The sequence below is a fragment of the Telmatherina bonti genome, assembly GCF_933228915.1.
Source record: "Telmatherina bonti genome assembly, chromosome: 14".
Classification (NCBI taxonomy): domain Eukaryota; kingdom Metazoa; phylum Chordata; class Actinopteri; order Atheriniformes; family Telmatherinidae; genus Telmatherina; species Telmatherina bonti.
Window position 1 is genome coordinate 34,780,789 of NC_136612.1, and position 72,089 is coordinate 34,852,877.

At 43.4% G+C, this 72,089-nt stretch overlaps 1 protein-coding gene across 1 annotated transcript; it reads right to left on the bottom strand.

Annotated features, from left to right (window-relative positions):
• Window positions 1–17,537: 17,537 nt before the first annotated feature.
• LOC306765668 (uncharacterized protein) lies at window positions 17,538–48,912 on the bottom strand (the record flags this gene model as incomplete). The annotated part of the gene is made up of 17 exons (XM_079253152.1): window positions 17,538–17,602; window positions 18,777–19,304; window positions 19,435–19,481; window positions 28,193–28,354; window positions 30,038–30,211; window positions 31,873–32,043; window positions 33,015–33,179; window positions 33,275–35,063; window positions 35,210–35,414; window positions 35,577–35,655; window positions 36,486–36,737; window positions 36,853–37,076; window positions 37,164–37,237; window positions 37,292–37,545; window positions 38,598–38,762; window positions 48,556–48,686; window positions 48,817–48,912. 17 exons carry the CDS (start codon window positions 48,910–48,912, stop codon window positions 17,538–17,540), a joined length of 4,581 nt encoding a protein of 1,526 aa, XP_079109278.1.
• Window positions 48,913–72,089: the final 23,177 nt, after the last annotated feature.

The following is a 72,089-nucleotide window of genomic DNA, read 5'->3' on the forward strand; positions in this document are numbered from 1 at the left end:
GACAATGTGCTGAACTGTTTTAGTTGCTCATTATTTACAAATGAAAACTGTAATTATTGGGATGTTTTTTCTTTTTTAAACGTGTCTCTTCCTTTTCTTGACTTGTGCTTGCTGCTGTGTCCCTGTAAGGTAAAACATCTGCTGTGCTCCAGGTGGTGAGCACCTGGAGGCATTAAAAGCTTTTCTGGACAAAGTGGAACAGATCCAACCTCAGGCTGGTCCTTGGGCTCCAAAGAACAGGTCTGGGAAGCAAGAGCTGTGTCCAGGAAGTGGCCTCTTCTTGTCCTCCACTCACCTGTCTGCAATCCATGCAGAAGCAAAGGACTGCCTTCGCTTATTCCACCTTCTTTTCAAGAACTTCTTTCCTGAAGCGGAGTGCCGACATGCTGTGGCGTTTGGGAAACACGGAAAGGTGCCAGATGGGAAGACAGTCCTGGACCAGTTCAAAGTCAGTGGAATTTGAAGGAAGTATATGGTTCATTTGGTAGTGAATGATTTCTGGAAATGTTGTGGAAAAGTTGTGGAAATTCATCAGCAGAAATATCTGGGAAGCCAATATAGAGAGCCAAAGTCCCCCCCACAGAGGATCCCTTGGGATCTTATTGTGGAAAAAAAAACTGTGTGACAGTGAATCATGAGACAACTAATGTTTTGATCCTGCTTGAATTGTCATGAATTCCACATCTAGATTTTCTTTCTTCATTTTCTACACGGCTTAGTCCAGTTAAGCTGGAGCCTATCCCAGCAGTCATCAGGCCAGAGACGGGGTTCATCCCAGACAGGTCGCCAGTCCATCACAGGCACGTATTTCTCAGTTTAAAATCTACATTTACAAGTAAAAAAGTTCGTTAGCACACACTCAAGAAGTGCCTGAGTAACGTCATTCTTCCCAGAGCTGCTGAAGCAAGTGTTAACGCTAAACCCTGTGTGTTTTGTTCCGCCATGTGGTCACATTGAGCCCTGTTTTTTCTTTGCTTCAGCTGAAAAAGAATAGTTGTCACAGCATCAACACGTCAGAGCTCGGCTGCTAATGCTGATGGATGATATATGCCTGGTGGTGACCATGCAACTATTTAGTCTCGCTGCCACAAATGAACATCAGCCACATCTGACAGCTTTTCCCAGACTGCCACACATATTGTGTAGGATTACATTTAGTTTACTGGCCCGTTTCACCTGACTTTTTTCTTTAATCCTGGAAGCATTTGTAGGGATATGAATAATGTGGAACTGCTGATGCAGTTCATGGGATCAGAAGTTAAGTTGTCTATGGCTTTTCACTGCCCTACATATAGGGGTGTCACCATTCTCCAAATGCTTTATTCAGCTTGATTCTTTATATTTTCACTCTGCCACTTTTAGTTTAGTCTCATCTAGAACCACTGGTTACCGTGGCAACTGCTTTAGTTTAAAACGTCTCAGAAGATGGTCTGCATGGCGTCATGAGTGATATTTCTAACAGGAAATAAAACCATTTTACTTGACAAGTAATCAGCTAATAGTTGAAGCTGCAGAAAATCAGTTTGTCATCAACATAAGATTTAGTTTTTCAGCAATGTTTTACCTTCCCCATGTACTGTTTAGCATGCATCCTACCATCAGCTTTTTCAAGCCAAATAAGCAGCATTTCTTTTCCAAACATGACCTGGAGTTTATTTCTAGTTTGTTTTCCTCTTCTTCTTCTGGCCCTTCTCACATTAATCACCATATCTGGCCAAATCTGATGGAGTTTCTGAAGTATTCCAAGTATTACATCCCTACTTTTAATGTTGGGATTGTTTCAGTGTCCTCCCAGTTTGACTGGATTTCCTTCTGTGTGAACCAGAAACATATTAGAATGTGAATTTTGGATCTATGGAGGAAAAAAGTTCTTAATACTTAGTGGAAACTGCTGTTCCATGATAAAATGAGTCCTTTGTGTTTTTTCTTTGCTTTAATCTTGCAGCTTACATCATGCGCTGTAGTACACTGGATGGTTGGACACCGGATGAGAAAAGTAAGCTGATAAAAGTCTTCATAAACAAACGCTGCACAAGGGCCACAACACTGTAAATGACAGAATGTGGCATACTGAGACTTTTTTTAATGAGCCTGTTCAGAAAAGCCCTTGAATGCAAATGCTGCATGTTGGCCTCAGAGACTCTTTGACTGTTCAGTGTTGTGCATTGCTGTAAAGTCTTGTTGACACTGCTCATAATGCTTTCAGAGAATTGTTTCAAAACACAACTTTCCAAGAAGATGCATCTTTCTAGTTCCCATCTTATAATGATGACAATGTTAGAAGAGCTTTTGCTGTCAGTAAACGCTCTTTAACTTTCTTCCATTTGTTGTTCATGTCATTGTTAACTTTGCAACCACTTCAAATACTCAGCAGTCGTCAATTTTCAAGTACAATGACTATGTTGGAATTTAATAAAGATGAAGACTCCGCTTCAGATTTCTTTCTTCCTTTTTTTATGTGAAGTCATCTGCCATGTGCTGTAGAAGTAGAAAGCCTGATGGCGTTGGGTACATCTGCTACATCCCTCTGTCGTGTGGTAAAGAAAGAGTTCACCACCGTTGTTTTATTGCTCTATCATGATGTTATTAAGTGCATGGTCTGTGTTTAGGATGGTAAATCCAGTCAGGTGGGAGGAGAAGGTCACATGATTTAAGCATCCTGATAGTAGGACCTCAGGTGTAGGTGTGTGTGTGTGTGTGTGTGTGTGTGTGTGTGTGTGTGTGTGTGTCCAGTATTGCTCAGTTTCTTTTTCAAAGGAGAAATAAAGGAGCCATTAAAAGCAGTGCAGTGAAACTAGCAAGGAATCTCCCTAAAGTCTCCAGTATGACTCCCTCTAGTTATTCTGTCTCACCTATTTCTCCTGGTGAATTTTAGGAGAAACATATGAGAAACATTTTAGAGCAAATAGAAACTAAAATGAGGCTGAGATGAGAATCTCACATTTGTCTCTTGAGCTCTAAAAGAGCAACCTTTGAGCAGTAAAATTGTCCTTGCCCCCAAAAGCAGCATCTTTTTAATAGAACTGGATTTTGGTGGACGACTGACTCAAATAGACACAAATATTATTGTAAACTCAGGCTCTATTAATGTCTGCAAAGAAATCCATTTCATTCAGTTTCAGTTCAACAGTAGAAAAACAGGAAAATCTTCCTGGCAAAACTGAACAGTCTTCAAATGAAAAAGTCATTTGAAGTCATTTATCTAAGCGCTCCAGTGTAAAACATGTTCCAGGACTTTTAAGGTGTAAAATGTTTCCGTCCACACGCTTCATTAATAAACATGAACATGTGACAGTAAAGCCCACTGTGTTGTGGCTTCAGTCTGGTCCTGCAGCAGAGCTCATCACCTCCTGCTCTTCCTGCAGCTGGAAGCTGGATGCTGCAGGATGACCAAGCTTCTAGATCAGCCGTCTCCAACTGCGCTCATCCTGCAGCTTTTACTGTTTCCCTGCTACAACACACTTTATTTAAATGAAAAGCTTCTCCAGCAGCTTCTCATCTTCTGCACCTGCCTGTTAATGAGCCATTGATTTGGGTCAGGTGTGTGACAGCGGGGAAACACTAAAACCTGCAGGGTGGTAGCTCACGAGGACCGGAGTTGGAGACCCCTGTTCTAGACTGTTCTTCTGGACGGGGGAGGAGCTTACGCAGCCGTTGCTGCCGCTAACAGAAGAGGAAACCATTCGGACTTAAACCTTCCTCACCAAAAGTCTTCAATAACACTGTAAAAAGTTGCTCAACTTGTTAGTTGCTTTTTCTTTAGTCACTGGAAGGATGTGAAATATCCCAACATGAAGCACCAAAGTACTAACGGAGGTCCTCCGTGTGCATCAGTGGAATTGTCGTGCACTGAAACGTTCCGCAGTTAAATGCTTTAACGTCTTCACTTTTCTGGAATTAATGCTAATGAAGGTGTTAAAGTCCCAGCCCTAGTTTTTACTTTAAAGTAGTAATTGCTTTTATTAATATTGTGACACTGATGAAGAACAAGCAGATTATTTCTTCAGCCAAGACATAAAGATCTTGTCTTTTTTATTCCAGAAGTGCAGACAGCGATGAGGCAGCCGCTCTGAGATCCAGAATGGGACCACCGAAGCCAGAACACCTCCGACCCCTCAGCTGACTTCATCTGCACACCTCCAGTAACGACGCAGCTCCTACACACACCTGACAAGGTGTGTAAAATGACTTGACATCTCCAGAAAGCATGGCTGAAATGGTCCATTTCTTTCTCTCCTTGATGTCATTCCAGCAGGGAGCGAGGAAGGTGGTCCACAGCTGGAAGAGCAGCCTCCTCCTTCATCTAGTCATCATCAGACGTGGACATTTCACATCAACACGGACTGTAAAGCTGCTTGGAACTGGACGGAAACAGCAGCTCATCGGAGCACAGCTTTATCTTGAACAATGGACTCATTGTTGACCTTCTTGATGTCCAGGTCAGGTGTTGATGGTTTCACTAAAACCTGCAGCTTGGCTTTCTGATTTTAAAGCACTGCAAACATTTTCATCTGTCTGGAGACTTTTCTATTCTCAGCTGCTTATTTCTGGATTTCTATATGTAGCATGTAGAAAAATGATGCAATACCTGCAAAGAAGCTTCACTTTGAAGATGATTTCACATCTTTGCTTTTCTGTTGAATGACTTTGGCATTCTGTCGAATGCTGCAACGTAAACCTGCATTCTGTCAGTGGAGGAAGAGGAGTTTGCTCAGAGCTCCTGCTAACTCACCTGGAAGCTGTCAGAAGAGCAACATTTCTTAAATTGCTTTGCTAGCATAATTCCAAGCTGTTTCCTCCAAACTGATGGACTTTTAGACTTTGTTAGCAGTGTGTGTCCCATTGAGCCGACTCCACGTGTGCTGCAGCAGATTTTTCATGCTGCTCAAGTGTTTGGTCTCATTCTGTTCCAGGTATGTTTGCTTTGTTTTTGCTATTTCTGCACGCTGTTAATGACTTCAGCATTTCTTCTCAAAGAAAACTGTGTTCATCTGGTGGTGTGATGCTCTTCTATTAAAATCAACTTGCAGGAGATGGAAATGTCGTTTAAAAAGCTTGTGCTTCAGGATATGTAAGACCAGGATTTTCTATGTGTCTGTCTGCTTTTGGCTGCCGTAGAGGAAGTTGTGCTGAGAAGGCTGTTGGATCTTTGTTTCATGCTGCTGAACTGTTTCATCTGGTCTGTGCCAGAATAAATTCGCCACCTGCTGGGCGGAACCTGAACGTCGGCGTCCTGGTTAATGGCACAACGCAGAGGGGCAGCTGTGGTCCCAGTGGGATACTGGACACAGTTAGATACACATTTAAAAGTACTCTGGCGGTAAAATCCTGCCTGAGACTCCAGAGCTGGACTGTCAGATCCGGTCTGAGTCCCAGGAGCAGAAGGTGGACTTAGAAAAGCCGTCCAGGTCTCTGAAGTCCTGCATCATGTGGAAAGCTGCAGGTGGAAGCTGGAAGGTGCGTTTCCTCCTGTGACCAGCAGAGGGCAGCGTTTCTCTGAGCTGCAGTCTGAACAGAAGCCACTGATTTATTGGAAACTTGTCTTATTATTGCAGATGATTAGAAGACATGAAATCAACAACATTTACATCCATTTTTATCTGATGGATTTCCCTTGTTTTTATTCATATAGTAGAAACTTTACACATCAGATTTTAATGAGAAATGAAACTTTCTAAAGTGATTTTCATGCACAGGGCAACACAAAGTGCTTTCCATTATAAGGTCATCATAATGTGATCCATTCCAGGTGGACAGCCCTCATCCCCCCATGAGGATAAAGCCACCAGAGCAAAGTTCAACAATCCTCTGAGCTCCACATAGCTTGATATGAGCCTGACTGCTAAATGCCTCTGGAGTCCATGATGTTGGTGATCACTGCTGCATCTTCTGTGTCAGAGACATTCAAAGCTCTAAATCTCTATTGATCAGCAGCAGAAATGACAAGTAGCAGCTCCAAACAGGATGAAGGACACAATGTGGCCTCAAACAGCATCTCTTGGTGTCCATTAGCTTCATGTAGACGGTGGAAAAAAGCATGTGGACGTTTCCCAGCTGAGTCCGAGTCCTTCAGGAAGACATCAGAGCAAATGGAGGATTACGGCTCTTTTGACACTTTTCTCTCTCTGAAGAGATGAGAAGGAGAAGATAGAAAGAAACAACTGCTGTCTCCAAAGCACTTCTGTGGCTTCAGTGTCATGAAACAAGGTTGTGGCTCTGCTCCTTCTAGTCTGGAGACGCTCTGTTCAGGTGGACGTGTCCACATGTTGGACTTGTCCTTTCTTAGTGTAGAACAAAGTGTGTATGAGTCCTACAATGTCCATGTCTGCATGCTGTAAGACCATGCTGCTCTGACAAGCTTCATCCTCTCAGGGTGGATCCTGCTGGCTTTCCACTTTTCATTTCATCCTGGAATTAATGTCATGTCTCTGGAAAAGCAGCTCATTTCCAGCTTTGTCCAGTCTCTGAAGTTTGCCTGCACATCTGCTCTGCATCAGTTATGTGGAGAAAAAATCACCTGAACGTGTCTGATACTCTTCAAAACATGCAGTTAAAGCAGGAAAGGCTTCCAGCTGTCACATATACTGTAGGAAGTGACACAAATGAAGAGTTGGAATTCAGCGTTTAGTCAAAGGTAAAAGCAAAGCAAGTGAGACGTCTTGATCTTATCTGCATCTTGGACTTGGAACTTGTGAAGACGAAGCCCAGCAGCACTAAAACTCAGCTTTCTATGCTGTAATGAAGCTAAAACTGCTGAGTAAAGGTGGGACGAGTGAAGCCAAATGAAATGTGATCAAAGTTCCTTCCAAACACTGTCCTTTTGCAGACAGCCAGGAGTTTAGCTATACAGGGGACAGAAAGGTTCATGCTGATGAGGGTTTGCAGATTGTCCTTTGATATGGCAACTTTAGGCTGTCCACTAGCAGTGTGGAAAATCTCCACAGGAGAGGAAACAGCTCTTCTTGCCTCTTGCAACTGAGTTAGTGGAAAAAGATGAGAGATGGCAGGAACAACATGTTGAGGCAGTGCAACAACATGAGCGTAGAAGTTCTACTTTCTGACTTCTAACAGAGTTGAAATAGTCCAGATCCACAGGCTGGCGCTGCAGAACTTCATCAAGTCTTCTGAGCTTTCTCTCCATAAACTGCCTTCCAATCAGCTGTCTGGAATTAAAAGTCAACACAGAAAATTATTCCTCATCTTTTCCTTCTTTATCTGGGAATAGATGAGATTTTTTTCTTTAATACATGACATACATGCAGAAGCAAATTATTCTTCCAGTATTTAGAGGCAGCCGTTCATCATTTCCCTCTGGCTGGAAGATATTTTCCTTTCCTTGGTTTTTTTACTCTTAATATTCATTTACTAAATAGAGATGAAATAATCCATCAGTTCAGACTGTGTGATGAAATTCTTTCTTAAATATGAAGAAAAGCATGATTGGAAGTATTTCCAGATGTCAGCAGAACACACTACCTACTCCATCTATGAAAGAAGCAAACCTAACCAAGTCAGTTGCAGTTAAGTATCACCATTATAAATGTGCACAACAGATTCATCACATACACACATCAATGTTACCGTTTTGGGCTCCAACAATACTGCCCTTGTCCTCCACTTAAATACCTAAACTGCACGTAGCAAAAGGTACTTTATACTATCCTGGAAACATGATGCAGGATGAGATTTTTAATGAAGTGCAGAAATATGACAAGTATATAAAAGTGGAGACAGAATAGAGATATGTGATCACAGCTGCTCCAAGTGGCTGGACTCTTTCTTCACAAATGGTGAATTAACTACTGACAGAAGGTGGACATCACTCTGCCAGTCCTGTAGAGTACACACAGCAGAACACAAGAAGTACTGTTAACATGAAGAAAAGAACTATCAGAGTGTGTGTGAGTGTGTTGCATGGTTGACATGAAGACTTGATGAGTGACATTTCTTTCCCAACATAAATAACTTGAACACAGCCTTTAAAAAAGCCTCACATGCTTTTTATTTCCACTTAACTGTGTTGTTTTGTGTGATAGAAATGTTCTGTGTGCAACATTGGACCCCTGATAAAAGTGGAAAAAGTCATTTCATTCATCTTCTTGTCACTTTCTAAGAACAAATTCAGCCTGGAAGAGTCTGACAGTCAAGTTAGATTTACTAAAATGTTCAAAGTTTTGTCCAGTAAAAAGTTTGGACACATGTAGAATTTCTTTGGAATCAGCAGAATTTTCCAGACCTTTATCTGATACTGTATGTTCCATTCTGTAACTATGTGGGATGTATATGGAGGAGACACATGGACACAACACTGATAGAGATACATTTTAGGTTGCATGGAAAAGTCCAGGTCCAATAAGACATATGAAGCAGAATGAGAAATATGGCCTCACCTCATCATGTTCCTCTGCTGCAGACAGATGCTCCATGCAGTCCTTGACATGGAGAGCTAGGATATGCAGAGGCATGCTCTCTTTGCACATCGGCCATGTTTTTCCATTCAGTTGCATCAGGAGGCAGAGGAGGAAGATGAAGGTCCTGCTGAAGTGGAACAATGTGCAAAAGGGTCTTCCCAACACCTGAAACACTCCGGATAAGTCTTCCAGTATAACCATCACCATCAGGAGGAACTGCAAGCAGTTTGCTTCCACCATGGCCACCTTTTTAAACAGACACTTTAGCATCTATGAATACATGAAGAACTGAATGAATTTCTGCAGCTCTCTTCAGAAACTGTTGCTCAAAGTGCTGTAGAACTATAGAAACAACATCCATAGTGAGCATGTTTCAACCTCATACAGGCAAGAAGTTTCTTTCAAAAAAAGTCCCATTTCAGACCTGAGGCTTTGTGCAACAGTCAACCTTCCACTCCTCCACTCTGGAATATTCTTCAATGAGGATTTTATTGATCTAAAAGCAGCACATATAGAGGATAATGTGCTTCAAGTCCAAAGATTTCCTAACATTTCACAACATATTCACATTTCACAGACATTCCCATCAGTTCCAACAGTAGAACAGAATAATGCTTTAGTTAAACACCTCCTGGTCATTTCACACAGAAAATGCTCTACAAATGTGCAGACTTGCTCTAAAGTATATGATGGTTCATTTCAAATGGAAATCTAGTTGTTCCAGTAGCATTGTATGATCCATATCCTCTGTCAAGATGAGGGAGCTCTTTCCCAGGCCTGCTTGGCTCAGCTGAAGCTCTTCAGTAGCAGGAGGAGTGTTGCTGCAGCCTTTATTCACTAAATACACACACACACTGACTGGCTTTGAGCTTTTGGGCTTCCGTTGAGTCGTTTGTAAGGGAGAAAAACCATTTTTTCCTTTTCTGTTTGGTAGAGATGGGATGTTTGAAACGGAAGCACCGAAGCTTGTTTCCTTCAAATGAGACGGACTTGGTCGAAACGCTGCATTGAAGCCCCGTGAAAACTCTGCCGTCACATGACCGATGATGTGTGGCTCTTCATACGCTCCAACGAAACACCGGAAATGATGTAACTGATTCAAAGCATTGGCGGTACTGGTGCCGTGTTGTCTGTCGGAACGAGAAACGCCCGGTGGTCCCTCCTGCTCGCCGCTTTACAGGCCAAGAGAGCATTAAGATAAAGAAAAAACTTTTAGTATGGAGAGTTCTAGTGGAAGAAAACCATCACGTGTATGGAAAAACTTCCACCTTGTGTCACCCACAAAGGAAGGAGGAGAGTAATATGGCAAAAGATGAAATAGTATTAGATTACATTGTACTTAGTATAATTGTAGTCATGTAGTATTGTATTATATGGTATTGCTAAATATTTCTCTTCCACATTGGCTAGGATAACGGACAACAGAAGATTAGTTCATATTAAAATATAAAATTTCATCATATTGATGGTGTTGCTGACTGAAGTATATTTTACATATTCTGTCATTTTTCATCAAAGGTATATTCTTTCATTTATTCTTATTAATCATATAATCAATAGATTCTTTTATTCTGACCTGATGTGACTCTATAACTGAAGTAAAAACGGCTGTAGCTCAGGAGGAAGAGCAGTTGTCCTTCAACTGGTAAGTTGGGGGATCGATTCCAGGCTTCCCCTGAAATGCCGAAGTGTCCTAGGGCAAGACACTGAACCCCAAACTGCCCCCCCGATGTGCCTATCGGGGTATGAGTGTGTTGAGTGAGTGTATGGGTGAATGTGACAAGTAGTGTAAAGCGCTTTGAGTGGTCTGTATGACTAGAAAAGCGCTATAGAAGTACAAGTCCATTTACCATTTACCACAAAGAGAGCACAGAAGAAGCAGAAACAGAGTTCCTGATGAGAGAAGTCAAGGACAGTGGCTGCACTGTCTGAACAAATCTGATATTAGATTTAAGAGAAAAAAATGACAAGACTGACTAATCAGGAAGTGTAATCTATCATTCAGAAATCAGGAAAAAGCATCTGAACAAAATTTAAGATTGTTCTAAGCACTTCTTCCAAACCATCATATCTCCCAACAAACTCATTTTGACATCCCTGTCTATCATCTTATTTCACAGCACACACACTGTCTACATCATGTTGGAAAATCTAATGAATAACAGGACAACACGTTGAGCCATAACTAATACACTGAGAATATAGAATGTTACAACACTTAGAGATGACGACCCCTCAGGATGAAGACAGCTGCAAGACTGACTGGATTTTTTCTGTTGGAAGTTAAATCAAGTTGGAGAAATGATTAGATCTTCACCTGTAATAACTACAGCTGACCACCAGATGTCACTGGTATGGTCTTTTATTTTATAAGGCTTTGAAGCTTTGACTCTCTTTTTCAACACAATCAAATAGAAGCCTTAAAAGCTTCACAAGGCTTCATTGAACCATCTCTACTTTTTGGCAAAGAATCCAGGAAATGACCGACATGACAGAAGTAAGCATGACTGTATGAACTGACTTCTTCAAATGAAAATATTGACCAAAGATAATTCTTCCTAATAATTCAGTGAGTAAAAAGAGCCTAAAACCTTGTCGTCTCGTCCTGCACTGTGGCTTTGGGGGTTTGTGCCGATCCCGGTGATGGTGGAGCTGTGCTGGGGTTGGTTGTGATGACATCTGAGGTTGCTGAATATTTTTTGTTTGCGTAAGAAATGGTGCAATCACTGCAATAGGAACACGCACAACAATGCAAGCTGTAGACCGATGACACGTCAGGATAACGCACGGAAAGCATCCGAGGAGATGGGGAGAAATGAATATGCATTCCGTATAAGTGACACAGAGATGCCGGTGTCGCATTCCAAGAGAAGAGGTCTGATGGTCGACGCGGGTACCACGTCACACATCATCACAGACATTGCCAAGTTTAAGGAGTTTGACAGCAGTTTCCTGGCGGGGACGCACTGCATGGAGTTGGCTGACGGCTCCAGGAAAAACGGAGTTGCCAAGGGGAGACGCGACACAGAGGTGTGGCTGCGTGACAGCAATGGGAGGAGCTTACAGACAACACTGAGGAACGCTCTCTACATTCCTACGTACCCCCAGGATATCTTCTCTGTGAAAGCTGCTGCCTCAAGCGGTGCCACAGTGGTTTTCAGAGAGGGTGACAGTGTTCTTTATAAAGACGGGACCAAATTCCTCGTACACGTCCACAACAAATTACACTATCTGCACACAGCAGAGAATGAGATGAAAGGCAGATGTAATGAACAAAGAAATGTTGTGAATGGGATGGATGTTAAGGAAGAGGGGAGTAAGCATACCCCATTTTGTGAAGTTTGTACTCAAGGGAAGTTTGTCCAGACAAGAAACAGGGGACCTGATGTAAGGGCTAAGGGGCCACTTGACATGGTACACACAGATTTCGCTGGTCCTAGAGATCCAGTGTCTCCAGATGGTCATAGATATGCACTATCGTTCACAGATGATTATTCCAGTGCAACATTTGTTTATTTCCTGGAAAATAAAAGTGACACGGTACAAGCCACAGAGAAATTCTTAGCCGATACGGCTCCTTATGGCAAAACAAGACGAAGGAGGTCTGACAACAGAATACATGAGCAAACGGTATCAAGCATTAATGAGCAGGAGTGGTATTAGGCATGAGACTTCAGCCCCATATTCACCACACCAAAATGGTACAGCTGAACGCAACTGTAGAGCCCTGGTTGATATGGCCCGTTGCATGCTCATCGAGAGCGGGTTGCCAAAGATGTTGTGGACCTACGCTGCTGTCCAGACAGCTGTAGTAGTGAGGAATAGGTGCTTTAACAATCGTACCAAACAAACTCCTTTCTATATGTTAACAGGTAGAAAAGCCAACATTGCCAGCATGCAGAAGTTCGGACAAGTGTGTTATGCATACAAGCATCATAGAGGCAAACTGGACTCTAGATGTGAAAAAAGGCATTTTTGTTGGATACGACAAAAACAGTCCAGCCTAGCTGGTTTACTATCCTAGTAACAGATAAATCCAAAAACACAGACTTGTAAAGTTTGGATGGAGAATAAATGACATCACTGAAGACATGTTGGATGCTGAGGAGGATGATTTTGTTATCCAAAGTAAAAGACACTCAGTAAAAAGCCCACCAGTCATTGACCCACAAAAAGCAGAAAACCAAAAGGTGGTCATTGAACACAGTACAGTGGAGTGGGATTCAGACCAAATAAAAACTGAGGTAGAAGAAAGAAGACAAAGACAAATCTGAAGTTAGGAGCTATCCTGTAAGAGGACCAAGCCGGATTATTATGGGGACTATACTTGTTGTTTTGAAGATGACATGGCTAATGTTGACTCCTGTTCTAGACTTCTATGTGATCTACCACAGACATACAAAGAAGCGACCACTTCAGTTGATGCTGATAATGGGTTAATGCTATGAATGAGGAAATGCAGTCACTGAAAGACAATGCAACATTCACCCTGACCACTCTTCCTGAGGGCAGAGATGTAGTGGGGGGGAAATGCCATGAAAAAGAACGATGATGGGACTGACTAATACAAAGCGAGATGTTGCTAAAGGTTATCGTCAAAAGAGAGGCGTGAACTATGATGAAACTTTCTCTCCATGACCAGCATTAGAGTTGTTGCACAAAAAGCAGCACAGGAAAGTCTGATTGTTCACCAAATGGATGTAAAAACAGCATATTTACATGCACCAATGGAGTGTGAGATTTATGTGGAAAACCTGAAGGTTAAGAAGTCAAACGTGAAGGAAGTGGTAAACTTGTGTAGAAATGGAAGAAATCTCTGTCTGGCCTAAAACAGTCAGAGTGAAATTGGAACAAGTTGTTGCATGACTGCTTGTGTGAGACGCAGTTTGTACAAAACCCAGATGATCATTGTGTTTATAGAAAGTTACTGGAAAAGAGACGGTTCACATCGTCATACGGGGAGACGACCTGATTATTGCTGCCAGTGATGAAGACGTTTTGAAAGATGTTAAAGAAATGTTGAAATTCAAGTTTAGAATGAAAGATCTTGGTAAATGAACATATTTTCTAGGCATTGATTTGAACAAAGTGATGGATGCCTGAAGATGTCACAATGTAAATACATCCAGAAAATACTGGAGAGATTCTTTATGTTACACTGCAAGCCGAGAGCGCCCCCATGTGAACAGAAGCTTTACTACAGCGATGATGCTGAACAAATGAGTGATGTGAGAAAATATAGAGAAGCAGTAGGAAGTTGAATCTATCATGCAACCTGTACAAGGCCAGACTTAAGCTTTGTAGTGAGTAAACTGTCCCAGTACTTCACTGAACCAAGTACTGAACAACGGACAACTGTTCAGCATGTTTTAAGGTATGTTAAAGGAACTCAAAACAAAGAACTCTGTTTTGGGAAAAGCAAAGACGAGAGCCTAAAATATGCTTCCAGTGATGCCAGTTGGGCTGCTGATGTAGATGATCAGAAAAGGACCACAGGGTATTGTGTTAGCTTAAACAACAATGGCCCACTGGTATCATGGAGAACTAAAGGACAACCTCCAGTGGCATTGTCAACCTGTCAGGCTGAATATATGGCATTGGCTGCAACTATCCAAGAGTGCCTTTACCTAAAACAGCTTTTACATGCTTTTGATGGTCAGGACTACACATGTGTTGTTTATGAAGACAATCAAGGTGCTGTAGCTTTAGCCAGGAGTCCTGGAAACAGACAACGTTGGAAACATGTGGATGTGAAATATCATTTTGTGAGGTCAGATTACCTTGGAATACTGTCCAACAAATGATGTGGTCGCAGACATATTGACAAAGCCTTCAACTAAAGTCAAGCTGATGAAGCTTGAGATGTTTGTGTTTGGAGTCTGAAATGTTTTATTTTGCAACTGGGCTACATGATGTGTATGTTTATATCATAGATTCTGTTTGTATGTGAACAAGTGGGGGTGTTGAGATGTGCTCCCATCCTAACTTGTCACAAACCTTTTTCTAAGCAATGTTTGTTTGTTTTTGTTTTGACACCATGATCACGTGTCACACCTGATGAGATGATGAATGTCAGGTGGACTAAATAAAAGTGCTGCGTTCCCACAAACATGTTTGGTTGACAGAAAGAAAGAGTACTTGTGTGCTGTGCTGATGTTCACGTTGAACGCTGTGTGGATGAATTCTGCTAACAATGGTGACCTGAAAACTGTATATATCTTCTTCTATGTGCCTTTTTAAGGGTTCCTTATCCCAACGCTTCTCTAGCACCCATCACACACAGCAGGTTCTGCACTTTTACAGCTCAGAGGGTTCTCACTTCACACACTTTGTCCCTCCAGAGACACCGTAGTGAAACTGTGGCATAAATCCGGCAGCTGCCATGTATGTGGACCCACAGCTAGTAGATATAAACAGATCATTGTAGAAGAAGAAAAACAAAGGTTTAAATACCAACAGAAACAGTTTCTTTTCTCTCATTGATCTTCTGTTTTGTTACATGCTGCTAAATTTGAAGCATCATGTATTCTGGTTTGCTTCTCTTTATTCCTCACTGACATGTTTCTCCAAACATTCATCATTTTGACCACTGACCTGGGATTTCTGCTTCTATTCAGGTTTAAACCTGCACATTTTTACTTTTCTCTGTGAAGAAATACAGACTGAAACGTGGGCTGATATCAGTGGGTCCATTTAACTCCAACATGTTATAAAATCTTGGATTTACACTTCATTTCAGCTCTAATGAATTTGCATGTTAATATATGTGACAAAGTGTCTGATTCTAATCCTGCATGGTGTTCTTTGTCAGTGCTTTCAGTTTGGATCCTTCATTACGAGCATCTTCCAACCTGATGCAACGGTTTCATGGTGCAATGAGAGAACAGGGAAAATCACTAATAAGACATTTCATCATGTTGTGTCCTCTTTCATTCAGCTTAATAAAAAATGAAGTATTAACAGTTTTGTTAAACCCTCCCGTTTTTGTGCTTGACGCTCATTTATCCAAAACAAAGTGATGCATCGAGTGCATCCCTGCAAACCCAAATCCGTCACACATCAGTCCAATATGATGAATGGAAGAAAACTGAAGCCACTTTGATTCATGTTTTGTCTCGGTGCTTGATTGGAGGAACATTGGAGGGGATTTTCCCTGCATTCGGTCCAGTTTTGTGGGTTAAAATGGATCAGAATCGTTTGGTGTGGATGTTTGGAAGAGTTCCTGAAGGGTTGCAGCGACCAGCAGGGGCTTTAAAATCACAGCTTTTAACACACAGCATGATTCTTTAGAGGAGAAAAGTGTGTTGGATGACTCACTAATGTTCTCTGATATGATTCAGTATGAATATGCCATCCTCATTCATGGATACATCAGAAAAAATCTTGTTAATGTGTCCACTGCAGTGACACTTCACATGAAAGACTTCATGAAGATACAATTATTCATTTGTTTTCTTTTAAATCATTTCATCTTGTCAGTTTTTCCCTGATTTCAAGCTTTATAATAATTATTGATCTGCAATAATAAGACAAGTTTCCAATAAATCAGTGGCTTCTGTTCAGACTGCAGCTCAGAGAAACGCTGCCCTCTGCTGGTCACAGGAGGAAACGCACCTTCCAGCTTCCACCTGCAGCTTTACACATGATGCAGGACTTCAGAGACCTGGACGGGTTTTCTATGTCCACCTTCTGCTCCTGGGACTCAGACCAGATCTGATAGTCCAGCTCTGGAGTCTCAGACTGGTAGCGGGTCCTGCAGGTCTGCAGGGACCATGTCCAGTTCTGTCCAGATCAACGCTGCAGCTGACGGTCACGTCATCAAATATTACAAAATATTTAACCATTGTTTTATTTATTTATTTTTACTGATATTTATTTATGTAAAATAAAGTGAAACATGTTTCTTTCAAGACTGTTTAAGATTCAGCTTCATTTGTATCGACCAAAAAGAGTATTTTTTTCTTTACTACAGAGGACAGAATTTGGAACAAAATGAGAAAATATTAACCTGAGTTTCACCTGAAAAACACACAAGCAGCAGATTGGTATAAACACAACACTTTCTATGTTTCATTGTGAATCTAAACTGCTGGATTCCTATCAAAAGCATGATTTTTTAACATAAATTTATTTTAAAAAATCAAAGAAATTGAAAAAATTGGAAAACTTCAGGTGCAAGATTAGGAACATATTTAACCAAAACTTAAAATATTTTTATAGGGGTGGGACTTGATTAGAAAAATAATCCAATTAAATGTAGACTTTGTAATTAATTAATCTAAATTAATCACATTTTAAAGGCAGAACAAATTTTGTCCCAAAAGCAACATTTTTTTTTTCACTTAAATCGATTTTTATCGATAATTAAATCGTAAAATAATCTTGGAAACAGGCTTTGTAATGAATGAATCTGGATGAACAGGACAGGACTGGAACATTGACAGGAACCACAGTGAGCGTGATGGAAGTCACAGCAGGACTGTGGAAAACTCTGGAATGTCAGAGAGTCCATGTCAGACTGACGTGGCTGAACAGTTTGTGAACTGTGACAATGGTGGAAAAGTTTTTAGAAGATCTAAAATGATGAGACAGAAGAATCCACACAGGTGAGACGGCGTTTCCCTGTAAAATCTCTGCTAAACGTTCCACAGAACAGAACATGTGGGCCCACAGCAGAAGCCAGAAGACATATTCATGCAGAATATGTGGTGAAAGTTTGGCTCAGCGTAGCAAAGTGACTTGTCCCAGCAGAGTCCATGCAGGTAAAAAGCCTTTTAGCTGCACTACCTGTGGAAAACGGCTTTCTTCTACAAGTCATCTGACTGTTGATATGAGAAGCCACACAGGTGAGAGGCCTTCTTCCTGTCACACCTGTGGAAAATGTCTCAGTGGGAAGCGTCCACATGCCAAGCCACAGCGGCCAGAAGCCGTATTCCTGGAAAATATGCGCTAAAAGTTTCAGCCAAAGTTCCAGAGAAACAGGCCACATGGCGGGACGCCTCTCCCCAATGACGTGCAGGGAAACGCTGGAAAAGCCCAACTCCACGTTCACATGAGAGCTGGTGGCCCATCAATGCTTTGTACACTAAAGTGATTCTTTTCAGATGCTCACTATGATTGTTTCTATCAGCTGGAGGAGACGAGCCTCTCAGAAGGCTTTCCAGTCTTTTCCTCTTGTGGATGTTTTTCTGCTGGAAATACAAAGAGACGTCAGCAGAGAGGAGGCTCCTCAGCTTGTAGCGTCTGTGTCAGTGATGCTAGAAATGTTGGCCTTTGTTTTGTCTTCTTGTCCACATTCAACTCTCAGCTGTGTCATGTTGTTGGGAATTCCTCCCACACTTTACTGAGACATGACAAAACGTCAGCAGCAGTGTTCTGCAGCAGCGGTGTGTTCTAACCAGCGTGTCGCGTCTGGATCACCTTTTCTACAACATTAAACACAGCCATCAGACAAGCGGACGCTCTCCTGTCCTTCTCATTAAAACAAGACACTTTTCAATCAATAAAAGCCCTTTGAATGTTTCTGGCAGTTTGCTGATTTCATCTGGAAAGTATTGATAAGTGCGTGTGATCGGCCACTAAGTATGTGTACTGGAATAGTAAGACTTAAGATCTTCAGCTGGATCTTTCTGCTTTTACTGACAACACAACACTTGTAGTTTCATACTTTCATAGATTGTGGATCAGTTTGATCAGGTGGAACTGATCCACAATCAGTGTTAGGTCCTAACTGGACAGACGGACGTCCCAGAAGTGGGACGGACTTTGGCTTGTTTGACTTCCAAGCTAATGACGACGTCTAACCTTTCTTTTCTTTCTTTAGGTAGAATTTGAGAAAAAGGAAGAAATGAAAGTGAAAGTAATTCCAGGAAGCATCAAACATTAGAATGAAATGCTCTGAAATCATTTCACTTTCTGATATTAAGAGCAAACTAGAAGAAATAAAGACTGAAATGATTGTGAGAGTTTTTATTGAGATAAAAGGAAACATTTGGAGAATGTGACACAAATCAATAATGCATCTTTAATTCAACATGTAACTGCAGCCGACATGAGCTGAACACAACATCCTGATACTCAGTGTGAAGCTTTGACTGGAAACAGACAGAAAAACAACATGTGGATCCTGGAAGAAGCTCAGCTTCCATCTTTAAAGGACTGAAGAGGAAGAAGTTTCCAAGAATCATTTAGAAGAGTTTCACACACAAACTGAATCTGAAAAGATGTTTCTGAGTGAAAGAGACAGACATGTACAGCCTGAAGCATCTGTTCATCAGCTTCTCTGCTGCCAGCAGAGTCTTTACACTCCACACAGAGACACCCAGGAAACAGACCAGGAACCAGACCAGGAACCAGACCAGGAACCAGACCAGGGCCAGACTCTAAACCCAGCATAGAGAGGATGAGTGAATGTGGTGATGAAGGTGTGGAGGTGGATCAGGGAGTCAGAGGAGACTTTGTAGAAGGACAGAGAGCCAGCAGGACAGTCCACATACACTGCTACTCTGTTAGAGACAGAGGAGGAGGAGGAGGAGGAGGAGGAGGAGGAGGAGGAGGAGGAGGAGGAGATGGGTGTTTCTCTGTTATTGTGCCAGACAGAGTAGCCTTCATCATCAGAGCATCTCAGACTCCAGGACTGATCATTACATCCAAACCCAGACCTCCTGCTGATTTCTCTGTAACACACTGCTATATGAACGTTTCCTCTCCACTCCACCTCCCAGTAGCAGCGACCAGTCAGAACATTTTCACACAGCAGCTGAGGATTAATAAATCTGTCTGGATGACCAGGATATGACTGAAACTCCTCCACACACGTCACCTTCCTGTTGTTGTCAGACAGTTTGAGGCTTCTGCTCACTGTGTTGACGTCGATGGTGAGTGGACAGGAATCTGATGGAGAGAACAAACACAATCCAGCTGCACTTATTGATCTATTGACACTTTGATGTGACTGATGAATGAGTGATGGGACGGTGTGAAGATGGTTGAATGTGATGAATCCAGTGAAAAACACACTTACACTTCCTCAGTGCTGGTCTCAACCATGCTTCTCCAGCAGGCTCCACCCTGAAAGGAGGAGGGGGGTCAGAGCATGCTAACATGGACATGACATGTCTCTCATTTAGACCCAACCACAGCACTGCTTCAGCCATCACCTTCATCACTACTGATAGAATCACAGCTTTAGATCAGAACAAACTATTGTGCTGCTTTATTTGTTGACTTATCAAAAGCATTGTGTGTGTCTGATCGGGAGGACCGGGATAATTCCTGGTGGGCCGGACTTATGTTTGGGCAGCAAGGGCCGCTGGTTTTCCTATTTATTTATTTATCATTTGTTTATCACCAAGCATCATTAGACTGTTAATAACAAACCTGCAGAGAACAGAGCAGTTTTTATTCTTTATTCATAAGGATTAGATCTCCATGGACACTAATTTGCTTGATATTTAATATTCAGAAAAGGAAATTCTGATGTAAAGAATAGAGTTGGAGATTTCCCCTTTAACTCTGCTTTTTATTTTTGTGAAGTTGTGATGAAACTGTTTACTTACAGTGAAAAAAGAGTTTATAGTGTTATTAGAAAGTAAAACTCTTTCTATTATCTTCTATTTAATGTTTAATATTTTATGTATGACTTTATCTTTAAGGTTTGGACATCTATGAACATTTATTGAACAGAATGTAGATTCTGATTTTGTTCTAAAAGATGTGTTGGAGATGTTCAACAACATCTGAGTTGAAATAAATCTGAATTATGAAACAATCCTTACTTGCACTAAATTGGAGATATTTTAGAAAACTAGACTGGATTAAAAGGGGTTGCAGAGCAGTGTGCAAGTGTAGACTTAACATGTAAGGTTATCATTGGTTGGTTTTAAAAGGTCATAGTGGGCTGGTCTGAGGCATAAAACTCCAGGGCTGAAAATGAGTCCCACTCCGGATCTGCAGTTGATCACAATATTCTGCTGAATAGATTACGCAATCTAGGTTTCCATACGAGTGGCTGTGATTGGTTCTCTGACTACTTATCATCGAGGCGTCAATGTGTAAAGTCTGGTTGTCACGCGGTTCTGTGCTCTTAACAAGGATGGTGCAGTCATCGCTCCGTTGAGGTGCTTTATTTACAACTCCTCCTAGGGCTGCTCCATTATGGTCAAAATAATCATCACAATTATTTGGACTGAAACTGAGATCTGGATTATTTAACACAATTCTCCATTATCTTTAACAAGATGAATTTATTTAACATTAAACAGGCTTTTAAACAATGTCTTTAGGATTCCACATCTTTTAGAAAACAAACAACATGAAGCTTTGTCTTGACAAAGTGCAAATACTGATGTAAACTCAATAGATAAATATAAACTATGTTGTAGTGAACTTCCACAACCTACTGCCATTATTCTACATTGCACCTGCAGCCGGAGGCGACTGGGAGACTGGCCGCCGGGTGCTTTAGGACGGGGAGAGGCTCCCGCTGCTCCTTCCTTACAGTAACTGCAGAACAATATGAGCCTTCAAGTCAGTCGCCAAAACACCAGAAAAGTCTCCAATAACTCCAGTAAAAGTCGCTAGATTTGTCGCTTTGAACAAAAAAGTCACCAAGGGGGTTTGAAAGTCTCCAGATTTAGAGAGAAAGTCTCCAAGTTGGCAACAGTGTCTGAATGAAAGCAAAGCGGCTGTGGGAGGAGTTTACAGCACAGCGCTGCAACGCCAGAGACGCTGGATTAGCAGCTGAAGACAGCAGGAGAGGAAACCGCAGAGAGGAAAGAAATCACACCCTTTTATTTTTATCATCGTTGGAAACCCAGATCGTCACTGAGATTAAAATCTGATTAATCTTCCAGCCCTAACTCCTCCAAAGTGCAGCAATATATACAGTGTCCCGTCCCAGTATGTACAATATTTACAATATGTACAAGATCTCACCAATAGTTCTCTAGATGCCAGCTTCACAATACACATTCCAACCTACTCGCCACCCTGCCAGCTCAGAAATGAGCTCCTTATAAACATCAAGCTCCTCCCCTAACAGGAAGCTTCCCAGTTACCACAGATAGTAGGCTTTTTCTGAAACACCGTTTGTTCTCCATAACAAATATGCATACCAAAACATTCCACAAAGGAAACACATTTAAACATTCCCAACATCAGTAGAATCATCATAACACAGGTCAAAATAAACAGGATTATTCATGTGATACGGCGTTTCAGTGCATCACGTGACGGTGACGTCACTGCCGCATTGCGACAGGTTGACGTCTTAAACGCGGCCCGAGCGTTGCCTCGGTTTTCACAAACTACCAGCAGGCCTGGAGATGCACGGTAAGTAACTGTCCAGCAGCTTATTCCCAGTATTAGTAAGGAGACAACTGGGTGTGCTCCCCTAATGATCTGCTAACAGTAGGTGGAACGTCGGGAATGCGGCTGCTAACCGGTACCGTGGGTGTGTCTCTGGTGGCGTGATGGTCCTCAGGACCACCGTCAGGTAGGTACAGGTGTGTGTGTGTGTGTTTGGTGTCGGTCTGCAGGGTGTGTGACAAGGCTTCTTTGTCACACTACTAATTTTAAGTTCTGACATCGTACCTGTAACTAAAGGTGTACCACCAGGGTCTGTATCGGGACCTTTTCACCGTTTCTGTCTCGGGCCGATAGGAGCTGCCTTTGTATTTTAGATGTTTGTGACCAACGCATGTTTTTATCTTTGTGTTTTTAATGCATGTTTTTCTGTGGTTTATGTGTTTGTTTTTATGGACTTTTTGGCCATGGATTATGAACAATGGAGTGCAGCTCCGCCCTGTTACGTTTCCCCTTTCCCAATTATGGTGGATTGGTGGACAATAAAAAGGACTGATTCAGCAACAGGTGAGACCAATCAGCGGAAAGAGATCCCTTGGAGCGCGGACAACCGGCAATGGAGAAACGGAAACGCCTGCTTCAAGATAAGTAAAGGGACGAACCAAACCCTTAGGACATAGTGTGGATGCGTTAAGAAAAGAGACAAACAGTTGCCGATTATCTCACTCCGGGTTTCTCTTGGCAGGACTTCAGACTCTTGGCACAGCGGGGCCAAGCAACGCGGACACCGCAGAGCAAAGAGATCCTCCGCTTGATGCAGAAGGAGGAAGGACTTAGCGCCGTCGCACGCCGCCACACACATTCACAAGATGCTGGTTCGCCTTCTAGGAGGATTGTGGACAGGGGCTTACAAGGGACTCATAAGGACCGGGTGCCCTGTCCCCTCCATTTATTGGGTTGGACTATTTTATTTCTTTTATCCTTTTTAAATTCACGTTTTAGCTTTAAGGAAGAGACTGAATAAACTCCTTTGTTTTTAAATTCCACTGTCATTCGTGTGTGTGTTGGTGTGGCCCGGGGATCAACTGGAAGTCACAACTTGTGACATATTAACAATATAATTCCTTCTCTTAGTGACTGTCATGCCCGCTGATATGCAGATGACACTATCCTGTATTGTACTGCTGACTCGATGGCCACAGAGAAACTCCAGCTTTCTTTTAATATTCTTCAGGAGGCTCTTATCAGCTTAAAGCTGGTTTTAAATGACAAAAAGACTAAATTGATGTTATTTTCCCGTTCCAGAAACATGGACGGCAGCAACACATTTTTATTTTTATCTAGCAGGGATGGCTCTCGCATTCAGCGAGTCACTGAATAGAAGTATGTCGGCCTCTGGAGAGATGAAAAATGAACCTTTAGGTACCATGTCAATGCTCTTGTCTCCGCTCTACGACACTCTACGGCTTCCTGTATGGGAACAAATCATACCTATCCCTAACTGGCAGGAAGAAAACAGTTGCCTGTCTTTTTATCAGGGTTGGATTACGGCGACATCATCTATAGACATGCAGCAGCAACAACCCTCAAACCTCTGGACTCCATCTACCTCTCTGCTCTCAGATTTCTTACCGGGGAGAGCTATGACACCCACCACTGCCTCTTCTATCAGAAGGCTGGCTGCTCCTCTCTCAGTGACAGATGCAGGAAACACTGCTATTTTTTATTTTTAAGGCTCTGACTGGAAAACTGCCTCCATACATTTCATCCCTACCAGAGAGGAGCTGTGGGTTTGATCCCAGTCGTTCCAGTAGCCTGACCTCTTTAAAGTCCCGTTTGTTTGAGTTGGACCTTCTCTTTTAACGCTCCAGATACATGGAACACTTCAGTAATCTCTGGGACTGGAGATCATCCCATCTTTTACTGATTTTAAATGTTTCATGTCTGACTTTTTAAATTCATCATGGTCTTGTTGTTGTGAAGTATTTTTATTAGTTTTATACAACCACGTCATTGATTTCAAACTTTTATTTATATTTATCTTTGTGAAGTCATCTGGATTTGTTTTGATTTTATTGTTCTGTGTTTATGATGTGTTGCTGTAAACTCGTCGTCCCTGTAAATGAGGGAAACCTCAGTGACTAACCAGTTCAAATAAAGGTTAAATAAATGAGTGACAGCTTGTCATTTCTGGGAGCACATGTATAGAGAAGAAACTGACTGAACGGGGGTGAAGAGGGTCTGGTGTGAACGAGACGGGAGCTCATATGCAGGCTCTGAAATAATGGCACACATTGATGGAAAGATCAGTTAGCTGACAGGAATAAACCTGCAAACAGGTTAAGAGGATAAAGTAGTGACAGAAACATGATGGAAATACTTTAGAAGAAGGAATCTGAAGTGAAATGTGTCCAACAGGCAACAATACAGGCTGTGGAAATAAAAAGCAGCATGATGGACTGAGGCTGCAGCAGAGGCCGACCGATGGAAGAAAGGTTGGAGAAAAAACTCACTAATTCTGGAAAGAAGAGCAGAAAAACCAGATCACACATTTAGGAACTGATCAAGCTTTGATGGATCTTTCTGTCGGTGAGAAGCAGGAGCTTGTCATGCAGATAAAGCTTTTCATTCTATAGATTTTATAAAAAAGAAAAGAAAAAGTCCCGTTCAGAAGTTCATTTTTCTGACGGCCTCATTCACTGACAGTTTTTTTTAACTTGTCCAGCATGAAAGCAGCAGAATGATGGTCTGGCTGCTGTGTTCTGCTGAGCAAAGAGGAGCTTCATAGATATAAAGATCCCCTTCATCATTTAAGTTTTTATTTTATTAGTTTATGTAGAATAAATGTTGGTTTTACTGAGTTTCCATGGTACAGCTGGACCTGAGCGGAGAAGAAGACAGAACAAGGATAGAAAGAGAACAGAAAGGAAAGTAAACAGAAGACAAAGAGGAGACAGAAATACACCAGGAAGGAAACACTGCAATCCAATCACAGCTTCTAGACCATCTGCTGCACCTGTACAGAGACATAAAGGGCATCTCATGGCCCCCCCAGGAAGACAAAGTCAGCAACTGAAGGAGCACCAGAGATGAACAAAGTGGAAAAATGGATTTCAACTAAAAGCAGAAACACACACAGAAGTAAATGAAGGGAAAATGTGTGTTAGTGAGTAAACCTGCAGGACGACTCAGTGACTGTGTCACATGCAGAACACACGGTGTGAAACGTGTTCGCACAAGAGTCATCATGCCAATGTGACCCCGCCTGCACAAAGGTCAGAGGCAGGCCAGGAGGACCCTGAGACCCAACCACCCCGACCACAGACCCCAGCCCCCCACCCTGAAGTCAGCCCGGCGCCCGGCCACGAGGGGGCAGAGGGAGGCCCCGGCCAGAGCCCCCCCACAGTCAGTGGGCACAAGCCCCAGGGGGCCGAGACCGGCAGATGTAGACCCTGCCGGGTACCAGGCACCCAGGGTGGACAGGACACAGGCCCCTAAACCTCCCAATCCCACAGGTAGGGGGCCCACACAGCGCCCACAGAGGACTGGGACCCCCAGCTGACCACCCAGCGGGGGCCAGTCCACACCCCGGTGCACCAGTAGACTGGTCAGTGACACAGTTTTAACGTCTCTCTTCACATCTACGAGCGTTGCCAACTTTCAGAAGTGGACATAAGGGACGGCCACCACAGCTCCTCGGGGCCATGACCACCACGGCCCCCCTCCCACAGCAGTGCTGGCTTTTATGTTGTGTCTATAAAGTGCTGTTAATTAGGCTCCATAAAGCCGTAATAACATGCTTCCATATTTAATATATAACAGGGAAATATAGAAGAAAAAACTGCAGAATCAGTGAAGCTGGTTACTGAGAAACTGCATGATGGAGCATTTGGCAGCAGCTAGGGATGCACTGATCCACTTTTTGGGAGTTCCGATCCGATACCGATATCTGAACTTTGAATATTTACCGATACCAGATGTGTTTATGTCAACATTATTGTGACTATGGTTATTACTGCTGTTATAACTGTGTAAGATTTCATTAGCTTGTAATAAATGACCCATCCTTTCTGAAGTTACCTCACCAATACAAATATAATAACATTACAGATCTAACAATTTCAACAAGTTTTATTCTGATTCGACACATTTTACCTAAATACAACTATAAATGTGTGGTTTTGAAACAAAGATCCAGCTTTTAGTGCCGTGTTCCTCATCGCATGCGGCTCACTGACTCGTGAAGCAGCCTCTGGCTTTCTGAAAATGCATCTAAACAAGTCATAATGATCCTCAACGCTGCAGTTCTCTCCACAAACAAGAGTTGCAGGCTGCTTGCAGAAACTCTGCTGTCCTAACGGCCCTAACTGACCCTGTCAGAGTTGCCAGTTCTGGCTGATTTCAGCTGCAGCGAACTCCACCAAAGAGCTGCTCCGTCGGTAGCTCCGTATATATAATGAAAAAGAAACGTCCACATTCTGGAGGCATTATTGTATTTTCACCAGATACTGTTGCATAAGAATGCCATTACTCCGTGCAACATTTAGGATAACCATTCCTTGCTAAAAAGCTGAATGTTACTGATTTGGCAACGTAGCAGGATACGTAGCGTGGGAACGCTGTTTGTCTGGGGGGTCTGGTGGTTCTCCTCGTCTTAGTTTATTGAGTGCAGCTCTTGTTGAATTAATAGTGAGGATAACTGTTTTAGTGGAACAAAAAATGTCACATTTTAACATTGAAGGCATTTATTTCTTTTAAAACACGTCTGGAACATGTCATCAAACACATCTGTGCTAGCTTGATACTGGTACCGATACAGATACCAGTATCGGTTGTGGTATTGGTACACTTTTATTAATACCAGGTACGAGTACACACGTTTGGAATTGAGGAATGCACCAATACCAATACTGGTACTGGTATCGGTGCATCCCTAGCAGCAGCAGCAACTAAAGCAGGTCTGCTTGTGTGGAGGGAGCAACAATGAACTTTTAAACTAGAAACCAAACAAACTGAGAACTTAAAACTACTAAAATAAAAATTCTTTTAAAAATAGAAAAGTTTTCTCTGAACAGCATTTATTTATTAACTGTTAATCCATGAGTCTGACTTATAGTTAAAATGGACATATATAATATTTAGATGGGTGAATACTACTGTATATTAAATAAATGATCATTTAATCAACTGTAAAAACTCAACATGGTAAACAATCAAAGCACAACAGTCTCCTGCAGCAGCTCCACCATGTTCTGACATCTTCTGCTAAAAGGACATCATGTCCCACACTGGATCAGTCAGAACCGGGTCACTTCTGTGTTCTTACGTGTCTGCAGCGTTGCCTTCCTGATGCATGATGTGTGACATCAGACAGCCCACCATGCGCCATGCAAACACTCGCTGACACATTTTACACTTTGTCCTGTAACCGTCTCCACTGACGCTGTCCAGCTAATGAAAGCGTCTTGGCTTTGGAGGACGTGGTGGCGTATCGGTGCAGAGGACATCTTTAAAAGGCGTCAGTGTTGTGAGCAGCATAGACATAATATATTGTAGACGCTGCATTAGCTACTGGAGAGGGAGAAATGCAGCCGCCATATTGGACCGGAAGCTAATCTGATAGCATTCCTAGCTAGCAGCCAAACAAGAAGATGGCAGAGTATTGTGCAGCATATTCCTGTTCCAGTCTGCAGACTGGTGGAAACAGGGCAGGTGGGATTACTTTGAAGTAAGTTTTCTGACAAAGTAAGATTTTGTATTATACATTAGTGTGTGACTGATAGCCGTCACATGTAATGTAATAAACACATGCAGGTGGAACCTCAGTCGTTCCAGGAAACACTGATGCAGTAAGAGCAGCCGGGACTCTGCTCACAGCGTCACAACATCTATTAACTGGATGGAACTAATAGTTAAGGTGGAGTGCTGCTACACCTGAGCAAAGGTTTTCCGTTGGAGACTCAGCTTCAGATTAAATGTAACGGTATGTAGGCATGTAGATATTTATTTAGTGCAGGCGTTTTTTTTTTCTTTTTTCCTTCACAAGCAGATGGAGAAGCTTCATTCAGCTTCTATGCTCTACATGTCTGGAAGAAACTCCCAGAAAGCCTCAGATCAGCTGGAACATCCAGGTGAAAGACCCTCCTGTTCTCACCTGCATTTCTAGATTTCTTATTTAAAAGTCCAAATCTGCTGTTTTATTAGAAACTTGATTTTATTTTAAACTTGATAATGTTTAATAGTTTCTATCTGATGTTCTTTCTCCTTCCTTTCTCTCTTGTTCCTTGCTCCTGCAGATGTTCTTCTTCAAGACCATCTATGGATATTTTATGTTTCTGCTGTGAGTAGAAGGAAAAAACAAATTCTGTGTGTAATAGTTCATCTAACACTCCATCTGACTGAGTGAAGGACAGAGAAACATGTACAGATCTTCCTCCTCTATCAGACATGGTGTGGCTGCAGCAGCCTCTCCATACCTGAGTCTGTGTGGATCCTTCAGTGCAGCCATCAGCAGCTTCACTCCTGACTCTCCTGGATGGTTGTAGCTCAGGTCCAGATGTTTCAGATGGGATGGGTTAGAGGTCAGAGCCGAGGCCAGAGAAGCACAGCCTTCCTCTGTGATCAGACATCCTGACAGGCTGCAGAAAACATGAATTAACTAAAATAATAGCTTCATCTAAACCATCCACCTGTATCTTAGACCCTCTCCCAACGAGCCTCTTTAAGGACATTTTCCCTTTAGTTGATACAACTCTATTAAATCTTATCAATATGTCTTTAGTGACAGGATATGTACCACAATCATTTAAAACTGCTGGAATCAAGCCTTTACTTAAGAAGCAATCTCTGGATCCAGAGGTGATAGCAAATTATAGACCTATATCTAATCTCCCGTTGATGTCCAAAATTCTGGAGAAAATAGTTTCAGCTCAGCTACATGCCCACCTGAGCAGAAATAATTTCCAGTTCCAAGAGTTCCAGTCAGGATTTAGAGCTCATCATAGCACTGAGACGGCATTGGTGAAAGTTACTAATGACCTTCTTATGGCCTCAGACAAAGGACTTCTGTCCGTACTTATCTTGCTTGATCTTAGTGCTGCATTTGATACAGTCGATCATAACATTCTGTTACAAAGACTAGAACAGGTGGTTGGAATTACAGGTACAGCGTTAAGCTGGTTTAAATCATATTTATCTGATAGACTTCAGTTTGTTCATGTAAATGACAAGTCCTCCTCACAAACTACAGTAAATCATGGAGTTCCTCAAGGTTCTGTACTTGGACCAATACTCTTCACGCTATTTATGCTCCCTTGAGGCAACATTATTAGACAGCATGGAATAAACTGTCATTGTTATGCAGATGATACTCAGACATACTTCTCCTATACCAAGCGGAGTTCTTCATTCGCAGACTGCAGGCTTACTTGTGGTTCCTAGAGTCTCAAAGAACCGAGCAGGAGGCAGAGCCTTTGGTTATCAGGCCCCTCTCTTATGGAATAAGCTCCCAGTTAGTGTTAGGGAAGCAGACACCCTCCCCACCTTTAAGACTAGGCTGAAGACTTATCTTTTTGATAAGTCCTATAGCTAGGGATGATTAGCATCCCTTAGTTATGCTGCTATAGGTTTAGACTGCTGAGGGACATTTCCTGATACACTGAGCTTCTTTCTCTTTATATCTCTCGATCTATCCCCCCCCCAATAACTGTGTTGCATCATTAACATGTATGTCTCCTGTCTCAGCAGGTCTCCCTGGCCGGGAGTAGCAGTTCCTGTTGTCTGTTGTCTTTCTGTCCTCTTCCCCCCCACACAGCAGAAGCAGATGGCTGCCTGTCCTTGAGCCGGGTTCTGCCGGAGGTTTCCTTCCTGTTAAAAGGGAGTTTTTTCCTTCCCACTGTCGCCAGTGTGCTTGCTCAGGATGGGAGATTGAGTTGGACTCAACTCAATCTGTTGGTTTCCTTATATAGGCTGTTATGAATTGGCTTTCATTATGTTTTCTTTTTCCTGTCTGTAAAGCATCTTGAGATGGCATTGCTGTGATTTGACGCTATATAAATAAAGTTGAATTAAATTTAATTGAATTGAATTTAACAGAAAACACAAAAACCTAGAGAGACTTGCAGTGAAAGTAAAGCTGAATGAAGAACTGGACCCGTCTCTCATTGCTCCCTTTGTGTTGCTGCTTATTGTGGAGTGTTGTGGTTTTTGTACTGCAATGACACTTCAGGGCCACCGTAGATATTCATACAAACAGCTTCTGCAGGTATCATGTTAGTCATGAATAAAAACGCCTTTAAACACTCAGTGTGATGAATCCTGACCTGAGAGTTTCCAGTTTGCAGTTTGGACTCTTCAGTCCACCAGACAACTTCTTCACTCCTGAATCCTGCAGGTTGTTGTTACTCAGGTCCAGTTCTGTCAGACTGGAGGACTGGGAGCTGAGAACTGAGGACAGATCTTCACAGCTTCTCTCTGAGAGACCACACACATTCAGCCTGGAGAGAAAGTTTCAGAGAAAAATGCAAATAAGACATGTGAGAAGAAGATGACAAGATCAGGACTCATGTTCAACGTCTCCTCAAAGATCACCTGTAGAGAAAATCAGGTTGAACTCTGCAGAGTTTCATTGTGGTTTTACTGTTTAGGATCTTAAGTGTTTCACTGTTTTGTTTTAAATCTGTTTAACTGATTTATAAACTTTTCATCATTTCTAATTAAAATTAAAGAAAAAACTAAAGAAACAGACATAGGAGGTGAATATGAACCAAAACAAACTGACATCAGTGTGCTGTCCTCACAACACGTGACTATGTGAAGCTAGACAGGCAGCGAACAAAGCAGCAAATATAAAGTTCTCCACACAAGGCTTGCTTTTCTTGTTATCACTGAAGATCTTTATGAACTATTATATTTGCATTTCCATTTTTATAACTGAAACATACTGCCTGTACTTCCAGGGACTTATAGTGGGGGCTTCTGCCTGGAAAGACAGGTCTTGTCAAGTCCTAGAATAAGTATAAGGGAGCATTAAAAGATCAGATGAGGTCTGACTTTGGCAGCATGTTGAGGCTGAAGCAACTGAGTCATATATAGAGAAGACTGACCAAGTAATGATCTGAAGACTTTTGTCTGCAAATAAGCCCAAATTCTCCCACTAGGATGGTATTTGTAGGAGCCATAAATGTAGTTTAGACGGGGAATCATCACTGGGTGGATGGTTGGTGTTACATGGTTGTCATGGTGATGTGGAGTGGGGTCACATGGATGGGAACCAGTGTAAATCTAAACCAGTGTTTCCAGTCCTGCTCCTCCAGTTCCACTGCCCTGCATGTTTTAGAGGCAGCCCTACTTTAACACACCTGAATGAAATGAACGGCTCATTTACAGGCTGCAAAGAACTTGATGAGGAAGTTGAGGAATCTGAATCAGGTGTGTTGGAGTAGGAACACGTCTAAGACATGCAGGGCAGTGGTACTGGAGGACCAGGACTGACAAACACTGGACTAAACTATTGTAGGTGTTATTTTAGGATTTTCTACACTGCTGGTCCTGAGAACACATTTAGTTTCATGTTTACATGCAAATGAGTGTGAAAGGAACCTTGAAACGTGGACGTTGAGCCTTGTCTGCCTGGAGGACTGGGATCGGAGAACTGAAGACAGAACCTCAACCCCTTCACCTGAGAGGACACAGCTGCTCAGTCTGAAAATGAAGAAGATTTGTCTTAAAATGATGCCACATTAAATGCTGATGATGAGCTGAGAGACTCATGCAACAAAGAAAAATGATGAAAATTTCTTCTGGGAGGAAAAAACAGGAACATGAAGCCAAACACTCATCTATTCTTTTCTTCATATATAAGACTAATATTGCTTTAAGTTTATTCCAGAGACCAGCCAACATTTTGGGCTTTGTGTAGTATTTCCTTTAAATGAATAAGTGTTGATATGTTGGACTTGTTCTGTCCATCTTCCAGTCGGTTAGTAGCTACATGAGCTAAATCAGGTAAGGCTGAATGAACTGACATAACAAGAACCTTTTTCATGCTAATGTGTTCATCTGGAGAAATTCCATTCTGTTTATTTCTAAATAGTCCAGAAATGTTTCACATTATTGGATCACAAAGACTTTATGAAGCTGAAGAAGTAAAACCAACCTGAGAGTTTCCAGGTTACAATGTGGACTCTGCAGACCAACAGACAGCTGCTTCATTTCCAAGTCCTGGATGTTCAGGTCCAGGTCCAGTTCCTTCAGTCTGGAGGACTGGGAGCTGAGAACTGAGGACAGAGCTGAACATCCTCCATCTGAGAGGGAACGTCCAGTCAGTCTGAAGAGAAGGAATTGAACAAAATATTTGTGTTAAATTTCTGCCACATTTAATGTTAAGGAACAACTAAGATACATTCCTTTAAAAAAGAAAAAAGTTCTGTAAAGGCAGAATATCTGCTGAACTTCTAATGAGGAGCTGTGAAAAGTTTCACTGTTTTCACTTTATCCAGAAGGTTTTATTGGACTGAGTCAAGTTTTTTGTCGAAATTGTGCAAATTTCTCCCATCAGCTACAAATATCTCACAATCAGCAAACATTTTTCATTTGATCAATAATCAATGATACATCTTCAGTTTACCATGGAATGATAAAGTGTATAAAGGTACAGCTGGTTTCACAACAACCACACGTGTAAAGTTATAATTATATACAGATAGATATGATCTCACCTGTTTCCATGTTCAGTATTTTCAGTTTTCATGTAACTAAAACATTCTTCTCTGCTATATTCTATTGAAATGATACTTTATGTTGTTTTGCTACTTTCTTCTGTTTTATTTGATGGGTTTTTATCTGCGTTAAAGAGCTTCAGACTAAAATCACAGATGAGGGTCATTGTGGTCGGATTCTCGATGCAACGCTGGAATATTTTCTTGGTTCCCTCTGAATTTATCCCACCACCTTTCCTTTACTCCATCATGTTTTCCATCAGGGAAAAGGAAAATAACCTGGACTAAACCATTGGAGGTCATTCTGTTTACTATCTGACTGCAACACTGGATGGAAACAAGGTGATAAAGCAGCAGGACCAGAGCCATGGTTCACCCAAAGCTGAAGATAAAGTAGAACATCTTTATTTAACTAAAGGCTCATTTATTCCTTTAAGTCCTAAATAAAACAAATGTTTCTTTCATGTTGCATGATGTGTTACTCTGCACATATTTCATTCACAATATTTCAAAGTAGTTTAGAAAATGTTCCAGATTGTTGCATCACAGAGAAAACCATGAGAGCAGCAGAGAAACTGACCTGAGACGTTCCAGGTTACAATGTGGACTCTGCAGACCATCACACAGCTTCTTCATTCCTGAGTCCTGGATGTTCAGGTCCAGTTCCTTCAGTCTGGAGGACTGGGAGCTGAGAACTGAGGACAGAGCTGAACATCCTCCATCTGAGAGGGAACAGCTGCTCAGTCTGGAGAGGAAATAGACCAGCAGTAATGTGTTCCATGATGTCCATTAAAAGCAGCATCAGTATGTTTCTCCACATCCTGCTATATATGTACTTACAGAGCTTTGTTGGAGGCTTTGACCACTGGCAGCAGCCTCAGAAGAACCTCCTCTGAAGGAGAGTATTTCTGCAGGTCAAACACATCCAGATCTTCTTCTGATGACAGTAAGATGAAGATCAGAGCTGACCACTGAGCAGGAGACAGTTTATCTGTGGAGAGACGTCCTGATCTCAGGGACTGTTGGACCTCCTCCACTAGAGAACCATCATTCAGTTCATTCAGACAGTGGAACAGATTGATGCTTCTCTCTGCAGACACATTCTCACTGAGCTTCTTCTTGATGTACTGAACTGTTTCCTGATTGGTCTGTGAGCTCCTTCCTGTCTGTGTCATCAGGCCTCGTAGGAGTCTCTGATTGGTCTCCAGTGAAAGACCCAGGAGGAAGCGGAGGAACAAGTCCAGGTGTCCATTTGGACTCTGTAAGGCCTCGTCTACAGCACTCTGATGGAGATCTTTTACATCATCTCTGAATAATTTAAACCTCTTCTGTCTGAACAGATTGACTCCAGACTTGATGAAGGTCCGACGGACATGAAGAGCAGCCAGAAACTCCTGAAGACTCAGATGGATGAAGCTGAACACCTTCTCTTCCTGCTGGTACAGTCCTTTCTCCTCTTTAAAGATCTGTGTGAACACTCCTGAGTACACCGAGGCTTCTGTGATATCGATGCCACACTCTTTCAGGTCTTCTTCATAGAAGATCAGGTTTCCTTTCTGCAGCTGATCAAAAGCCAGTTTTCCCAGAGACTCAATCATCTTCCTGCTCTCTGGACTCCAGACTGGATCTGTCTCAGCTCCTCCATCATACTTGACCTTCTTGACTTTGGTCTGAACCAGCAGGAAGCGGGTGTACATCTCAGTCAGGGTCTTGGGCAGCTCTCCTCCCTCTCTGGTTTTCAGCTCATCCTCCAGAACTGTAGCAAGGATCCAGCAGAAGACCGGGATGTGGCACATGATGTGGAGGCTTCGTGATGTCTTCATGTGGGAGATGATCCTGCTGGCCTGCTCCTCATCTCTGAACCTCTTCCTGAAGTACTCCTCCTTCTGTGGGTCAGTGAACCCTCTGACCTCTGTCGCCATGCCAACACAGTCAGGAGGGATCTGATTGGCTGCTGCAGGTCGTGTGGTTATCCAGAGGCGAGCAGATGGAAGCAGTTTCCCCCTGATGAGGTTAGTCAGCAGCACATCCACTGAGGTGGACTCTGTAACATCAGTCAGGATCTCATTGTTGTGGAAGTCCAGAGGAAGTCGACACTCATCCAGACCGTCAAAGATGAAGACGACCTGGAAGTCTTCAAAGCTGCAGATTCCTGCTTCTTTAGTTTCAGTAAAGAAGTGATGAACAAGTCCCACCAAGCTGAACTTTCTCTCTTTCAGCACATTCAGCTCTCTGAAAGTCAGTGGAAATGTCAACTGGATGTCCTGGTTGGCTTTGTCTTCAGCCCAGTCCAGAGTGAACTTCTGTGTTAAGACAGTTTTCCCGATGCCAGCCACTCCCTTTGTCATCACTGTTCTGATTGGTTCATCTCTTCCAGGTGGGAGTTTAAAGATGTCTTCTAGTCTGATGGTTGTTTCTGGTCTGTCTGCTTTCCTGGATGCTGCTTCAATCTGTCTGACCTCATGTTCATCACTGACCTCTGCAGCCCCTCCCTCTGTGATGTAGAGCTCTGTGTAGATCTCATTCAGAAGGGTTTGCTTTCCTGCTTTAGCGATCCCCTCAAACACACACTGGAACTTCTTCTTCAGAGAAGATTTTAGTTTCCGGCCACAAACTGAAGCCAGAAGTTCTGAATGAAAAGCAGAAATCAGACGAGTCAGTAAAGATTTCAAGCCTCTGAAGAAGGAGGATGTGAACATGTGATGTTCCACGTGTTGAGACGTCAGTAAATGTTTCATTTATCAGCAGCTTCAATCTTTAGAGAAATCCTCTTACTGCTCTGCAGACGCTCAGCCAGCTCCTCCTGCTTCATTCTCCTCAGGAAGTCCACTGTGATCTTCACTAATGCCTCTCTGCTGCTCTTCCTCTGCTCTTCATCCTCACCCTCCAACACTGAGCATTCTGGGTAATCTGGACTCAGAAGCTTCTGGATCTTCTTCAGCTCCTTCTTCACAAAAGTGATGATGTTGTCCTCCAGCAGCTGGAAGAGAAAACCACATGAAGGACACAGTCAGACTGAAAGCATGGAGCCAAACATCAGATCCATGTTGGACACGCTGACAATCCACTGGTCTACAAAGTGCAGCGTGGAGATGAGTGTGAACAGAAGAGATGGAGAAGTAGTTGTTGTACATGTACACACCAGAAATATGGAGTCCAGCTGTGTCTGATGCTGCTGGGCAGACTGACCACTGGGAAGCTCTGAGCTCTGCTGCTCCACTCTGTAAGGACATCAGGACCTTTATTGTCATTGCATCAACGTCACCATGGCAACAGCATTTTGTTGGCACTCGGCAATAAAAACAGCAACATGCATATTGAATGAAATGGACATTAAATGTAAAACACAGCAACAGAAGAATGAAAATCAGAATAAAAGAGAGGAATAAAAGCTGAGGTGGGCCAGAGGAAGACGGAGCAGATCAAGTATGATGTTGGCAGTTCAGTGAGGATGAAGAGGGAGAGTGGGGGAGTGAGGGGGGAGAGGCTTGATGGAGGAAACAGCTCTGTGGGGAAAAGCTGTTTGCCAATCTGGAGGTTGTGGGTTTTAAATGTCTAAATCTTTTCCTTGATGGAAGGGGAACAAAGTGAGTGTGTGCAGGGTGGGTCTTGTCTCTGAAGATGGACCATGCCGTCCTCTGTGGTCAGAGTGCAGCTCCTATGATCCTCTGTGCTGCCTTCACCACACGGGACAGATCTGTTTTGTGGCGTGCAGCTTGCATAGCACACAGTACAGCCCTGACAAAGGATGCTTTCTGTTGTTGGTGAGGAGATGAGCTGCTAGACCGGCTTGCTTCAGCTTCCTCAGGAAGAAGAGTCTTTGCTGAGCTCTCTGCACCAGATGGGAGCTGTTAATCCACCATGTTAGGTCTTTGCTTATGTGGCTCCCAAGAAACTGAACAGATTCAGGTCTTTCCAGCTCCTCTCCCGTGATGAACAGTGGGTGCTGAATGGTCCTACTGGTCCTTCTAAAATCCACAAGAAGCTCTTTGGTTCTGGTCGTGTTGAGAGCCAGATTGTTGTCTGCACACCACTCGACCAGGTGCTGGACCTCCTGCTGTAGGAGGTCTCATCGTTGTTGCTGATGCCTCCAACCACTGTGCTATCATCTGCAGACTTTACTATGGTGTTGGAGGAATGGATGGAGGGCTTCAAGTCCTGGATGAAGAGGGCCAGACCCAGAACACACCCCTGTGGCCTGTTGGTGAGGAAGTCCATGATCCATATGCAGAGTGAGGTGAGGAGACCAAGGCTGATGAGTTTCTGGAGCAGTTTATGGGAGATTACAGTCTTGGAGGCGGAGCTGGAATCCACAAAGAGCATCCTGATGTAGCTGTCTGCTGGTCCAGGTGCTTCTGGGCTGTGTGGAGTGTGATGGAGATGCATCCTCTGTAGATCTGTTTGCTCTGTATGCAAACTGAGGACTGTCCAGGTCTGCAGGGATGCTGCTGTTGATGTGAGCCAGTATGAGCCTCTCAAAGCGTTTCATAATGAGCAGGATGAGGCCAACAGGACAATCATCATGAAGGCATGTGATGGAGGGCTGTTTAGACACAGGAATAATGGTGGTGGATATGAAGCAGGAGGGAAGTGCAGCTTGTTGCAGGGAGAGGTTAAAGATGGAGGTAAAGACCCCCGCTAGCTGGTCAGCACAGGTTTTCAGCACACAGCCTGAAAGTCCATCTGGTCCAGTTGCTTTATTGATGTTAATCCTTAGTGTGGATCTCACCTGATGCTTCTGAAGGACAAATGACTGTTTGTCCTGTTTGGAGTGGAAGCTCCCACCATTTCCATCCCATAATGCTGTTTATCAGAACATCCAAAGCATGAAGTGTGTCAGGAAGGTCCCTCTCATACCTGGCCAGGTTGGTGTTGTCCTTCCAGTCATGAAGGGTTTGATGCCCTTCCACATGCCCCGGGGGTCCTTGTTTCCAAAGTCCCCCTCAGTCCGCTGCCTGTACCTGCCTTTTGCCTCTCTGACACTCTTTGCCAGGCTCTTCTGGGAGGTCATAAAGGTCAGCATATCTCCTGGCCTACAAGCAGCCTCTCTCACCTTCATCATGAAGCTCCCACTCTCATTAAAGCAGCTTTCTGCTTTGGGAAGATCTGGACTGTTTTAGTGGGCAGTAGCTCCACTGTGGAAAAGCTGATGTCATCCAAAGCAGCAGAGGTGTGCTCCTCCAAGCCAGATCCTTGAGAGAAAACCTCCCAGTCTGTGCTCTCAAAGCAGTCCTGTAGAGATACGGTGGCCTTCTTGGTCCAGACCCCTACGCTCTAGTTTTGCTTTGTTTCTGCACACTACAGGTCTGGAAGATGGAATCAGTATCAGAGAGATGTGCTCTCTGTGCTGAGGTGCCCTGGAGCAAGGCAGCCACAGCCAGGATGTGCTTGGATGAGACTGGTTAGACTGGGCAGCTCCCAGTAGAAATGTGTTTGATGTTGGAGTTTTTCACCAAGTAAAAGTTTGCTTTGTTGTGACTGCAGGTCACTTAGTAAGTGAGCTTCAGGGAATGTGCAGAACTTGTGGAAAGGTCCAGAATGTGAGGAGGAAAAACTGACGTTTGCTTCTACGTTCCACAGATGAGAAAGCTGAATTCTGGAGATGCTGTTTCCTGCACTGAGACAGAGTCTTCCTGCTTATTCTCAGCTCACAGGAAACATCCCATAAAACTGCTTATTATAAGAGCTTTATCTGGATATTTCACCTGGAAATACTGAAGATATCCGGACTAATATATAGATCCATATATCCGGAATAATACTCTGGTATTATTGATGTGAAACACAAGCTGGAATAAAACCAAACTGATGCAACATTTACACACAGCTCACCTCTCTGGATCTGATTTAAAATTAAGAGGATGACCCTTCGAGTTGTTGCTCTTAAAGGACAAACAGCTGGGTGCTGATCCAGGTCCTGATCCAGGTCTAGGTTCTGGTCCTGGTCCAGGTTGATTCCTGTGAATAAAGATGGTTTCATGGTTTCACAGCTGAATCCTGAAATTGAACATTTAGTTTGATGAAGACTCTGGAGGACAAATCAGATCCATCACATGACAAACATGATGCTGCAGATTCGTCTCAGACGTCCAGAAATGATTCAACAGAAACTGGTTTTCATCTGGAACCTGATCCAGAACCTCCACTGGACTCTGATACTCACTGCTGGTCTGAGCTGAAACCAATAGGTTTATCCATCGACCAGTCGCTCTTCATGGACACACAGCTGGGCTCAGGTCCAGGTCCAGGTCCAGGTGCAGGTCTGGCTTTAGGTCCAGGTCCAGGTCCAGGTCCAGGTCTGGCTTTAGGTCCAGGTCCAGGCTGGTTCCTGTGAATCCAGATGTTTGCTGATGTGAGTTTTTGTGATTTCTGAGAAGAGTCATGGAGAGTTAGAGATGGATATCTGACCTCTGAGTGGTTTTAGAGGGAGGGACTCCCTCCTCTCTGTCCTGATCCATGATGCTGGATTCACATTGGCTCACACACACTTTCTACCTCCACCTGCAGAGGAAACACACATCGGCTCACACACACTTTCTACCTCCACCTGCAGAGGAAACACACATCAGCTCACACACACTTTCTACCTCCACCTGCAGAGGAAACACACATTGGCTCACACACACTTTCTACCTCCACCTGCAGAGGAAACACACATCGGCTCACACACACTTTCTACCTCCACCTGCAGAGGAAACACACATCGGCTCACACACACTTTCTACCTCCACCTGCAGAGGAAACACACATCGGCTCACACACACTTTCTACCTCCACCTGCAGAGGAAACACACATCGGCTCACACACACTTTCTACCTCCACCTGCAGAGGAAACACACATCGGCTCACACACACTTTCTACCTCCACCTGCAGAGGAAACACACATCGGCTCACACACACTTTCTACCTCCACCTGCAGAGGAAACACACATCGGCTCACACACACACTTTCTACCTCCACCTGCAGAGGAAACACACATCGGCTCACACACACACTTTCTACCTCCACCTGCAGAGGAAACACACATCGGCTCACACACACACTTTCTACCTCCACCTGCAGAGGAAACACACATCGGCTCACACACACACTTTCTACCTCCACCTGCAGAGGAAACACACATCGGCTCACACACACACTTTCTACCTCCACCTGCAGAGGAAACACACATCGGCTCACACACACACTTTCTACCTCCACCTGCAGAGGAAACACACATCGGCTCACACACACACTTTCTACCTCCACCTGCAGAGGAAACACACATTGGCTCACACACACTTTCTACCTCCACCTGCAGAGGAAACACACATCGGCTCACACACACTTTCTACCTCCACCTGCAGAGGAAACACACATCGGCTCACACACACTTTCTACCTCCACCTGCAGAGGAAACACACATCGGCTCACACACACTTTCTACCTCCACCTGCAGAGGAAACACACATCGGCTCACACTCACTTTCTACCTCCACCTGCAGAGGAAACACACATCATTCAGCTGAAGCCCTCCTCTCCATCATCTCCTCCTCTGATTGGCTCAGAGTTTCTGCTTCATATCAGAGTCAGATGGATGCAGTGAGGAAGAGGAAGCTGCCTTCAGCTGCAGGACTTCCATCAGGACAGCAGATGGCGCTGCAGACCAGCATACACAGTGTGATCAGCATCAGCCTGATTGTTTATTGGAAGCCCGAGAACAGAAACCAGGAGAGGATGTGTGTGTAGCAGACGTGGTCCACTCCGGGTCTCCAGGGAGGCAACACAACACACACCAGCAGGTTCAGCTGATTGGTTTGAAGTGATTGTAGTTTGGATGGAAAGTCTGACTGAAGGAGCAGCAGAATCACACCCTGTAGGTTCTGATCCGGTAAACTACTTCCTGTTAGTCAGCCCTCGTCTTCATGGTTTTCACACACTCCATCACAGCTGCACACACTGAGATCTTCCTGCAGCAGCTCGACTTAAAGAAGAAGAGATGATTCATCGATAATCTTCTGCAAACTGAAATAATAAAGTTTGAATCAAACAAAACAAATGAAATCCAGCTTCAACAGTGGTTGTGGTTCAGTCAGTTTAGATGAGTCGCTGCTGGACTTTCTGTCTTGTTTCCACTGCAGGTGTTGAACTCTGTCAGCTCTTCTCTCTACAATCTAACAGCAGCTGAGTCCTGACGAAGGTCACGCTGTTTACTGCTCAGGGCGAAGCAGACACAGGCGTGGTTTCAAGAAAAATCCCGTATAAAAGAGAAGATTTGTTGAACTCCAAGGTTCAAGGTGTGTGTTTAAAATGCAGGTGTGTAAAATGAAGAGGTTGTGGAGCCAAACAGCAGATGGGTGTGTTTCTGTCAGCAGTGTTGCCGTTAAACTGCACATGTGACTCAGTTCAGCAGGAACCTGAGGGGGTCTACAGACAGCCCGGCTCCCCTGGAAAGCTGGAAAACTCTGGAAACATTCACCTGAGATGCAGAGGGGAGCTTTAACTCGTCATGTCACGTCTGAAACCTGCATCAAGCAAAGGGGGCGTGGCCAAATGGAGCCCGCTTCCAGGTCCAGACTGCTTTTTTAAAATAATCACATGACCAAAAAGCAAGGAGTTCCAGTTTCTCTGAAGTCATGTGATGCCTCGGGGAGCAATCTGAGTCACTGCAAATGTGTCGGGAAAAAGCGGAAGTGTCCTGCGTGATCAGAAGCAACGTGCAGGATCAATGCCTGCAGGAGACTGACTGACAGCACTGCCTAGAGAGGAGAATCACCTACAAAGCAAAGCTCCGCAGCAGTTTGGGAGCATTTTCACACCACATCGCCTCAAAATACAGCCATACATTTATAGACTTGCTTTATTATTATTATTATTATTATTATTGAAGTGAACAGAGTCATAAATAATGTGGTGAATGTTGTGACTCAGTGAGTTGGAGAAAATCAACCAGTTCTTAACACAACAAAAACCAAAAGATGATCATCAGCTGAAAACATTCAATCAGCTTGAATCCAAAACTAAACCTGAAAATAAACCACATCGCCATCGAACAAGTACAAGGAACCAAACTTCTTGCTATTATTATAGATTCCAGATGAAGGTGGAACAAACATGATGATAAATTACAGAGAGAAAGGAAGGAATAATAACAGCACTTAGAAGAAAAGCAACATTTTTACCCATCATTCATCTTTTCCAACTTGCATTACTGTTCAGTCATCTGGTCCAGTGTGGCAAATGAAATACTTCAGAAACTTCACATACTAGAGAAATGCAGACGAAGCACACTTCCAATACACACACACACACACACACACACACACACACCATGAAAAACACTGAGTCCACTCAACAGTTTGATGCTGGCATATGTGACCAGTATAGAGACCTGGTCCGTCTGTCTGTCTCCTCTCCATAATGCACATCCTCCATGTTTCTCTCCACGTCTCTACCAAAGCTTCTGATTGGACTAGATTAGTGCTAGCCCCGCCCACTTTGATGGACTGACAGATAAAATGAATTCATGATGAACTGAACACCAGAACATGAAACTATAAAATAGCAAAATAATTATGAAGTTTTTTTCATAAGATGAATGTATTTTAAACAGTTTGAGACATTTATGTGTTTAATTCCTATTTTAATGAATTAATGAGACATTTAAGTGATTATTTCATGACATATTTTAATAAGGAGGCTCTTACTCCTCCATAGAAGAAGAAATTCCTACTTTGAAGCAGAACCAGTCGATATCTGATGCCAAGTGTAAAATATTGTCAGAGGTTTAGTCTGAACGGAGACTTCAGGAGGAAATGTGTCTCTACCTGTACCTGCATGTAGGAAAGCCGGATTCCAAACGTTCAGATAAACTCTTCATCTTTTCCACATAATCAGACATTATAGGAAGATTCTGACATGACCGACTTTTCAGCTTCTCACATTTACTTTGCTGCTGTTGATCCACTTGTTTTTCTGGACTTCCTGCTTCTCTCTGATTCTTCTGGTCTTTGTTCCCTCCTGTCCTCCCTGTGGTTCTGCTGGACCTCCTGTCCTCCCTGCTGGACCTCCTGTCCTCCCTGCTGGACCTCCTGTCCTCCCTGTGGTTCTGCTGGACCTCCTGCCCTCCCTGTGGTTCTGCTGGACCTCCTGTCCTCCCTGCGGTTCTGCTGGACCTCCTGTCCTCCCTGCGGTTCTGCTGGACCTCCTGCCCTCCCTGCGGTTCTGCTGGACCTCCTGCCCTCCCTGCGGTTCTGCTGGACCTCCTGCCCTCCCTGCGGTTCTGCTGGACCTCCTGCCCTCCCTGCGGTTCTGCTGGACCTCCTGTCCTCCCTGCGGTTCTGCTGGACCTCCTGTCCTCCCTGCTGGACCTCCTGTCCTCCCTGCTGGACCTCCTGTCCTCCCTGCTGGACCTCCTGTCCTCCCTGTGGTTCTGCTGGACCCCCTGTGGTTCTGCTGGACCCCCTGTCCTCCCTGCTGGACCTCCTGTCCTCCCTGTGGTTCTGCTGGACCCCCTGTGGTTCTGCTGGACCCCCTGTCCTCCCTGCGGTTCTGTTCGACCCCCTGTCCTCCCTGCGGTTCTGCTGGACCTCCTGTCCTCCCTGCGGTTCTGCTGGACCTCCTGTCCTCCCTGCGGTTCTGCTGGACCTCCTGTCCTCCCTGCGGTTCTGCTGGACCTCCTGTCCTCCCTGCGGTTCTGCTGGACCCCCTGTCCTCCCTGCGGTTCTGTTCGACCCCCTGTCCTCCCTGCGGTTCTGCTGGACCTCCTGTCCTCCCTGCGGTTCTGCTGGACCCCCTGTCCTCCCTGCGGTTCTGCTGGACCTCCTGTCCTCCCTGCGGTTCTGCTGGACCTCCTGTCCTCCCTGCGGTTCTGCTGGACCTCCTGTCCTCCCTGCTGGACCTCCTGTCCTCCCTGCTGGACCTCCTGTCCTCCCTGTGGTTCTGCTGGACCTCCTGTCCTCCCTGCGGTTCTGCTGGACCTCCTGCCCTCCCTGTGGTTCTGCTGGACCTCCTGCCCTCCCTGTGGTTCTGCTGGACCTCCTGTCCTCCCTGTGGTTCTGCTGGACCCCCTGTCCTCCCTGTGGTTCTGCTGGACCTCCTGTCCTCCCTGTGGTTCTGCTGGACCCCCTGTCCTCCCTGTGGTTCTGCTTGACCTCCTGTCCTCCCTGCGGTTCTGCTGGACCTCCTGTCCTCCCTGCGGTTCTGCTGGACCTCCTGTCCTCCCTGCGGTTCTGCTGGACCTCCTGTCCTGCCTGCGGTTCTGCTGGACCTCCTGTCCTCCCTGCGGTTCTGCTGGACCTCCTGTCCTCCCTGCGGTTCTGCTGGACCTCCTGTCCTCCCTGTGGTTCTGCTGGACCTCCTGTCCTCCCTGTGGTTCTGGATTATTCTGGAACCTCAGTCTGATCAATGAAAGCAGGTGAAAGTCTTCAGTTTTACCTTCAGATGGAGGAATTCACGGTCCTGTTGGAGCTGAACTGTTCAGCACTGCTGGAGGTTTCCACCAAGAGACAGAAAACTGATCCTGGACCTGGAACTGGAGCTCTGGAAGCCTTTAGTTCTGGTTCTGGTCTCTCAAACCAGTTTGGCACATGGAGAGTCCAGAGTCCAGAGTCCTCTGTTAAGGTTTGCAGGTAATCAGGCAGGAAGCAGGACGGACCAGACAGCAGGACAGAAAGAGTCCAAAGTCCTCAGAGGCGTCCCAACAAACGGAGGTGTCGGCAGTGCAGCAGACCAAACAACCAGATCTTCTTTCTGACTGGACATGGAGTCCTTCACCTGGATAAGACAACCATCTGCCAACTGCTGATTGGCTCTTCAGTAGGCTGAGCCAATCAGCAGCAGCTGAACGGCGTCTACCATTAACACCAGCTGAGTGGAACCTCCAACCAGCACCACCACTATCCCAGCAGCAGAAAACCAGTAGCAACCAGAATCCCAACATCCACATCCTTGTTTGGGCATCAGTTTTATCCTCATGGAGACCCCTCAGCTGGAAACGACTTGTCATAAACAGTCTGGCAGACGTTACCAGCGTTCATCACACAGTTTATTCCTCAGTTCTGAGGAAGGAAAAATCCCTTGATAACAGCAGTGATATCAGCATAAAACAGCAACTGAATCACAGTTAATAATCAACTTTATGTCTATTTATTGTCTCAGAAGTTTCAACTCATCGTATCAGGTACAACCTCAGTTCTGATGAACTTCAGACCTTAAAACATAAACACAGAATATAATGGTTTTATATCCCTTTAAAGTTTTATTCTACTGAAAACACGACAAAGTCCAGATGTTAATGTTCAAACTGATCAACATTTTACTAATATTGAGTCATGTGGAATTTCCTGCAGCAACAGGACCCAGTAAAGCTGCAGCAGGATCATGTTTACCTCTGTGTTACATCACCTTTCCTTTTAAAACTCAGTCAGCATCTGGGAACTGACCACACTGATTGTTGAAGCTTTGTTGGTGGAATTCCTTCTCATTCTGGCTTGATGTCCAACTTCAGCTGCTCAACAGTCCGGCTCTCTGTTCAGGAATTCTGGGCTTCATAATGCGCCACATTTTCACAGGGAGAGGTCTGGACTGCAGGCCGGACAGTCCAGGACCCCAATCTTTTACTGGGAAGCAGCTGGAACATCTGCAGGATGTGGCTTCATGTTGTCCTGCTGAAATAAGCCCAGATGTTCCTGAAAAGATGTTACCCACTAACCCTCCCCCGCCCCCCCCCCCCCCCCAACACTTTAGTTACAGAAATAACATCAGCAATCCAAACAAAAAATGAAAACTACTTTCCTTTATACGACTGTCAGTGTTTGAGGAGTCTTTGGCCTTCAATGCCATGCCACTGTCCATGCGTGAAGCAGTTATATCTGTCCTGGTTGGCTGTAGCTTACATCACCCTGTTTCTCTCCTCGACATTGATGCTAAAATTGTTGCTATTGTTGGCACGTTGTTGAGAAGGTAATACCAACAACCATTTCCCCCAGTCAGACAGGATTTATAAAAGGTCTCTGTTCTTTTTTCACTGTTAGACGCCTGTGTAATACTCTATACTGCCCATCTCCATCCACCCACATTAATGGAGAGATTATAATTTTACTTTATGCTGAGAAAGCCTTTAATCAGGTGGAGTGGGATGATCTTTTTAAATTTCTAGTGTTTTAGATTTGGTTTAAATTCATATCCAGGATTAGAAGTCTGTACACTCTCCCTGTGGCTGCCGGAGGTTTCCTTCCTGTTAAAAGGGACTTTTTTCCTTCCTACTGTCGCCAGTGTGCTTGCTCAGGATGGGAGATTGAGTTGGACTCAACTCAATCTGTTGGTTTCCTTATATAGGCTGTTATGAATTGGCTTCATTATGTTTTCTTTGTCTGTAAAGCGTCTTGAGATGGCATTGCTGTGAATTGACGTTATATAAATAAAGTTGAATTAAATTTAATTTAATTGAATTGAGTTGAATTGAATTGAATTGAATTGAATTGAATTGAATTGAATTGAATTGAATTGAATTGAATTGAATTGAATTAAATTGAACAGCTGCGCGAAGCAATACATTTCTCATATGGAACTAGCAGGACAAGTGAGTGACAAAAAGGAAAAAAAAACAAAGAAGCTCCGGTTTCAGTAATTGATTACTATGTGAGCTACATGTGTTGATAGTTAATGAGTTATATTGTGTTGGCTTGCAGAATTTGTTTTACTCTGTTAAGAAGCCACTTCTTCCATTTCTTCATGCTGACTTTGTAAGAGCGGAGGGTTAGAAAGTTCAGTCAGATAGCATGGGAGCTCAGCAGGCTTAAAGGTGCTGACATCATTAGTAAACCATCAGGTCAACATATGATGTGTTGCTGAGAGGAAGGCTAAAAAACGACAAAATGTCTGTCAAAGATGATGGAAAGGGACTCCAAATGTCCAGTGATGATGATGTGGAAGCAGGTGTGATAAAAGCGCTTGCAAACTGCCAGGATGTCTTCTTCCTATGGGCTCTGGAAGGAGCTAGCATCTCTGTGCTTTGGGCTGCAGAGACTTGTCAGAAAACAAGTCCGAGCTGGAACATCATGGCAGGGCCCTTTTAGGATTCACCTTTTTCCAAACAGCTCCTGACTTCTGATTGGCTCGGGAGTTTTCTGGCCCACTCATGTGGACGAGTTGGAGAGCCGGATGAATGTGACCAGAAGATGAACTCCATCCACACCTTCAAAGACTTGAGCTCTAATGGACACCAAAGGGATTTCTGGACACTTTTGGCCAAGCTTCCTCACATCCTTGAGAGTCCTGATGTACTTTTAAGATCCAGCTGAAGACTCGGCTCTTCAAGCAGCATTTCTGCACTTAGTTTAACTCTGCTGTTGGTCAGAGGAGTCAAATAAAAAGCTAGCAGCCATTTTCCTCTCATCACTTTGACACAAGCGGTCTTCAGTCCTTTGTGTTGATGCTGTCCAGGCTGAGCGAGACGCTTTCTAGGCGCCTTGCAGCTCGGAACCCAGGTTATTTAGCAGCAAATCAGGAGAAACCGGAGAGTTTTTCCACAACTTTCCTCCGAGTTGGAATCATGCTGATGGGCCTGCAGTTTGATCCTGGAAAGGTTTGGGATTATTTTTAGGTCCCAGTAAAACTTTAGCTTCTTTCCATGTCTGAGGAAAAATCCTTTCTTTCAAACTGAGCTTGGAAATATGACACACAGGTTGAGAAATGGAATCCGCAATACGTCCAGTTCATTTCCCATCAAGATCATCCGTCCAGACTCTTCATCAGTTTGAAGTGTCTGCAGGAGCTTTTCCACCTCTTCCACTTCTATTGGCCCAAATGGGACGTTCCACTTTCTATCTGCTAGAAGATGTTTTTCAATCAGTTCACTTTCCTTTCAGAGTGAAATCCTTCATACTGGATCTAATGCTCTTTACCTTCTCAATAAAAACCTTCTGGAAAGAATCTGCAGTGTCGGCTGCTTTACTTTGAAACTTCCTTCTGCTTCAGTGAAAGAGGGAATATTATCAGGAATCCTCCACAAACTATGACTGAAGGTCTGCCAGAGCTTCTTCCCATCATGCCTTACTTCATGTCATTTGTTTTGGAAGCAGCTTTTTTTCTTCTCTTTCTGCATTTTACCGGCCTTGTTTCTAAGTGAGCGCTAGTTTTTTCCAGCCGCCCGTTTTGTCACATCCTGCTGGATCATCCAGGTTTTTATTTCATCATCAAGCCACGGAGCAAATCTTCTTTTCTCTCCATGCTTTTTCTAGCTGCATGTTTATCAGCCATCTTTTCTGGCATTTCTCTCCACTGATTCACTGCAATGTTGGGATCATTCAGAGCATCAATTTGTTCCCACTTTCTATGCTTTATGTCCTCTAGAAATGGATCTTCATTGAAATCCATGGAAGATCTCTGCATGATGATCTGAGCCACAAACGTCTGGACTTTAGTTTCCTTCCTGTGGCGGCTAAGCTGGGATCACTAAAAGCCACTGGATGGACACAATTCACTGGCATTTGTATCAATATGATCAATACATGAAGCAGACGCAGCTCCAGACAAGCTGGAAGCAGCCCTTGTACTTCATCATTTCACTTGATTCCATCTGATCAGAACAGCAATTAGTCTTTCCTTCAGACAGCAGGAAAAGATTCCATCAGCCAACAACTGTGCAAGTTCTCCCAGTGAAAACCATGAAGAGGCCTGGAATCTTCATCATGGCTCCACTTCAACTATGAGAGACAGAATCCAGGAAATCCCATTGTAGGATTTGGAAGGAATTCATTGGTAAATTCCTCTGGAAAATAAGGATTTGTTCTCCTACAAAGCAGCAAGATTTCTGCCTCTCACACACCTGGAACGTCTTCTTTAAGAGGCTCCTCTTCCTCCACTCCTTACCTGGATTAATGGCACCTGTTTGAACTGGTTCCCAGTATAAAAGACAGCTGTCCACAAGCTCCACCAGTCAGACTCCAAACTCCACTGTGGCCAAGAGCAAAGAGCTGCCAAAGGACAGCAGAAAGCCAGTGGTGGACCTGCAGCTGGATGGGAAGAGGGAATCTGCAGTAGGTAAGCAGCTTGGTGTGAAGAAATCAGCTGTGGGAGCAATTATTAGAAAAGCACTGATAATCTCCCTCCATCTGGGCCTCCACGCAGCATCTCACCCCATGGGGTCACAATGATGACAAGAACAGTCCCAGAAGCACACGGGGGAGCGAGTGAAGAGCTGCAGAGAGCTGGGACCAACGGAACAAAGCTGTAGCGGGGCCCCAGGCCCCTGCATGTCACCGGCCCCCTGACAAGGGCCCAATAAAGACTGATGGCTGCAATGGCTGAAAAACTAGAAGAAAGAAGAAGAATTCCTTTTCTTCCTGCCATGGACTCACTTTCCACTCTTTTCACTCTGCACTTTCTCCATGTTTTACTTCTTTGTTCAGCACTTTGTTGCAGCTGCCGTTGTGTTCAAGTCCTTTAGAAATCACGCTGGTTTGAGTGGAGTTGAGATGAAGATGAACGCTCATCTAGCAATAAAAATGATGCTCCTGTCAATAAGTGAGGCGTGATTGTGCACAATAAATATCTAGTCTGCACTGATCCGGATCAATAATGACTCCAGGTTGGAACAGTCACACAGAATGTGTTCAGCCACACTGAGAGATGACAAATGGATGGCACAAACATTTTCCCCGTCCTGCTCCACAGAATGGGGGTGTCACTAAGCATGAGGAACACAACAGCACCCCCCTCCCCAAATGCATGTCTTTAAATGTGCATTCTTCCAACATTCACATGTTTGTTTGGCTCATGCTGTTTAGATTTGGGCTTTTCCTCTTTCTCACATGTTCAGCTGCATATTTCACATTAAAATGGGATTTCTGGGAGATTTTTCCATCAAACTTGTTTCATCTCCAAATGTTTCACTTTCCATTCATTGGTTGATTTTCCCAAGCGCTTGGTCCCATTAAGGGTGGCGGGGAAGCTGGAGTCTCTCCCAGCAAGCACTGGGCGAGAGGCAGGTCCACCTGGACAGGTCGCCAGTCCATCACATGTTGGACTTTCCAGCTGACTTGATATGTGGAATTTTTAGTCCAATATTTTCTGAATCATTTGGGTGAATTTCTTTTCTGGACATGATGGAAAAATGTGGGACAATGTAGCAGGAATAGAGAAAGACATCATTCCCTTTCATTGGATTGGACACATAGATTTGGATGTGAAGGAGTGATTTGTAAAAGTTACTTGTCAGACATGTGACAATTTCAGCCTTTTGTATTGATCAGTGATGAATGTTCCTCCATCTGACATCAGCTTGGCTTCATTGCTGGCTTGACTGTGCTGAGGACAGAACAGCTCTTTTCTAAAGAGAAGCAGCACAGCTGCTCTCGGCTTCCAGAATATATCCCAGGAAAGCTTTCATTCTTTATTTGCTTGGATTTTTCAAGCTTGCATTCAAATATTTGCTGCTGGTTCATATGTGGAAGAAGTGGAAGAAGCATGCCATGTTGTAGCACTACAGTAAAGAGATCATACTGAGCTGGAAGATGTGACAGAGCTCGCTCACCAAGAGCTTCGACTTTGAGAAGAGTTTAGAAAATATTGGGAAGAACTGAGGACGATACTGCTCAGTCACTTCTGTCATGCTGGCAAATCCAAAAGCACGTCTGTCCCCGTCTTTCTGTCTTTCTTTCTTTCTTCTAGAAATAAATGAGACCATAACTTGATGAATTCTGACTAATAAAGTGGAATGCATCTGGAGCTTTCTAGCAGAAAACAAGTGTCTGACCCGTTTCCACCGGCTTGACCGTTTGACAACTGCAAGTGCTGCTGATACAGAAGAGCAAATCCTGTTTTCTCCAAATAGATGGATAGATCCATCGCTGATCACTCACATGGAAATGGATTAACACCCAGGGCGGGCTATGCTAAAGCTAAAACAACTACAAGGACACAACTTCTTCTTATTTTATCAGCAATGTTACTGAAACATAAAGAGCATTTGCTGTTGGCTGCTTTTGGATGTCAGCCTCTCAAACTGAGGTTCCGCCATCTGCCATCGGCTAGTTTGGCCTCATGTCAGGTCCCGGATGTGCGGCACAAAAGTCTGGATTTCACATCTGAATCTGAACTGAAACTGAATGATGAGAATGAATTCAGGAAAGAAAAGTTTCAGTTGAATAAAGATAAAAAAGAAGAAAGATTCAGTTTCCAATCCAGTCATTCAGATTCAGTTTTTAAAGCAATTCTTCAAACAGGCGTGTTCAGATTCACATTGAACAATTCATATTCAGATAGAAAGAATTCAGATTCCTGGTGGCACAAAGTTTCTCCTTTACATGAACGCAATGAAAAACAAGCTGATTGTTGTGTTTTTCTTCTCATTTTCATTCATTTCTCCTTTGAATGGAATGAAATGGACGACTGATGCAGGAAGCAGTGATGAAGCCTGATTGGCTGTTGAGGCCTGGTGCTGTGTCTTGATTAGAACAGGTGTGCTGCTGATCAGCAGGTATGTGCAGCAGCTGCGCCTCTTCTTCCTCATTGGCGCAAACAGCCGCGTGGAGAAGGAAGCTGCGCTTCTTCCAGGACAGTATAACATGCAGAAAAGCTGCGTTTGCTGCGGGATGGAGCTTAAACACGCAAAGCTGACGTGGCTCAGCTTCCACGCCAGCCTGAAAGGTGAGAAACGGCTTCAGGTGTGTCAGGTGTGGCTTTTAGCAGGAAAAGTCTTTACTAAGCAGCTTCATCACATGCAGCTGGCAGACATGTTAACCAGCTGCGTCCTGAACGCAGCTTCCTGCAGACCAAGGCGTGTCTCAATGTGGGCGGGGTTAAACGCGTTGAGCTCCGCCCACTGGATGGGATTCTTCTTCCTCGCCGCAACTGCTTTCTTCTTCTTTGCATTTTTTCCACGTTTAATAGCGCCACCTACCGGATTTAAGTGGGAAATGATGTTATTTTGACTTTCTGACTCTTCTTCGCCGCCACCATGGCCGTCTTTTTCTTCCCATTTTCCACGTGACCGCATGTAAAACCGCCACCTACCCGATGCGGGAGTGTATCCTGAGATGATTAAAGTAAGGCTCGCCATGTACATCTTTTATCATTTGGGACATGATTAGTTATTTTCATTTTAGGATGTGAACACTCTTGCTTTAAGAAGTTTTTTTAAATGCTCCCATTTCTACACGGCTACAGGAAGAAGAAAGGCAGACTGAACAAAACTGCTGACTGTAACATTAGTTATTGATCAATGCTTTACTGGTATTATATGTATAATTATATCACAATATAAAATAGATCCTATATTACACCCAGGTTCCACCAAGATATTGTGTCATCATTTCTGTGGCCTTCAAACTGTATTTGAGCTGAGTTGAGCAAGGAGTGCATGGTCTCAGGCCAGTTAAAAGTAGCAGTAAAAGCCCTCACCCCATGCTGGACATCTAACCACCGTCCCACAGGCACATTTGAAAGGCTCTCACAGATTGGAATGACTGGAGCATTGGAATGCAACACACATAATATAGACTTTTTTTCAAGGAACAGAAACGGCAAACACTGGATTTATTGCTCCTCAAAACACACACACACACACACACACACACACACAGAGCTTTAAGCTGTGAACATCCATCATTTCTGCACCAAATGATTCCTAGTGGATTCTGAAGTGAAAGGAAAACATGAACGGCTCCCTCAGCTCCATGACTCTCTTCACCTTCACTCATCAAGTCACAGTTTTGGACTTTTTTCACTGTTTCCTTTTCTTGTCCTTCGTCCATCTCAACAACTCCAGGCAGGGAATCTCTTCCTTGAAATGACTGCGTTCTGCAGCATTTGGCTGCCTTTATGGTGTCATGCAGTAAAGCATCTTCTTCTTGTAGAGAAAAAAGCTCATTCTCAAAGTAGATACTGGAGATGGCCCAAAACGCTGAGGTAGGAAGGCTGCATCCACTCTTCCCTGTCCCACTGCTGCTCTTCATGTCACCTTCCCCTACAGAGGGAATAGAATGAAAAGAGATAAATGACAGTAAAAAAGATCTTGGACATCCCACCTCTTCAACTTTTAGAAGAAATCCAATATTATATTTGAAGGGGCATCTCAGGTCAGCCGAGGTAATCTAGCAGAGAATAAAAGCATGCAGGGAAAAGCAGTTTCTGTATGTGTGGACAACAAGTCTACCTTCAATAGTAGCTGATGAGATGGATTCAGAAGGCATCTTTTTCACTGGAGCATCTTCTACATCCTGAAATTTGCAGAGGGATTAACAGTAGTCTTCAAACAAGTGCTTAAATACATGGCTAATTAATGAAGCTCCTCTTACCTGTAGTTTCCGCTCCTCCCGACGCCTTTTTCTGGCCTGCAGTCTCTTCTTCACACCTTGCTGATTCAATGACAATGAACGTTCACTATTAAAACTTGAAGAAAAGTCAATCCACAGGGTTTTCAGTCAAACGTGGAGTTTAAAAGAACTCTTTGAAAAGTAGGATCATGTAAAGAGCATTTACGGCATTGGAAAGTTTCTCAGAAGAAGACACCACCATCTTCTTATTTGCAGCATGTTTTCCTTTGAAGAAATAAAAACACAATAGGTTGATTTGTGCCAGAAGCAAAAGTGCCTTGTATTCACCGGGCACAAACTCATCCCAATTTCCACATACCTCACTGGAATCACATTTGGCCCCCATGACAATGTAGAGAGCGGACTGAAAGTCAAAAAGTACATGTTGAAATATTTTCTCCACATCCCTAGTATACATGTCATATTTCTGAATGTTACCTATATATAATACAAGGCATAATCCTGCCTGTCTCTGTTGCTGTATTATTGTTTGTCTGCACAATCCTTGTACTTCCCCTGCCTGTCTCCAGAGTTGCATTGCTGTATATCAGTTTATTCATGTTAAACACCCTGCCTGTCCCTGTAGCTGCCTCGCTGTCACTTTGTACAGCATAAGAGGAACAAATCAGCAATCAGATAGTTGGCACTTTTAAACTGCTTTTTAATGGAAAAGAAAAGCAAATCCTGTGGAATTAAAGGCTCTAATTGGAATGAATCTCTCCACACTTTCCCTTCCCTCCCTTCCTGTCCTTCTTCCTAATCACTCCTGATTGCTTTTCATCCCACTCACCTGAGCCCCTCCTTATGGAAGCCATGCACACACATTTATTCAGTCTTTGTCCTTCTCACAGGGCGGCAGCACTGCTAAGGGCAACATGTGCACCTTTATTATTGATACTGTGATAAAGTTAGCTCTACATTGTATTGATCTTTATCAAAGGGAACATTTAATGGACTTGATCATTTCTAATCCTTGCTTTGCTTTCTTTCACAGCCCCATTTTTGGTTGAGCATTTAACTGAATCATTTGACAATAAATCATGGCCTTCCTGAGCCTTAGTCCATCTCTTGGTTCATGCATCTTTACCAATACCCACCATGCTAACTTTCCTTCATCCTCCTGCTTCACAATAATACAACAGCCCTGGTCTTACCATTAGAACAAACAGGCCACAGTTGTTTGAGCACACTTGCTTTGCCAGACCCTGGAGGTGTGAAAACAAGGTTTGGATTAAAGGATAGTCAGCAAATGGAAAACTTTAGCGGATGCAATGACATATCAAAGCGGAGCATCATTTCTGCCAAGTGTCCTCCGGGGTCCAGGGGAGAGGAGGTGTGCAATGTGTCTGGAAAAAACAGAGGAAAACGTCGTGGAGAACTTGAACCAGGTGAATATTAGAACGGCAGAACAAACATGAGACATTTGAAGATGCAAATAAGCTCATCTGTGAGGCGAAAATGTGCTGGAAAATCCAGCAATAATCCCAATAAAACTTTGATTGTCATTAATTGGCCGTTTTTTCATCGATGCTTACCTCCATTTAGCAAAGTTGGACGTTGTGTCGCCGACGAGCCTTAATTAAATGATCTCCAGGTGGTTTGGTGAAGATATGGCACATGGAAACTTGTAAAATGTGAAGAAGAAGACGGCGACCGCGGCGAGGAAGAAGAATCACATCCAGTGGGCGGAGCTGAAGGCGTTTAACCCCGCCCACGTTGAGACACGCCTCGCTCTGCACACTGCAGCCAGGGGTAGTTGATCAGAGACGCATGCAGCAGAGCTGGCCTTCTGAATGGAAATATTGTTGACCATCAGGTTTATTTAATGGTGGCCACCAAAACCGTGATGAGGATGAAACTGCGATGAATGGTGCAGCCCTACCGTGAAGTGCATCATGGGTATTCAGACAGAGCTGCTGGATCAGTAGGAGTGAAGACAAGCTGCAGTGAAGACTTGGGAAGAAAAGTCAGCGTGTTTTATCAAGTACATGAGTGCTGGGCTTTCATGACGTGAGCTTTATTTAAATGACCTACTTTATATGAATGTTGATCATTAAGCACTATGCCGAAGAACAGTGAGTGCTTTTATTTTCTGTGTTTAAAGCTTGTACACGTGGAAGCTAAGCTGTCTGGACAGGCTGCACGTGCCTCGTCATGCGCCACCGTCCCCCCTCGTAAAGGAGAAATGACAACAGCGCCAAACCAAAAGAACTCCCTTTTCTCCTCATATCTGTTTGCTGCTAAGCTAGCAGTGAAGCTCCTCATACGTCTTATTGGACACAAATTGGCCAGTTTTCCTGTGGAAGTGTTAAAACATGCGGGACTGCAGTGGAAATTTCTCTCCTTTTTTAGGAATAATACGCAGAACTGTGAGCAAGTTTTGATGAACATCTGTGAATGCAGCAGTTTTTCTGCTTCCATTACAAGGGGAGATACATTTATCAGGTTTTTCTTGCTGCTTAACATGTGAGGGTGCATGTGTCAGCTACTGAAATGTACCTACGGAGAAAAATGAGGGCTTCTTTTAATAAGGGCTGCAAATCTATTTTAACAAATGAAATTCCAGGCTTTGTAATAAATCTTGTTTGATCACATAAGAGGAAAAGAAAATGTGAAAAGAGATGTCTAAAATGTTTCATTTCTTTCTACTAGACAACTCTGAGATTTCTTTGAAAGCAAATTGAGACTAAGGTTTATTTCTCCTACGTCTCGGTTTGCTCTCGGGAGAAATAAGATGCACCAAATCTCAATGTAGTCTCATTTGAAGTTTTAGAAGAGATCTCAACAAGCTCTGATATGATTCTCCTCGTTTCTCAACTTTAGTTTCTCTTTGTGATCTCAGGCAGAGAAATCAGAGAGCTCTCTCTATGAACTTAATCTCCTCTCATCCGGGCTTTAGTTCATGCTTCTCATATTAATCTCAGACAGAGCAAAGGAAGAGCTCTCCACAAACACTCACTGAAATCTCCCACTTAGAGAAATGTTTTCTTCTTTCCTATCATCTCATATCATGCTGACTTTATTGTAATCCACATTAATATTTCTTTTCAATGTTGGATTGTATGCAGAATGAATTGATTAAAATTACTGCAAATAGCATCTGCTTTTATATTAACCAACAGTTTTCCACAAAGAATTTGAAGTAGATTGCATGTAATTCACATTTTGTTTCATCAACCTCATAAAAAATATATTATATTATGTTTTATTATATTATATTATATTATATTGACTGCATTTGGAACAAAACCCCGGAACTTTGAACCCTGTAATGCAACCCAACTTTAGTATTTAGGAGAGAGCCATCAGTCACAAATGCTGCATGGTCATTGGTTAAGAGAGCTACTCGGTGGCTAATGCTGTATCATGATTGGTTACTTCACAACGTAGTGAGGCGACTTAACGAGGTCAGGTCGTGTGGTACGTTTCTTCTTTTTTTGTGTGCTTAACGTGTGGAGTCTTTGGCAGAAGGAATGGAGGAAATGAATCTTGCAGGAGGAAAAAGAAGGGAAGCAGCATCTTTGTTAAACGCAGTTTGGGTAAATTTTAGATGGCGAGCGTTTACAGCGGCCTCTAGACACTTCCATAAATTGTATGTGCATGGAAAATGTGGATTTGTCATGCAGTGAAAGCAGTTTAAATAATGAAAATGTCTTCTTTATTTTCCAGGATGAATGCATGTGAAAATAATAAAAAAGAGACGGCCAAAAGAGCGGGAAAGCCACCGAAGAAGATCAGTTTTTATGAACCAGACCGCGGCTCACCAAGAGATAACCCAGCTGGGAATTGTCTTATTATTTCAATCCACAATTTAGCTCTAAATTCATATTGATTGTTATATTGTAACTTACCTTGGACACTATAATAAGCAACATCTTAGACACTCTGTGGTCTCTTATCACTGGGATTAATAATCTTAATATACTGTCAGCTTGAGGTCCACATGTTGATTTCCAGGATGTTTTAAAGAAAAGGGAGTGGAACCCTCACTTGGAACTGTGTGTGTTTTACTGACAGATATTGGTTCAATTATTGCTACATTTGGGGTTCGGATTAGATTTGAAAAATGGGATTTCAATAAAATAAAAGTTCTCTTCCTGAAAATCTCTGTTTTCCAGGTATTAGATTTAAAATGGGTCTGAAAATGTTGTTCCCTGCAGAAACTCTGTTCTCACTTCATTGCAGGTTTTAGAATGGAATACTTGTGTTGACAATGTGCTGAACTGTTTTAGTTGCTCATTATTTACAAATGAAAACTGTAATTATTGGGATGTTTTTTCTTTTTTAAACGTGTCTCTTCCTTTTCTTGACTTGTGCTTGCTGCTGTGTCCCTGTAAGGTAAAACATCTGCTGTGCTCCAGGTGGTGAGCACCTGGAGGCATTAAAAGCTTTTCTGGACAAAGTGGAACAGATCCAACCTCAGGCTGGTCCTTGGGCTCCAAAGAACAGGTCTGGGAAGCAAGAGCTGTGTCCAGGAAGTGGCCTCTTCTTGTCCTCCACTCACCTGTCTGCAATCCATGCAGAAGCAAAGGACTGCCTTCGCTTATTCCACCTTCTTTTCAAGAACTTCTTTCCTGAAGCGGAGTGCCGACATGCTGTGGCGTTTGGGAAACACGGAAAGGTGCCAGATGGGAAGACAGTCCTGGACCAGTTCAAAGTCAGTGGAATTTGAAGGAAGTATATGGCTCATTTTGTAGTGAATGATTTCTGGAAATGTTGTGGAAAAGTTGTGGAAATTCATCAGCAGAAATATCTGGGAAGCCAATATAGAGAGCCAAAGTCCCCCCCACAGAGGATCCCTTGGGATCTTATTGTGGAAAAAAACTGTGTGACAGTGAATCATGAGACAATTAATGTTTTGATCCTGCTTGAATTGTCATGAATTCCACATCTAGATTTTCTTCCTTCATTTTCTACACGGCTTAGTCCAGTTAAGCTGGAGCCTATCCCAGCAGTCATCAGGCCAGAGACGGGGTTCATCCCAGACAGGTCGCCAGTCCATCACAGGCACGTATTTCTCAGTTTAAAATCTACATTTACAAGTAAAAAAGTTCGTTAGCACACACTCAAGAAGTGCCTGAGTAACGTCATTCTTCCCAGAGCTGCTGAAGCAAGTGTTAACGCTAAACCCTGTGTGTTTTGTTCCGCCATGTGGTCACATTGAGCCCTGTTTTTTCTTTGCTTCAGCTGAAAAAGAATAGTTGTCACAGCATCAACACGTCAGAGCTCGGCTGCTAATGCTGATGGATGATATATGCCTGGTGGTGACCATGCAACTATTTAGTCTCGCTGCCACAAATGAACATCAGCCACATCTGACAGCTTTTCCCAGACTGCCACACATATTGTGTAGGATTACATTTAGTTTACTGGCCCGTTTCACCTGACTTTTTTCTTTAATCCTGGAAGCATTTGTAGGGATATGAATAATGTGGAACTGCTGATGCAGTTCATGGGATCAGAAGTTAAGTTGTCTATGGCTTTTCACTGCCCTACATATAGGGGTGTCACCATTCTCCAAATGCTTTATTCAGCTTGATTCTTGATATTTTCACTCTGCCACTTTTAGTTTAGTCTCATCTAGAACCACTGGTTACCGTGGCAACTGCTGTAGTTTAGAACGTCTCAGAAGATGGTCTGCATGGCGTCATGAGTGATATTTCTAACAGGAAATAAAACCATTTTACTTGACAAGTAATCAGCTAATAGTTGAAGCTGCAGAAAATCAGTTTGTCATCAACATAAGATTTAGTTTTTCAGCAATGTTTTACCTTCCCCATGTACTGTTTAGCATGCATCCTACCATCAGCTTTTTCAAGCCAAATAAGCAGCATTTCTTTTCCAAACATGACCTGGAGTTTATTTCTAGTTTGTTTTCCTCTTCTTCTTCTGGCCCTTCTCACATTAATCACCATATCTGGCCAAATCTGATGGAGTTTCTGAAGTATTCCAAGTATTACATCCCTACTTTTAATGTTGGGATTGTTTCAGTGTCCTCCCAGTTTGACTGGATTTCCTTCTGTGTGAACCAGAAACATATTAGAATATGAATTTTGGATCTATGGAGGAAAAAAGTTCTTAATACTTAGTGGAAACTGCTGTTCCATGATAAAATGAGTCCTTTTTGTTTTTTCTTTGCTTTAATCTTGCAGCTTACATCATGCGCTGTAGTACACTGGATGGTTGGACACCGGATGAGAAAAGTAAGCTGATAAAAGTCTTCATAAACAAACGCTGCACAAGGGCCACAACACTGTAAATGACAGAATGTGGCATACTGAGACTTTTTTTAATGATCCTGTTCAGAAAAGCCCTTGAATGCAAATGCTGCATGTTGGCCTCAGAGACTCTTTGACTGTTCAGTGTTGTGCATTGCTGTAAAGTCTTGTTGACACTGCTCATAATGCTTTCAGAGAATTGTTTCAAAACACAACTTTCCAAGAAGATGCATCTTTCTAGTTCCCATCTTATAATGATGACAATGTTAGAAGAGCTTTTGCTGTCAGTAAACGCTCTTTAACTTTCTTCCATTTGTTGTTCATGTCATTGTTAACTTTGCAACCACTTCAAATACTCAGCAGTCGTCAATTTTCAAGTACAATGACTATGTTGGAATTTAATAAAGATGAAGACTCCGCTTCAGATTTCTTTCTTCCTTTTTTTATGTGAAGTCATCTGCCATGTGCTGTAGAAGTAGAAAGCCTGATGGCGTTGGGTACATCTGCTACATCCCTCTGTCGTGTGGTAAAGAAAGAGTTCACCACCGTTGTTTTATTGCTCTATCATGATGTTATTAAGTGCATGGTCTGTGTTTAGGATGGTAAATCCAGTCAGGTGGGAGGAGAAGGTCACATGATTTAAGCATCCTGATAGTAGGACCTCAGGTGTGTGTGTGTGTGTGTGTGTGTGTGTGTGTGTGTGTGTGTGTGTGTGTGTGTGTGTGTGTGTGTGTGTGTATTGCTCAGTTTCTTTTTCAAAGGAGAAATAAAGGAGCCATTAAAAGCAGTGCAGTGAAACTAGCAAGGAATCTCCCTAAAGTCTCCAGTATGACTCCCTCTAGTTATTCTGTCTCACCTATTTCTCCTGGTGAATTTTAGGAGAAACATATGAGAAACATTTTACAGCAAATAGAAACTAAAATGAGGCTGAGATGAGAATCTCATATTTGTCTCTTGAGCTCTAAAAGAGCAACCTTTGAGCAGTAAAATTGTCCTTGCCCCCAAAAGCAGCATCTTTTTAATAGAACTGGATTTTGGTGGACGACTGACTCAAATAGACACAAATATTATTGTAAACTCAGGCTCTATTAATGTCTGCAAAGAAATCCATTTCATTCAGTTTCAGTTCAACAGTAGAAAAACAGGAAAATCTTCCTGGCAAAACTGAACAGTCTTCAAATGAAAAAGTCATTTGAAGTCATTTATCTAAGCGCTCCAGTGTAAAACATGTTCCAGGACTTTTAAGGTGTAAAATGTTTCCGTCCACACGCTTCATTAATAAACATGAACATGTGACAGTAAAGCCCACTGTGTTGTGGCTTCAGTCTGGTCCTGCAGCAGAGCTCATCACCTCCTGCTCTTCCTGCAGCTGGAAGCTGGATGCTGCAGGAGGACCAAGCTTCTAGATCAGCCGTCTCCAACTGCGCTCATCCTGCAGCTTTTACTGTTTCCCTGCTACAACACACTTTATTTAAATGAAAAGCTTCTCCAGCAGCTTCTCATCTTCTGCACCTGCCTGTTAATGAGCCATTGATTTGGGTCAGGTGTGTCACAGCGGGGAAACACTAAAACCTGCAGGGTGGTAGCTCACGAGGACCGGAGTTGGAGACCCCTGTTCTAGACTGTTCTTCTGGACGGGGGAGGAGCTTACGCAGCCGTTGCTGCCGCTAACAGAAGAGGAAACCATTCGGACTTAAACCTTCCTCACCAAAAGTCTTCAATAACACTGTAAAAAGTTGCTCCACTTGTTAGTTGCTTTTTCTTTAGTCACTGGAAGGATGTGAAATATCCCAACATGAAGCACCAAAGTACTAACGGAGGTCCTCCGTGTGCATCAGTGGAATTGTCGTGCACTGAAACGTTCCGCAGTTAAATGCTTTAACGTCTTCACTTTTCTGGAATTAATGCTAATGAAGGTGTTAAAGTCCCAGCCCTAGTTTTTACTTTAAAGTAGTAATTGCTTTTATTAATATTGTGACACTGATGAAGAACAAGCAGATTATTTCTTCAGCCAAGACATAAAGATCTTGTCTTTTTTATTCCAGAAGTGCAGACAGCGATGAGGCAGCCGCTCTGAGATCCAGAATGGGACCACCGAAGCCAGAACACCTCCGACCCCTCAGCTGACTTCATCTGCACACCTCCAGTAACGACGCAGCTCCTACACACACCTGACAAGGTGTGTAAAATGACTTGACATCTCCAGAAAGCATGGCTGAAATGGTCCATTTCTTTCTCTCCTTGATGTCATTCCAGCAGTGAGCGAGGAAGGTGGTCCACAGCTGGAAGAGCAGCCTCCTCCTTCATCTAGTCATCATCAGACGTGGACATTTCACATCAACACGGACTGTAAAGCTGCTTGGAACTGGACGGAAACAGCAGCTCATCGGAGCACAGCTTTATCTTGAACAATGGACTCATTGTTGACCTTCTTGATGTCCAGGTCAGGTGTTGATGGTTTCACTAAAACCTGCAGCTTGGCTTTCTGATTTTAAAGCACTGCAAACATTTTCATCTGTCTGGAGACTTTTCTATTCTCAGCTGCTTATTTCTGGATTTCTATATGTAGCATGTAGAAAAATGATGCAATGCCTGCAAAGAAGCTTCACTTTGAAGATGATTTCACATCTTTGCTTTTCTGTTGAATGGCTTTGGCATTCTGTCGAATGCTGCAACGTAAACCTGCATTCTGTCAGTGGAGGAAGAGGAGTTTGCTCAGAGCTCCTGCTAACTCACCTGGAAGCTGTCAGAAGAGCAACATTTCTTAAATTGCTTTGCTAGCATAATTCCAAGCTGTTTCCTACAAAATTATGGACTTTTAGACTTTGTTAGCAGTGTGTGTCCCATTGAGCCGACTCCACGTGTGCTGCAGCAGATTTTTCATGCTGCTCAAGTGTTTGGTCTCATTCTGTTCCAGGTATGTTCGCTTTGTTTTTGCTATTTCTGCACGCTGTTAATGACTTCAGCATTTCTTCTCAAAGAAAACTGTGTTCATCTGGTGGTGTGATGCTCTTCTATTAAAATCAACTTGCAGGAGATGGAAATGTCGTTTAAAAAGCTTGTGCTTCAGGATATGTAAGATGAGGATTTTCTATGTGTCTGTCTGCTTTTGGCTGCCATAGAGGAAGTTGTCCTAAGGTGGCTGTTGAATCGTGTTTTATGCTGCTGAACTGTTTAATCTGCAGTATTCAGGAGTGTCCGGCGGACTGAAGAGTCCAAACTGCAAACTGGAAACTCTCAGGTCAGGATTCATCACACTGAGTATTTAAGGAGATTTTATTCATGACTAACATGATACCTACAGAAGCTGTTTGTATGAACATCTATGGTGGCCACAACACTCCACAATTATCAGCAATACAAAGACAACATTGTTCTTCAGTCAGCTTTATTTTCAATGCAACTCTCTCAAAGTTTTTGTGTTTTCTGCAGCCTGTCAGGATGTCTGATCACAGAGGAAGGCTGTGTTTCTCTGGCCTCGACGTTGAACTCCAACCCATCCCATCTGAAACATCTGGACCTGAGCTCCGCTGATTACGCTGAAATACGTGTATTGTGTGAAAAACACCTTGAGTCGCTGAGATCAACTATAAAAGATGTGGTCTCTCAGAGAGAAGCTGTGAAGATCAGTCCAAACTGCAAACTGGAAACACTCAGGTCATGTTCAAAGTAGATTTTGTTCCTCCTCAACCAATGTGTTTCAGTGGCTGAGTGTTATTTTAGAAATAAAGGAAGTGAACGTCTGACATCTAATTACACGTTTACTCAGAACAGTTGTGTGTTCGTTCATGATGCTGCTTTAGGATGTGTGTGAGCTGTTCCATGTCACACAGCCTACAAAGGAGAAAGTTCTGTTGATGCTATTGGATGACTAACAAGGTTGGAGGTTATCTGTGCTGAAGTTAACTCTGGTTCTGGTTGTCCATCTCAATAGATTCTACCAGACGCCCCGTGGTGGCCACAATTAGTAATAGTGATAAAAGTCCAACATCCTTACCAAGCAATAGAACCCCCCCCCCCCCCCCCCCCCCCCCCCCCCCCATCACATTGTTCTAAATCTGACTCTTTCTTTTCTCTTTGATTTCATTAGAACAAGGTAAGAAGGAAAAAGAAAGAGCTGCCAAGGACTTGTCATCTTTCCATCCAGTCTTCATCTTTCTCCTCTGCTTCATATGTGGACATTTCCTGTAGACATGGACCGTAACATGATGCTGCTGCAGGTTAGCAGATCACCTGAGGAAGGAACTGTATGGACAGAAACTGGACAACATCATAGCACAGATTTATTGGGAATAAAGCCGTCATTGACCCTCTTAGTTGTGTCCAGACTCAAGTCTTCATGATGACCTGAAAACTGTATATATGTTCTTATGTGCCTTAATTTGGGTTCCTTATCCCATCACTTCTCTAGCACCTATCACACACAGCAGGTTCTGCACTTTTACAGCTCAGAGGGTTCTCACTTCACACATTTTGTCCATCCAGAGACACCGTAGTGAAAATGTGACATAAATCCGGCAGCTGCCATGTATGTGGACCCACAGCTAGTAGATATAAACAGATCATTGTAGAAGAAGAAAAACAACGGTTTAAATACCAACAGAAACAGTTTCTTTTCTCTCATTGATCTTCTGTTTTGTTACATGCTGCTAAATTTGAAGCATCATGTTTTCTGGCTTGCTTGTCTTTATTCCTCACTGACATGTTTCTCCAAACATTCATCCTTTTGACCACTGACCTGGGATTTCTGCTTCTATTCAGGTTTAAACCTGCACATTTTTACTTTTCTCTGTGAAGAGATACAGATTGAAACGTGGGCTGATATCAGTGGGTCCATTTAACTCCAACATGTTATAAAATCTTGGATTTATACTTCATTTCAGCTCTAATGAATTCACAGTTAATTGCATGTTGATATATTTGACAAAGTGCCTGATTTTAATCCTGCATGGTGTTCGTTGTCAGTGCTTTCAGTTTGGATCTTTCATTACGAGCATCTTCCAAGCTGATGCAACGGTTTCACGGTGTAATGAGAGAACCGGGAAAAATCACACATAAGACGTTTAATTAATGTTTTGTCCTCTTTCATTCAGCTTAATAAAAAATGAAGTATTAACAGTTTTCTTAAACCCTCCCGTTTTTGTGCCCGACACTCATTTATCCAAAACAAAGTGATGCATCGAGTGCATCTCTGCAAACCCAAATCCGTCACACATCAGTCCAATATGATGAATGGAAGAAAACTGAAGCCACTTTGGTTCAAGTTTTAACTCAGTGCTTGACTGGAGGAACATTGGAGGCGATTTTTCAGACAAATGCTGCCCTCTGCTGGTCACAGGAGGAAACGCACCATCCAGCTTCCACCTGCAGTTTTACACATGATGCAGGACTTCAGAGACCTGGGGCCTCATTTATGAAGCTGTCACATGCACAAAACCCAGCACACGCCAATTGAAGTCAACTTGTAGGATTTATCAAAACACGACTTGGTTGTAAAATGTCCCTACCTCCACGCCGACTCTGACCCTGGCGTACACACAAAATCTGGAGAAACTGGAAACGGCAACACCAACGGCAGAGGAATAAAACCATAGAAATGATGTGATATGCAAGGTATTAATGTAAAATCTAATATGTTTTCCCTTAAATGTTGTAAAAGTAATTTGGAAAAGTTACATAAAAAATGATCAAGATTTACAACAAAAACCTACATGTTATCAAGAAACACTAAAATATGGTCTGTCCTCCTGGAACAAAGCCGACAGTACATATTATCAAATCAACTCGACGCCAAACAAGGTACACATTAAGTTCTAAATCAACAACTAGACAAACACTCGGAGAGCCCAAACCTCCGCCAAAGCATTTAAAAAATTCCTGCATCCAAACGAAGATCTGGATCACTACCAAATTTAAATCAGTTTTTCCTCTTCACATTTCCAACAAATCCTGAAAATTTCATTAAAATCCATCCATAACTTTCTGAGTTATCTTGAACAAAAACAAACAGATATGCACCGGTAAGAACATAATGTCCTTGGTGGAGGTAATAAATCCAATTTAAATCACACGGTAACCTGGCAAAATGCCCATCATTTATCATGCTACAATAAGGTTATTTTCCCACCTGTAGCTGTTCAGGATTTACTCACTGGATATAAAAGGCACACACCGTAAAGTAACGTAAAGATGCACAATGGCATACCTGGCACTGCTGGAGGATGTGGCGGATGGAAGTCTCCGGAGGGAGCAGTATTTAGAGACCAACAGGAATTTTTGGCTCATGATGATGAGTGGCTCTTACATAGGTTTTGTCTACCTCGTGCTGTGCTGTTGAGCCTATGTGATGAGTTGGGCCCGGCTTTACAGAGACGCACCAGAAGGAGCCATGCAGTACCTGTCCCTCTGCAAGTGCTCACAACACTGGGCTACCTGGCAACTGGCACCTTCCAGAGGGAAGTGGCTGATAGATCGGGGATATCACAACCCACCTTCAGCCGTATCCTACCAGGGGTGTTGGAAGGTATTATCACCTTATCGCAACGGTACATAAACTTTCCTTACACTGTGGGTGAACAAGCAAACAAAAAATGCAATTTGCAGAAATGTCCGGTTTCCCAAATGTAATCGGTGATTGACTGCACTTATGTTGCCATAAGGGCACCAACTGAGAAGGAATCTGCTTTCGTTAATCGTAAGCATTTTCATTCTCTAAACGTCCAAATTATATATGATGCAAACATGTTGCTCACCAATGTAGTGGCCCGTCGGCCTGGGTCCACCCATGACTCTTTCATTCTAAGAAACAGCAGTGTAGGATGCAGACCTGAGATTGGAGCTGTGCAGGATGGCTGGCTGATCGGTAAGGATTCATGTTATAACTACCGCACACTACTGCAGTATCTAACATTCTCCAACTTTGCAGGTGACAGTGGATATCCCCTGAAATGATGGCTGCTCACTCCATTTCCCAACCCTCAGAGTGCAGAGGAAAACATTTACAATGTGCGTGTAGCACCTTATAAGAATTATTTCTGTTTGTTGCACTCAGTAATCTGCTTTCTTAGTGATGTGATTCACCAATGTTACCGCTAGGGGGCAGGGCAAGCAGTTCTGTGATAATTACCGAAGAAGAAGAAGAGAAGCGTGTGTGTGCGCTGTGGAACAAAATGGTGATTGAAGCATGCTCCCGGTGCTGTCGCATCTAACAGCGTGTCAAATGTTTAATCTTCGTTCGGTGAAGAATAAAGAACTATATATATACACCCAGAGCCGTTGGTCTGAGTGGTGTAACAATTTGGAGGTTCCACCGAGATCACCAACGAAGAGACTGGAAATACAAGCAACAACCGGTGTGTGTAGAGCTAAGCAAGTAGCATAGAGCTAATTCCGAGCACGACACCGAACCGTTTCTGTGATTTTCAGGAGAGCTTGGAACAGATCAGCGAACGACGAGATGTCGGAGCACCGAGAGGATTTGCTTCTGGAAATTGAAAAGAAGCTGTTTGAACTGTCAGTGGAAGAACTGCACGATGTTTGTGAGTTCTGCAGACTTTCGGGAGATGACGACATTAAAAGCAAAACTCGTCGTGCACTCGTTAAATACGTCATAAAGTTTTGTGAACGGCAAGAACTATTGGAAAGAGAGGACGAAGGGGTGTCGGTTCTTTTGGAGCTGAATGACAAACTCGAGGATCTGCTGCAGGGCCGGTCGGCGGGTGAAGTCGCGGGAGCAGCGGCGCCTTTCTCTTCATCCACCGGGGAGGAGGCGAAAGCGGCAGAGGTGACGCGGTCAGCGGTGTTCTCATGCGGGGGACAGCAGAAAGACCGCAAAGCATCTTTGTCATCGCTGGAGCACCAGACGCTCCAGGAAACTCTTCAAAACGAGGAGGTTCGAGTTGGAGAAAGTGAATTCTTAACCAACCAATACTGTGCTATTCCTTCAGGATTCAGAAAAGAATTCAGAATAAAGGGACATGTTGGTGAGTTGACTTCTAAAGACACCCTGACTTTCAGCAGCTTGGAACATCAGATTGTGAGCGGTTTAAAGAAAGGCTATCCGGAAATGGAAATTGTGGAAGCAGTAATACAATCTGTGAGTCCTGGTCTGAAGCTAAGGAGCTATCTAGAAGGTAAACCAGATCTCACTCTGATGACCCTCAGACAAATATTAAGAGCACATTATGTGGAGAAAGATGCAACTATGCTTTATCATCAACTGACTAAAGCAGTGCAAGGACCTAGTGAGACACCACTTGACTTCCTCATTCGAGTGCTTGATCTGCGTCAAAAAGTCCTGTGTGCATCTGGTCGTGCACAATCTGGCCTGAAATATAACAAAGAGCTAGTCCAGAGCCAGTGTTTTCAGTCCATCATGACAGGCTTGGCGAACGCCAATATTAGAGCAGAGATGTGGATGTATTTACAGGATGAGAACAACAGTGATGAGCTGCTGCTACAAAAGATGCAGATTGCTCAATATAATGAAAGTGAGAGAGCTCAAAAGATAAAGACCACAAATAAGGCCTTGTACAAGGCAGGTCTGAACTCTGTAGAGCAGGGAGGGGTTGAAAACAACCCCCAAGTCACCCAAGTCTCAGAAAAACCAAACAAGGCAACTAAAGAAAACCCCTTGTTTACAAAAAATAGAGGAGAATAATACAGCAATAAGAGAACTTACAGGCCAAGTAGCTTCCCTGTTGCAAAGTGTCCACCGTGATAAAATGACTTCTGATGAAAGCCAAAGTAAAGCACGTGCAAATAGCTTCCAGAGACCAAAGAGACAATGTGCAGCATGCCAACAGGACAAAACTGATTGTCAGCATTGTTATAAGTGTGGTAGTGAAACACATTGGGCAAAAGGGTGCAGGATGGCAAAAGAGCAGAAGTCGTCGGGAAACTGGCGGAGGTTGTGACTGAGGGACGTGCCACAACCAGAGAGCTGCAGTCCCATAGTGACCCAAGTCCTAAACTGATCCCAAAATCCATGACCAGGAATGCAGACATGCTTCAAAAGGAGACAAATAAACTTACTGTTAATCTTTCCCCCATACAGTCAAACATGAACATTAAACAAAAAGACCCATCAACTAATTCATGTAACACCCACACCAGACACATGAAGGTTGCACAACTGATTGGTAAGAAGTGTCTTGTCTGGTGCAAAATGAACAATGTTAAAACTCAAGCTCTGTGGGATACAGGAGCACAAGTGACTATAATGAGTGAAGCATGGATGTCCCAAAACTTACCTGATGCAAAAATCCTTCTTATCAGTGATCTGTTAAGCGAGACTCAACTCCTGGACTTGAGAGCTGCAAATGGCTCAGAAATTCCTTTTGAGGGATGGGTGGAGGTTAATCTTAGTCTGTGTGGCCCAAAGGCTAAATCCACAGGGTCAAATAATATTTTAGTCCCAGTATTAGTGAGTAGAGACATTGTACAGAGACCTATAATAGGGTTTAATGCCATTGAAGAGATAATGAAAGAGAGGGGGGACCGGGTTCAGCCCAGTGAAAGACTAGCCTTGCTCAGAAACTCACTAAAACTAGGCACAAGAAAGGCAGAAACACTGTTGAGCTTAATCCAGGAAGTTACAGATGAAAATGCAACGTATGCAGTAAAGACGGGACACACTTCTGTTGCAGTTCCAGGAGGTCAAACACAATGCATCAGCTGTCCTGTGAACACGGATCTTAAAGGGGTCACTGAAATGCTGTTTGAACCCGATGAGAACCTTTCTTTGGAGGAGGGGCTCAAAATATCCTGTCAACTGATCGATATTCCACCTTCGTCCCGCAAAGTGAAAATCTATGCCAGGAATACCACTCACCATGATATAACTGTGCCTAGTAGAACCGTGATTGGTAGCATACAGAGAATAACAAACTGTTTTCCATTGCTTACAGAGGAGCAACAAGTTAACTCTGTAACAGCTGAAAGTTCATTGGCCACGCCCAACTCCACCTCTGCAAAGTCCCAGAATGAGCCCCTGGACAAATTGTGGGATCCACCTGTTAATGTTGACCACCTGACAAGTGAACAACAAACACTGGTTAAAAGAATGCTCAGAGAGGAATCTTGTGTTTTTGCCAGAGACAAAGACGAAGTAGGGCATATTAAAAACCTCAAAATGGACATTAAACTAACTGACAATGTGCCAGTGGCAAAAACATATAATGCCATACCCCGACCATTGTATGATGAGGTAAAATCTCACATCCAGGACTTGCTGAACAAGGGCTTCATCCGCAAATCCGTCTCTCCGTATGCGTCTCCAGACGTTTGCGTGAGGAAAAAAGACGGCAGTCTAAGACTCTGTATCGACTACAGGGGACTAAATAAAAAGACAATTCCAGATAGACACCCCATACCACGCATTCAGGAGATACTTGATGGGTTGGGTGGAAACGCATGGTTCAGTGTGTTGGACCAAGGAAAAGCTTACCATCAAGGTAGTGTGAGTGAGGACTCCAAGAAATACACAGCCTTTACAACTCCATGGGGGCTGTATGAATGGAACAGAATTCCATTTGGACTCACAAACACCCCCTCAGCTTTTCAGCGGAGCATGGAGGAGAGCTTAGAAGGTTTGAGGGACAAAATATGTATCCCATACTTGGATGATGTTTTAGTTTATAGCAAGACATTTGCACAACATGTTGAGGATGTGAGGTCTGTACTAAAACGTCAGCAAGCCTGGGGCATTAAACTGAGACCAGACAAATGTGACCTTTTTAAAAGTGAGGTGCGCTACATTGGGAAAGTGATTTCAGCTGAAGGTTACAAGATGGATGACAAATTGGCATTAAAAACAACCCCTCCTACTAATATCAGAGAGCTGCGTAAACTTCTGGGATTTCTGGGGTACTATAGAAGTTACGTGCAAGATTTCTCTCGCCATGCAAAATGTTTATATGATCTACTGTCAGCAGGTGCAGCCCCAGACTTGGACTCAAAGACCAACTACCACTCAGCTAAGGTGAGACAGTCCCTCACAAATCAGAAAATAGTGTGGACTGAAATCCACCAGAACGCCCTGAATCGTCTAGTTGATGTGTTGACCAACCCACCAGTAATGGCTTACCCGAGATTTGAGGATCCATTTATTTTACATGTAGACGCTTCAGAGGAGGGACTCGGAGCAGTCTTGTATCAGAGACAGGAGGGCAAACTCAGAGTCATTGGATATGGCTCACGGACATTGACACCAGCAGAAAAAAATTACAGACTGCATTCAGGAAAACTGGAGTTTCTAGCGCTCAAGTGGGCTGTTGCAGATAGGTTTAGAGACTATTTGTTTTATGCTCCATCTGTAACAGTGTACAGTGATAATAACCCTGTCACTTATGTCCTAAAGCACAGCTAAATTGAATGCAACTGGCCATCGCTGGGTCTCCGAGTTAGCTGATTTCAACATTACGCTGAAGTACCATCCAGGAAAAAGCAACGCAGATGCTGATTTCTTGTCCCGGACACCTGTGAGTATGGAGTCTTACATGTCTGAGTGCACAGAGAAGTATCTTCCTGAAGTGCTGGGTGCCATTTTCAGTGCAACTGAAACCCACAATCAATGCGATGTGGACGGGATCTCAGCTATTTCCTGCAGCCCATATGTTCAAGAGATGACAGCGGCTAGTCATCTGGACATTAAAGTTACTCAGCAGGACTTACTGCAGGCACAGTTGCAAGACCCTGCAATATCCCATATTCTCCAAATGAAAAAGTTGGGAGGAAAACCAAACAGGAGAGACAGTAACATAAGAACAGAAAAAGTTAAGCAGCTGTCACATGAATGGAAAAGACTGCATGTCTCTCAAGAGGGTTTATTAAAGCGTAAAACAGCAACATGTTCCCAAATTGTGCTTCCAGAGCAGTACAAGGATTTGGTTTATAAGTACCTCCATTCTGAGATGGGTCATTTGGGGGTAGACAGGGTTCTACATCTAGCTAAGCAGAGGTTTTATTGGCCTAGAATGCAAACAGATGTAGAGTTTTTCATAACCCAGGTTTGCAAATGCAACGTTCAAAAGAAACCTGCAGTACATAGCAGAGCACCTATGTGTCATGTACATGCAACTGCGCCATTCGAAATGGTCTCAATAGACTACCTCCATCTTGAAAGGAGCAGGGGAGGGTATGAATATATTTTAGTGATCTTAGATAACTTCACTAAGTTTGCTCAAGCCTACCCGACTCGTAACAAATCAGGCAAAACAGCAGCTGATAAAATCTTTAATGATTTTGCCTTAAAATTCAGATTCCCTTCTAAAATACACCACGATCAAGGCAAAGAATTTGAGAATCAGCTATTCAGACAACTGCAAGAATACACAGGTGTTGCAAAGTCAAAGACAACTCCCTACCATCCACAGGGGAACCCAGCAGAAAGATTTAATCGCACCTTGTTATCTATGCTGCGGACCCTAGATGAGGAGAAAAAGGAGAACTGGAGTGACTATGTAAATAAAGTTGTACATGCTTACAACAGCACCATCAGCGAAGCAACAGGTTACTCTCCTTTTTATCTGCTATTTGGAAGAAATCCCAGACTTCCAATTGATCTGATATTTGGATTAAATGACAAGGAAGGGTACATCTCACATCAGGAATATGCTCAGAAATGGCAACAACAAATGCAAGAGGCATATGAAATTGCATCCAAAACCATCAAAAAGACTACAGCGAGAGGGAAAATGTACTATGATAAAAAAAGACAAAGTGCTGTCCTTTTACCAGGTGATAGAGTTCTTGTAAGGAATATGTCAGAGCGCGGAGGACCTGGAAAACTGCGCTCACATTGGGAAAAACAGATACATATAGTTGTCTCCCAAAAAGGGGAAAACAGTCCGGTTTATGAAGTAAAGCATGTAACATGCGCCACAACCAGACACACTCTCTTGTGGAGCGGGCCATCAGGCTGCTAAAGTGGAGGTGGAGGTCCATCGATGCATCAGGAGGCAGCTTGTGCTACTCACCTGCAAATGTGTCAAAAATTGCGCGGGCATGTGCTGTGCTGCGTAACATGGCACTAAATGCAAACGTTCCCCTGCCAACACCAGACCCTACTATTGTCCCCGACCTCGAACCCCATCCCCTTGTGTTTGAACCAAATGCTGCAGATGTACAACGCGTCTG